Source organism: Cervus elaphus, unplaced genomic scaffold (genome assembly GCF_910594005.1).
Source record: "Cervus elaphus unplaced genomic scaffold, mCerEla1.1, whole genome shotgun sequence".
Taxonomy (NCBI): Eukaryota; Metazoa; Chordata; class Mammalia; order Artiodactyla; family Cervidae; genus Cervus; species Cervus elaphus.
Genome location: NW_025316779.1, coordinates 1,642,717 through 1,713,490, shown reverse-complemented (window position 1 = coordinate 1,713,490; position 70,774 = coordinate 1,642,717).

Genomic DNA, 70,774 nt, shown 5'->3' with positions numbered 1-70,774 from the left:
GGCATCGCGGTGTCCATTCCACTTGAGGCCGCAAACTCAGGGTCCCTCTCACATACCTAGAGCTGAGAGAAGCCTCCTCTTGAGGTGCTTGTGGTAAGGTGGTATTCCTCTGGAGACGAATCCAGGGACTAACCTCTCTTTTCGAGTTGATTTTTGGTCCACAGAGTTCTTTCGTGTTGCTACAGTGACCTCAGGATCCCTCTAGCCTTGAAACAGTGTTCTTGGGGTTTCTCTGGAGTGCCATCAAGGAAATCAAGGCTCCTTTCATGTGTGATGTGCAAGACGGAATTGCTCTGCACGCAGTACAGGGGAATCGGGCCTCATCTCGCATCGAGGGGGAAGTCTCATGGTTTTTCTCGAGTTGCGGCGGGAACCTGGGGTATATTCTCGAGTTACGACGGGGATGGCCCTTCCACCCACGTGTTTGTTCAGCCACGTCAGGACTCCTGCCTAGTTGCGAGGGACAACTCGGGATTCTCCTCGAGGCTTGGCAGGGCAATTGGAACGCCTCTCCAGCTGAGGCGGGAGACCAAGGGTCCCTTTCCACGTGCCACAAGAATCCTGGGACTCCTATCAAGTTTCACGAGGAGTCAGGCATCGTCTCCTTTGGAGGCACTGATCTCCGCGTACCTCTGGAGTTTTCAAAGGATGTGAGGCCTCCGGTCGCGATGAGGTGGGGAACTAGGTCTTTCTCTGTGGTCTCCAGAGGGGATTCAGACATCCTTTCTTCTTGGGAGATGCAAGACGAGCCTGCATTCAAGTCACTGCAGGGATATCCGGCCTTATTTCGAGTCAGGGCATCGCGGTGTCCATTCCACTTGAGGCCGCAAACTCAGGATCCCTCTCACATACCTAGAGCTGAGAGAAGCCTCCTCTTGAAGTGCTTGTGGTAAGGTGGTATTCCTCAGGAGTCGAAGCCAGGGACTAACCTCTCATCTCGTGTTGTTTCTTGGTCCACGGAGCTCTTTCGTGTTGCTACAGTGACCTCAGGATCCCTCTAGCCTTGAAACAGTGTTCTTGGGGTTTCTCTGGAGTGCCATCAAGGAAATCAAGGCTCCTTTCATGTGTGATGTGCAACACGGAATTGCTCTGCACGCAGTGCAGGGGAATCGGGCCTCATCTCGCGGCGAGGGGGAAGTCTCATGGTTTTTCTCGAGTTGCGGCGGGAACCTGGGGTATATTCTCGAGTTACGACGGGGATGGCCCTTCCACACACGTGTGTGTTCAGCCATGTCAGGACTCCTGCCTAGTTGCGAGGGACAACTCGGGATTCTCCTCGAGGCTTTGCAGGGCAATTGGGACGCCTCTCCAGCTGAGACCGGAGACCAAGGGTCCCTTTCCACGTGCCACAAGAATCCTGGGTCTCCTCTCAAGTTTCACGAGGAGTCAGGCATCGTCTCCTTTGGAGGCACTGATCTCCGCATACCTCTGGAGTTTTCAAAGGATTTGAGGCCTCCTATCGCGATAAGGTGGGGAACTTGTTCTTTCTCTGTGGTCTCCACAGGGGATTCAGACACCCTTTCGTCTTGGGAGATGCATGACGAGCCTGCATTCCAGTCACTGAAGGGATATCCGGCCTTATTTCGAGTCAGGGCATCGCGGTGTCCATTCCACTTGAGGCCGCAAACTCAGGGTCCCTCTCACATACCTAGAGCTAAGAGAAGCCTCCTCTTGAGGTGCTTGTGGTAAGGTGGTATTCCTCTGGAGTCGAAGCCAGGGACTAACCTCTCATCTCGAGTTGATTTTGGGTCCACGGAGCTCTTTCGTGTTGCTACAGTGACCTCAGGATCCCTCCAGCCTTGAAACAGTGTTCTTGGGGTTTCTCTGGAGTGCCATGAAGGAAATCAAGGCTCCTTTCATGTGTGATGTGCAACACAGAATTGCTCTGCACACAGTGCATTGGAATGGGGCCTCATCTCGCGGCGAGGGGGAAGTCTCATGGTTTTTCTCGAGTTGCGGCGGGAACCTGGGGTATATTCTCGAGTTACGACGGGGATGGCCCTTCCACACACGTGTTTGTTCAGCCACGTCAGGACTCTTGCCTAGTTGCGAGACACAACTCGGGATTCTCCTCGAGGCTTGGCAAGGCAATTGGGACGCCTCTCCAGCTGAGGCGGGAGACCAAGGGTCCCTTTCCACGTGCCACAGGAATCCTGGGACTCCTATCAAGTTTCACGAGGAGTCAGGCATCGTCTCCTTTGGAGGCACTGATCTCCGCGTACCTCTGGAGTTTTCAAAGGATGTGAGGCCTCCGGTCGCGATGAGGTGGGGAACTAGGTCTTTCTCTGTGGTCTCCACAGGGGATTCAGACATCCTTTCATCTTGGGAGATGCAAGACGAGCCTGCATTCAAGTCACTGCAGGGATATCCAGCCTTATTTCGCGTCAGGGCATCGCGGTGTCCATTCCACTTGAGGCCGCAAACTCAGGGACCCTCTCACATACCTAGAGCTGAGAGAAGCCTCCTCTTGAGGTGCTTGTGGTAAGGTGGTATTCCTCTGGAGTCGAAGCCAGGGACTAACCTCTCATCTCGAGTTGATTTTTGGCCCACGGAGCTCTTTCGTGTTGCTACAGTGACCTCAGGATCCCTCTAGCCCTGAAACAGTGTTCTTGGGGTTTCTCTGGAGTGCCATCAAGGAAATCAAGGCTCCTTTCATGTGTGATGTGCAACACGGAATTGCTCTGCACGCAGTGCAGGGGAATCGGACCTCATCTCGCGGCGAGGGGGAAGTCTCATGGTTTTTCTCGAGTTGCGGCGGGAACCTGGGGTATATTCTCGAGTTACGACGGGGATGGCCCTTCCACACACGTGTTTGTTCAGCCATGTCAGGACTCTTGCCTAGTTGCGAAACACAACTCGGGATTCTCCTCGAGGCTTGGCAAGGCAATTGGGACGCCTCTCCAGCTGAGGCGGGAGACCAAGGGTCCCTTTCCAAGTGCCACAGGAATCCTGGGACTCCTATCAAGTTTCACGAGGAGTCAGGCATCGTCTCCTTTGGAGGCACTGATCTCCGCGTACCTCTGGAGTTTTCAAAGGATGTGAGGCTATCGGTCGCGATGAGGTGGGGAACTAAGTCTTTCTCTGTGCTTTCCACAGGGGATTCAGACATCCTTTCGTCCTGGGAGATGCAAGACGAGCCTGCATTGAAGTCACTGCAGGGATATCCGGCCTTATTTCGAGTCAGGGCATCGCAGTGTCCATTCCACTTGAGGCCCCAAACTCAGGGTCCCTCTCCCATACCTAGAGCTGAGAGAAGCCTCCTCTTGAGGTGCTTGTGGTAAGGTGGTATTCCTCTGGAGAAGAATCCAGGGACTAACCTCTCTTTTCGAGTTGATTTTTGGTCCACAGAGTTCTTTCGTGTTGCTACAGTGACCTCAGGATCCCTCTAGCCTTGAAACAGTGTTCTTGGGGTTTCTCTGGAGTGCCATGAAGGAAATCAAGGCTCCTTTCATGTGTGATGTGCAAGACGGAATTGCTCTGCACGCAGTACAGGGGAATCGGGCCTCATCTCGCATCGAGGGGGAAGTCTCATGGTTTTTCTCGAGTTGCGGCGGGAACCTGGGGTATATTCTCGAGTTACGACGGGGATGGCCCTTCCACCCACGTGTTTGTTCAGCCACGTCAGGACTCCTGCCTAGTTGCGAGGGACAACTCGGGATTCTCCTCGAGGCTTCGTAGGGCAATTGGAACGCCTCTCCAGCTGAGGCGGGCGACCAAGGGTCCCTTTCCACGTGCCACAAGAATCCTGGGACTCCTATCAAGTTTCACGAGGAGTCAGGCATCGTCTCCTTTGGAGGCACTGATCTCCGCGTACCTCTGGAGTTTTCAAAGGATGTGAGGCCTCCGGTCGCGATGAGGTGGGGAACGAGGTGTTTCTCTGTGGTCTCCACAGGGGATTCAGACATCCTTTCATCTTGGGAGATGCAAGACGAGCCTGCATTCAAGTCACTGCAGGGATATCCGGCCTTATTTCGAGTCAGGGCATCGCGGTGTCCATTCCACTTGAGGCCGCAAACTCAGGATCCCTCTCACATACCTAGAGCTGAGAGAAGCCTCCTCTTGAGGTGCTTGTGGTAAGGTGGTATTCCTCAGGAGTCGAAGCCAGGTACTAACCTCTCATTTCGTGTTGATTCTTGGTCCACGGAGCTCTTTCGTGTTGCTACAGTGACCTCAGGATCCCTCTAGCCTTGAAACAGTGTTCTTGGGATTTCTCTGGAGTGCCATCAAGGAAATCAAGGCTCCTTTCATGTGTGATGTGCAACACGGAATTGCTCTGCACGCAGTGCAGGGAAATCGGGCCTCATCTGGCGGCGAGGGGGAAGTCTCATGCTTTTTCTCGAGTTGCGGCGGGAACCTGGGGTATATTCTCGAGTTACGACGGGGATGGCCCTTCCACACACGTGTGTGTTCAGCCATGTCAGGACTCCTGCCTATTTGCGAGGGACAACTCGGGATTCTCCTCGAGGCTTTGCAGGGCAATTGGGACGCCTCTCCAGCTGAGACGGGAGACCAAGGGTCCCTTTCCACGTGCCACAGGAATCCTGGGTCTCCTATCAAGTTTCACGAGGAGTCAGGCATCGTCTCCTTTGGAGGCACTGATCTCCGCATACCTCTGGAGTTTTCAAAGGATTTGAGGCCTCCTGTCGCGATGAGGTGGGGAACTAGGTCTTTCTCTGTGGTCTCCACAGGGGATTCAGACACCCTTTCGTCTTGGGAGATGCAAGACGAGCCTGCATTCAAGTCACTGCAGGGATATCCGGCCTTATTTCGAGTCAGGGCATCGCGGTGTCCATTCCACTTGAGGCCGCAAACTCAGGGTCCCTCTCACATACCTAGAGCTGAGAGAAGCCTCCTCTTGAGGTGCTTGTGGTGAGGTGGTATTCCTCTGGAGTCGAAGCCAGGGACTAACCTCTCATCTCAAGTTGATTTTTGGCCCACGGAGCTCGTCCGTGTTGCTACAGTGACCTCAGGATCCCTCTATCCTTGAAACAGTGTTCTTGGGGTTTCTCTGGAGTGCCATGAAGGAAATCAAGGCTCCTTTCATGTGTGATGTGCAACACAGAATTGCTCTGCACGCAGTGCAGGGGAATCGGGCCTCATCTCGCGGCGAGGGGGAAGTCTCATGGTTTTTCTCGAGTTGCGGCGGGAACCTGGGGTATATTCTCGAGTTACGACGGGGATGGCCCTTCCACACACGTGTTTGTTCAGCCATGTCAGGACTCTTGCCTAGTTTCGAGACACAACTCGGGATTCTCCTCGAGGCTTGGCAAGGCAATTGGGACGCCTCTCCAGCTGAGGCGGGAGACCAAGTGTCCCTTTCCACGTGCCACAGGAATCCTGGGACTCCTATCAAGTTTCACGAGGAGTCAGGCATCGTCTCCTTTGGAGGCACTGATCTCCGCGTACCTCTGGAATTTTCAAAGGATTTGAGGTCTCCTGTCGCGATGAGGTGGGGAACTAGGTCTTTCTCTGTGGTCTCCACAGGGGATTCAGACATCCTTTCATCTTGGGAGATGCAAGACGAGCCTGCATTCAAGTCACTGCAGGGATATCCAGCCTTATTTCGCGTCAGGGCATCGCGGTGTCCATTCCACTTGAGGCCGCAAACTCAGGGTCCCTCTCACATACCTAGAGCTGAGAGAAGCCTCCTCTTGAGGTGCTTGTGGTAAGGTGGTATTCCTCTGGAGTCGAAGCCAGGGACTAACCTCTCATCTCGAGTTGATTTTTGGCCCACGGAGCTCTTTCATGTTGCTACAGTGACCTCAGGATCCCTCTAGCCTTGAAACAGTGTTCTTGGGGTTTCTCTGGAGTGCCATCTAGGAAATCAAGGCGCCTTTCATGGGTGATGTGCAAGACGGAATTGCTCTGCACGCAGTACAGGGGAATCGGGCCTCATCTCGCATCGAGGGGGAAGTCTCATGGTTTTTCTCGAGTTGCGGCGGGAACCTGGGGTATATTCTCGAGTTACGACGGGGATGGCCCTTCCACCCACGTGTTTGTTCAGCCACGTCAGGACTCCTGCCTAGTTGCGAGGGACAACTCGGGATTCTCCTCGAGGCTTGGCAGGGCAATTGGAACGCCTCTCCAGCTGAGGCGGGAGACCAAGGGTCCCTTTCCACGTGCCACAAGAATCCTGGGACTCCTATCAAGTTTCACGAGGAGTCAGGCATCGTCTCCTTTGGAGGCACTGATCTCCGCGTACCTCTGGAGTTTTCAAAGGATGTGAGGCCTCCGGTCGCGATGAGGTGGGAACTAGGTCTTTCTCTGTGGTCTCCACAGGGGATTCAGACATCCTTTCTTCTTGGGAGATGCAAGACGAGCCTGCATTCAAGTCACTGCAGGGATATCCGTCCTTTTATCGAGTCAGGGCATCGCGGTGTCCATTCCACTTGAGGCCGCAAACTCAGGATCCCTCTCACATACCTAGAGCTGAGAGAAGCCTCCTCTTGAGGTGCTTGTGGTAAGGTGGTATTCGTCAGGAGTCGAAGCCAGGGACTAACCTCTCATCTCGTGTTGATTCTTGGTCCATGGAGCTCTTTCGTGTTGCTACAGTGACCTCAGGATCCCTCTAGCCTTGAAACAGTGTTCTTGGGGTTTCTCTGGAGTGCCATCAAGGAAATCAAGGCTCCTTTCATGTGTGATGTGCAACACGGAATTGCTCTGCACGCAGTGCAGGGGAATCGGGCCTCATCTCGCGGCGAGGGGGAAGTCTCATGGTTTTTCTCGAGTTGCGGCGGGAACCTGGGGTATATTCTCGAGTTACGACGGGGATGGCCCTTCCACCCACGTGTTTCTTCAGCGACGTCAGGACTCCTGCCTAGTTGCGAGGGACAACTCTGGATTCTCCTCGAGGCTTGGCAGGGCAATTGGGACGCCTCTCCAGCTGAGGCGGGAGACCAAGTGTCCCTTTCCAAGTGCCACAGGAATCCTGGGACTCCTATCAAGTTTCACGAGGAGTCAGGCGTCGTCTCCTTTGGAGGCACTGATCTCCGCGTACCTCTGGAGTTTTCAAAGGATGTGAGGCCTCCGGTCGCGATGAGGTGGGGAACTAGGTGTTTCTCTGTGGTCTCCACAGGGGATTCAGACATCCTTTCTTCTTGGGAGATGCAAGACGAGCCTGCATTCAAGTCCCTGCAGGGATATCCGGCCTTATTTCGAGTCAGGGCATCGCGGTGTCCATTCCACTTGAGGCCGCAAACTCAGGATCCCTCTCACATACCTAGAGCTGAGAGAAGCCTCCTCTTGAGGTGCTTGTGGTAAGGTGGTATTCCTCAGGAGTCGAAGCCAGGGACTAACCTCTCATCTCGTGTTGATTCTTGGTCCACGGAGCTCTTTCGTGTTGCTACAGTGACCTCAGGATCCCTCTAGCCTTGAAACAGTGTTCTTGGGGTTTCTCTGGAGTGCCATCAAGGAAATCAAGGCTCCTTTCATGTGTGATGTGCAACACGGAATTGCTCTGCACGCAGTGCAGGGGAATCGGGCCTCATCTCGCGGCGAGGGGGAAGTCTCATGGTTTTTCTCGAGTTGCGGCGGGAACCTGGGGTATATTCTCGAGTTAGAACGGGGATGGCCCTTCCACCCACGTGTGTGTTCAGCCATGTCAGGACTCCTGCCTAGTTGCGAGGGACAACTCGGGATTCTCCTCGAGGCTTGGCAAGGCAATTGGGATGCCTCTCAAGCTGAGGCGGGAGACCAAGGGTCCCTTTCCACGTGCCACAGGAATCCTGGGACTCCTATCAAGTTTCACGAGGAGTCAGGCATCGTCTCCTTTGGAGGCACTGATCTCCGCGTACCTCTGGAGTTTTCAAAGGATGTGAGGCTATCGGTCGCGATGAGGTGGGGAACTAAGTCTTTCTCTGTGCTTTCCACAGGGAATTCAGACATCCTTTCGTCCTGGGAGATGCAAGACGAGCCTGCATTGAAGTCACTGCAGGGATATCCGGCCTTATTTCGAGTCAGGGCATCGCGGTGTCCATTCCACTTGAGGCCGCAAACTCAGGGTCCCTCTCACATACCTAGAGCTGAGAGAAGCCTCCTCTTGAGGTGCTTGTGGTAAGGTGGTATTCCTCTGCAGACGAATCCAGGGACTAACCTCTCTTTTCGAGTTGATTTTTGGTCCACAGAGTTCTTTCGTGTTGCTACAGTGACCTCAGGATCCCTCTATCCTTGAAACAGTGTTCTTGGGGTTTCTCTGGAGTGCCATCAAGGAAATCAAGGCTCCTTTCATGTGTGATGTGCAAGACGGAATTGCTCTGCACGCAGTACAGGGGAATCGGGCCTCATCTCGCATCGAGGGGGAAGTCTCATGGTTTTTCTCGAGTTGCGGCGGGAACCTGGGGTATATTCTCGAGTTACGACGGGGATGGCCCTTCCACCCACGTGTTTGTTCAGCCACGTCAGGACTCCTGCCTAGTTGCGAGGGACAACTCGGGATTCTCCTCGAGGCTTGGCAGGGCAATTGGAACGCCTCTCCAGCTGAGGCGGGAGACCAAGGGTCCCTTTCCACGTGCCACAAGAATCCTGGGACTCCTATCAAGTTTCACGAGGAGTCAGGCATCGTCTCCTTTGGAGGCACTGATCTCCGCGTACCTCTGGAATTTTCAAAGGATGTGAGGCCTCCGGTCGCGATGAGGTGGGGAACTAGGTGTTTCTCTGTGGTCTCCACAGGGGATTCAGACATCCTTTCTTCTTGGGGATGCAAGACGAGCCTGCATTCAAGTCACTGCAGGGATATCCAGCCTTATTTCGAGTCAGGGCATCGCGGTGTCCATTCCACTTGAGGCCGCAAACTCAGGATGCCTCTCACATACCTAGAGCTGAGAGAAGCCTTCTCTTGAGGTGCTTGTGGTAAGGTGGTATTCCTCTGGAGTCGAAGCCAGGGACTAACCTCTCATCTCGTGTAGATTCTTGGTCCACAGAGCTCTTTCGTGTTGCTACAGTGACCTCAGGATCCCTCTAGCCTTGAAACAGTGTTCTTGGGGTTTCTCAGGAGTGCCATCAAGGAAATCAAGGCTCCTTTCATGTGTGATGTGCAACACGGAATTGCTCTGCACGCAGTGCAGGGGAATCGGGCCTCATCTCGCGGCGAGGGGGAAGTCTCATGGTTTTTCTCGAGTTGCAGCGGGAACCTGGGGTATATTCTCGAGTTACGACGGGGATGGCCCTTCCACACACGTGTGTGTTCAGCCATGTCAGGACTCCTGCCTAGTTGCGAGGGACATCTCGGGATTCTCCTCGAGGCTTTGCAGGGCAATTGGGACGCCTCTCCAGCTGAGGCGGGAGACCAAGGGTCCCTTTCCACGTGCCACAGGAATCCTGGGTCTCCTATCAAGTTTCACGAGGAGTCAGGCATCGTCTCCTTTGGAGGCACTGATCTCCGCATACCTCTGGAGTTTTCAAAGGATTTGAGGCCTCCTGTCGCGATGAGGTGGGGAACTAGGTCTTTCTCTGTGGTCTCCACAGGGGATTCAGACACCCTTTCGTCTTGGGAGATGCAAGACGAGCCTGCATTCCAGTCACTGCAGGGATATCCGGCCTTATTTCGAGTCAGGGCATCGCGGTGTCCATTCCACTTGAGGCCGCAAACTCAGGATCCCTCTCACATACCTAGAGCTGAGAGAAGCCTCCTCTTGAGGTGCTTGTGGTAAGGTGGTATTCCTCAGGAGTCGAAGCCAGGGACTAACCTCTCATCTCGTGTTGATTCTTGGTCCACGGAGCTCTTTCGTGTTGCTACAGTGACCTCAGGATCCCTCTAGCCTTGAAACAGTGTTCTTGGGGTTTCTCTGGAGTGCCATCAAGGAAATCAAGGCTCCTTTCATGTGTGATGTGCAACACGGAATTGCTCTGCACGCAGTGCAGGGGAATCGGGCCTCATCTCGCGGCGAGGGGGAAGTCTCATGGTTTTTCTCGAGTTGCGGCGGGAACCTGGGGTATATTCTCGAGTTAGGACGGGGATGGCCCTTCCACCCACGTGTGTGTTCAGCCATGTCAGGACTCCTGCCTAGTTGCGAGGGACAACTCGGGATTCTCCTCGAGGCTTGGCAAGGCAATTGGGACGCCTCTCAAGCTGAGGCGGGAGACCAAGGGTCCCTTTCCACGTGCCACAGGAATCCTGGGACTCCTATCAAGTTTCACGAGGAGTCAGGCATCGTCTCCTTTGGAGGCACTGATCTCCGCGTACCTCTGGAGTTTTCAAAGGATGTGAGGCTATCGGTCGCGATGAGGTGGGGAACTAAGTCTTTCTCTGTGCTTTCCACAGGGGATTCAGACATCCTTTCGTCCTGGGAGATGCAAGACGAGCCTGCATTGAAGTCACTGCAGGGATATCCGGCCTTATTTCGAGTCAGGGCATCGCGGTGTCCATTCCACTTGAGGCCGCAAACTCAGGGTCCCTCTCACATACCTAGAGCTGAGAGAAGCCTCCTCTTGAGGTGCTTGTGGTAAGGTGGTATTCCTCTGGAGACGAATCCAGGGACTAACCTCTCTTTTCGAGTTGATTTTTGGTCCACAGAGTTCTTTCGTGTTGCTACAGTGACCTCAGGATCCCTCTAGCCTTGAAACAGTGTTCTTGGGGTTTCTCTGGAGTGCCATCAAGGAAATCAAGGCTCCTTTCATGTGTGATGTGCAAGACGGAATTGCTCTGCACGCAGTACAGGGGAATCGGGCCTCATCTCGCATCGAGGGGGAAGTCTCATGGTTTTTCTCGAGTTGCGGCGGGAACCTGGGGTATATTCTCGAGTTACGACGGGGATGGCCCTTCCACCCACGTGTTTGTTCAGCCACGTCAGGACTCCTGCCTAGTTGCGAGGGACAACTCGGGATTCTCCTCGAGGCTTGGCAGGGCAATTGGAACGCCTCTCCAGCTGAGGCGGGAGACCAAGGGTCCCTTTCCACGTGCCACAAGAATCCTGGGACTCCTATCAAGTTTCACGAGGAGTCAGGCATCGTCTCCTTTGGAGGCACTGATCTCCGCGTACCTCTGGAGTTTTCAAAGGATGTGAGGCCTCCGGTCGCGATGAGGTGGGGAACTAGGTCTTTCTCTGTGGTCTCCAGAGGGGATTCAGACATCCTTTCTTCTTGGGAGATGCAAGACGAGCCTGCATTCAAGTCACTGCAGGGATATCCGGCCTTATTTCGAGTCAGGGCATCGCGGTGTCCATTCCACTTGAGGCCGCAAACTCAGGATCCCTCTCACATACCTAGAGCTGAGAGAAGCCTCCTCTTGAAGTGCTTGTGGTAAGGTGGTATTCCTCAGGAGTCGAAGCCAGGGACTAACCTCTCATCTCGTGTTGTTTCTTGGTCCACGGAGCTCTTTCGTGTTGCTACAGTGACCTCAGGATCCCTCTAGCCTTGAAACAGTGTTCTTGGGGTTTCTCTGGAGTGCCATCAAGGAAATCAAGGCTCCTTTCATGTGTGATGTGCAACACGGAATTGCTCTGCACGCAGTGCAGGGGAATCGGGCCTCATCTCGTGGCGAGGGGGAAGTCTCATGGTTTTTCTCGAGTTGCGGCGGGAACCTGGGGTATATTCTCGAGTTACGACGGGGATGGCCCTTCCACACACGTGTGTGTTCAGCCATGTCAGGACTCCTGCCTAGTTGCGAGGGACAACTCGGGATTCTCCTCGAGGCTTTGCAGGGCAATTGGGACGCCTCTCCAGCTGAGACCGGAGACCAAGGGTCCCTTTCCACGTGCCACAGGAATCCTGGTACTCCTCTCAAGTTTCACGAGGAGTCAGGCATCGTCTCCTTTGGAGGCACTGATCTCCGCATACCTCTGGAGTTTTCAAAGGATTTGAGGCCTCCTATCGCGATAAGGTGGGGAACTTGTTCTTTCTCTGTGGTCTCCACAGGGGATTCAGACACCCTTTCGTCTTGGGAGATGCATGACGAGCCTGCATTCCAGTCACTGAAGGGATATCCGGCCTTATTTCGAGTCAGGGCATCGCGGTGTCCATTCCACTTGAGGCCGCAAACTCAGGGTCCCTCTCACATACCTAGAGCTAAGAGAAGCCTCCTCTTGAGGTGCTTGTGGTAAGGTGGTATTCCTCTGGAGTCGAAGCCAGGGACTAACCTCTCATCTCGAGTTGATTTTGGGTCCACGGAGCTCTTTCGTGTTGCTACAGTGACCTCAGGATCCCTCCAGCCTTGAAACAGTGTTCTTGGGGTTTCTCTGGAGTGCCATGAAGGAAATCAAGGCTCCTTTCATGTGTGATGTGCAACACAGAATTGCTCTGCACACAGTGCATTGGAATGGGGCCTCATCTCGCGGCGAGGGGGAAGTCTCATGGTTTTTCTCGAGTTGCGGCGGGAACCTGGGGTATATTCTCGAGTTACGACGGGGATGGCCCTTCCACACACGTGTTTGTTCAGCCACGTCAGGACTCTTGCCTAGTTGCGAGACACAACTCGGGATTCTCCTCGAGGCTTGGCAAGGCAATTGGGACGCCTCTCCAGCTGAGGCGGGAGACCAAGGGTCCCTTTCCACGTGCCACAGGAATCCTGGGACTCCTATCAAGTTTCACGAGGAGTCAGGCATCGTCTCCTTTGGAGGCACTGATCTCCGCGTACCTCTGGAGTTTTCAAAGGATGTGAGGCCTCCGGTCGCGATGAGGTGGGGAACTAGGTCTTTCTCTGTGGTCTCCACAGGGGATTCAGACATCCTTTCATCTTGGGAGATGCAAGACGAGCCTGCATTCAAGTCACTGCAGGGATATCCAGCCTTATTTCGCGTCAGGGCATCGCGGTGTCCATTCCACTTGAGGCCGCAAACTCAGGGTCCCTCTCACATACCTAGAGCTGAGAGAAGCCTCCTCTTGAGGTGCTTGTGGTAAGGTGGTATTCCTCTGGAGTCGAAGCTAGGGACTAACCTCTCATCTCGAGTTGATTTTTGGCCCACGGAGCTCTTTCGTGTTGCTACAGTGACCTCAGGATCCCTCTAGCCCTGAAACAGTGTTCTTGGGGTTTCTCTGGAGTGCCATCAAGGAAATCAAGGTTCCTTTCATGTGTGATGTGCAACACGGAATTGCTCTGCACGCAGTGCAGGGGAATCGGGCCTCATCTCGCGGCGAGGGGGAAATCTCATGGTTTTTCTCGAGTTGCGGCGGGAACCTGGGGTATATTCTCGAGTTACGACGGGGATGGCCCTTCCACACACGTGTTTCTTCAGTGACGTCAGGACTCCTGCCTAGTTGCGAGGGACAACTCGGGATTCTCCTCGAGGCTTGGCAGGGCAATTGGGACGCCTCTCCAGCTGAGGCGGGAGACCAAGTGTCCCTTTCCAAGTGCCACAGGAATCCTGGGACTCCTATCAAGTTTCACGAGGAGTCAGGCATCGTCTCCTTTGGAGGCACTGATCTCCGCGTACCTCTGGAGTTTTCAAAGGATGTGAGGCTATGGGTCGCGATGAGGTGGGGAACTAAGTCTTTCTCTGTGCTTTCCACAGGGGATTCAGACATCCTTTCGTCCTGGGAGATGCAAGACGAGCCTGCATTGAAGTCACTGCAGGGATATCCGGCCTTATTTCGAGTCAGGTCATCACGGTGTCCATTCCACTTGAGGCCGCAAACTCAGGGTCCCTCTCACATACCTAGAGCTGAGAGAAGCCTCCTCTTGAGGTGCTTGTGGTAAGGTGGTATTCCTCTGGAGACGAATCCAGGGACTAACCTCTCTTTTCGAGTTGATTTTTGGTCCACAGAGATCTTTCGTGTTGCTACAGTGACCTCAGGATCCCTCTAGCCTTGAAACAGTGTTCTTGGGGTTTCTCTGGAGTGCCATCAAGGAAATCAAGGCTCCTTTCATGTGTGATGTGCAACACGGAATTGCTCTGCACGCAGTGCAGGGGAATCGGGCCTCATCTCGCGGCGAGGGGGAAGTCTCATGGTTTTTCTCGAGTTGCGGCGGGAACCTGGGGTATATTCTCGAGTTACGACGGGGATGGCCCTTCCACACACGTGTGTGTTCTGCGACGTCAGGACTCCTGCCTAGTTGCGAGGGACAACTCGGGATTCTCCTCGAGGCTTTGCAGGGCAATTGGGACGCCTCTCCAGCTGAGACCGGAGACCAAGGGTCCCTTTCCACGTGCCACAAGAATCCTGGGTCTCCTATCAAGTTTCACGAGGAGTCAGGCATCGTCTCCTTTGGAGGCACTGATCTCCGCATACCTCTGGAGTTTTCAAAGGATTTGAGGCCTCCTATCGCGATAAGGTGGGGAACTTGTTCTTTCTCTGTGGTCTCCACAGGGGATTCAGACACCCTTTCGTCTTGGGAGATGCATGACGAGCCTGCATTCCAGTCACTGAAGGGATATCCGGCCTTATTTCGAGTCAGGGCATCGCGGTGTCCATTCCACTTGAGGCCGCAAACTCAGGGTCCCTCTCACATACCTAGAGCTAAGAGAAGCCTCCTCTTGAGGTGCTTGTGGTAAGGTGGTATTCCTCTGGAGTCGAAGCCAGGGACTAACCTCTCATCTCGAGTTGATTTTGGATCCACGGAGCTCTTTCGTGTTGCTACAGTGACCTCAGGATCCCTCCAGCCTTGAAACAGTGTTCTTGGGGTTTCTCTGGAGTGCCATGAAGGAAATCAAGGCTCCTTTCATGTGTGATGTGCAACACAGAATTGCTCTGCACACAGTGCATTGGAATGGGGCCTCATCTCGCGGCGAGGGGGAAGTCTCATGGTTTTTCTCGAGTTGCGGCGGGAACCTGGGGTATATTCTCGAGTTACGACGGGGATGGCCCTTCCACACACGTGTTTGTTCAGCCACGTCAGGACTCTTGCCTAGTTGCGAGACACAACTCGGGATTCTCCTCGAGGCTTGGCAAGGCAATTGGGACGCCTCTCCAGCTGAGGCGGGAGACCAAGGGTCCCTTTCCACGTGCCACAGGAATCCTGAGACTCCTATCAAGTTTCACGAGGAGTCAGGCATCGTCTCCTTTGGAGGCACTGATCTCCGCGTACCTCTGGAGTTTTCAAAGGATGTGAGGCCTCCGGTCGCGATGAGGTGGGGAACTAGGTCTTTCTCTGTGGTCTCCACAGGGGATTCAGACATCCTTTCATCTTGGGAGATGCAAGACGAGCCTGCATTCAAGTCACTGCAGGGATATCCAGCCTTATTTCGCGTCAGGGCATCGCGGTGTCCATTCCACTTGAGGCCGCAAACTCAGGGTCCCTCTCACATACCTAGAGCTGAGAGAAGCCTCCTCTTGAGGTGCTTGTGGTAAGGTGGTATTCCTCTGGAGTCGAAGCCAGGGACTAACCTCTCATCTCGAGTTGATTTTTGGCCCACGGAGCTCTTTCGTGTTGCTACAGTGACCTCAGGATCCCTCTAGCCCTGAAACAGTGTTCTTGGGGTTTCTCTGGAGTGCCATCAAGGAAATCAAGGTTCCTTTCATGTGTGATGTGCAACACGGAATTGCTCTGCACGCAGTGCAGGGGAATCGGGCCTCATCTCGCGGCGAGGGGGAAATCTCATGGTTTTTCTCGAGTTGCGGCGGGAACCTGGGGTATATTCTCGAGTTACGACGGGGATGGCCCTTCCACACACGTGTTTCTTCAGTGACGTCAGGACTCCTGCCTAGTTGCGAGGGACAACTCGGGATTCTCCTCGAGGCTTGGCAGGGCAATTGGGACGCCTCTCCAGCTGAGGCGGGAGACCAAGTGTCCCTTTCCAAGTGCCACAGGAATCCTGGGACTCCTATCAAGTTTCACGAGGAGTCAGGCATCGTCTCCTTTGGAGGCACTGATCTCCGCGTACCTCTGGAGTTTTCAAAGGATGTGAGGCTATGGGTCGCGATGAGGTGGGGAACTAAGTCTTTCTCTGTGCTTTCCACAGGGGATTCAGACATCCTTTCGTCCTGGGAGATGCAAGACGAGCCTGCATTGAAGTCACTGCAGGGATATCCGGCCTTATTTCGAGTCAGGTCATCACGGTGTCCATTCCACTTGAGGCCGCAAACTCAGGGTCCCTCTCACATACCTAGAGCTGAGAGAAGCCTCCTCTTGAGGTGCTTGTGGTAAGGTGGTATTCCTCTGGAGACGAATCCAGGGACTAACCTCTCTTTTCGAGTTGATTTTTGGTCCACAGAGTTCTTTCGTGTTGCTACAGTGACCTCAGGATCCCTCTAGCCTTGAAACAGTGTTCTTGGGGTTTCTCTGGAGTGCCATCGAGGAAATCAAGGCTCCTTTCATGTGTGATGTGCAAGACGGAATTGCTCTGCACGCAGTACAGGGGAATCGGGCCTCATCTCGCATCGAGGGGGAAGTCTCATGGTTTTTCTCGAGTTGCGGCGGGAACCTGGGGTATATTCTCGAGTTACGACGGGGATGGCCCTTCCACCCACGTGTTTGTTCAGCCACGTCAGGACTCCTGCCTAGTTGCGAGGGACAACTCGGGATTCTCCTCGAGGCTTGGCAGGGCAATTGGAACGCCTCTCCAGCTGAGGCGGGAGACCAAGTGTCCCTTTCCACGTGCCACAAGAATCCTGGGACTCCTATCAAGTTTCACGAGGAGTCAGGCATCGTCTCCTTTGGAGGCACTGATCTCCGCGTACCTCTGGAGTTTTCAAAGGATGTGAGGCCTCCGGTCGCGATGAGGTGGGGAACTAGGTCTTTCTCTGTGGTCTCCACAGGGGATTCAGACATCCTTTCTTCTTGGGAGATGCAAGACGAGCCTGCATTCAAGTCACTGCAGGGATATCCGGCCTTATTTCGAGTCAGGGCATCGCGGTGTCCATTCCACTTGAGGCCGCAAACTCAGGATCCCTCTCACATACCTAGAGCTGAGAGAAGCCTCCTCTTGAGGTGCTTGTGGTAAGGTGGTATTCGTCAGGAGTCAAGCCAGGGACTAACCTCTCATCTCGTGTTGATTCTTGGTCCATGGAGCTCTTTCGTGTTGCTACAGTGACCTCAGGATCCCTCTAGCCTTGAAACAGTGTTCTTGGGGTTTCTCTGGAGTGCCATCAAGGAAATCAAGGCTCCTTTCATGTGTGATGTGCAACACGGATTTGCTCTGCACGCAGTGCAGGGGAATCGGGCCTCATCTCGCGGCGAGGGGGAAGTCTCATGGTTTTTCTCGAGTTGCGGCGGGTACCTGGGGTATATTCTCGAGTTACGACGGGGATGGCCCTTCCACACACGTGTGTGTTCAGCCATGTCAGGACTCCTGCCTAGTTGCGAGGGACAACTCGGGATTCTCCTCGAGGCTTTGCAGGGCAATTGGGACGCCTCTCCAGCTGAGACGGGAGACCAAGGGTCCCTTTCCACGTGCCACAGGAATCCTGGGTCTCCTATCAAGTTTCACGAGGAGTCAGGCATCGTCTCCTTTGGAGGCACTGATCTCCGCATACCTCTGGAGTTTTCAAAGGATTTGAGGCCTCCTATCGCGATGAGGTGGGGAACTAGGTCTTTCTCTGTGGTCTCCACAGGGGATTCAGACACCCTTTCGTATTGGGAGATGCATGACGAGCCTGCATTCCAGTCACTGAAGGTATATCCGGCCTTATTTCGAGTCAGGGCATCGCGGTGTCCATTCCACTTGAGGCCGCAAACTCAGGGTCCCTCTCACATACCTAGAGCTGAGAGAAGCCTCCTCTTGAGGTGCTTGTGGTAAGGTGGTATTCCTCTGGAGTCGAAGCCAGGGACTAACCTCTCATCTCGAGTTGATTTTGGGTCCACGGAGCTCTTTCGTGTTGCTACAGTGACCTCAGGATCCCTCTAGCCTTGAAACAGTGTTCTTGGGGTTTCTCTGGAGTGCCATGAAGGAAATCAAGGCTCCTTTCATGTGTGATGTGCAACACAGAATTGCTCTGCACACAGTGCAGGGGAATGGGGCCTCATCTCGCGGCGAGTGGGAAGTCTCATGGTTTTTCTCGAGTTGCGGCGGGAACCTGGGGTATATTCTCGAGTTACGACGGGGATGGCCCTTCCACACACGTGTTTGTTCAGCCACGTCAGGACTCTTGGCTAGTTGCGAGACACAACTCGGGATTCTCCTCGAGGCTTGGCAAGGCAATTGGGACGCCTCTCCAGCTGAGGCGGGAGACCAAGGGTCCCTTTCCACGTGCCACAGGAATCCTGGGACTCCTATCAAGTTTCACGAGGAGTCAGGCATCGTCTCCTTTGGAGGCACTGATCTCCGCGTACCTCTGGAGTTTTCAAAGGATGTGAGGCCTCCGGTCGCGATGAGGTGGGGAACTAGGTCTTTCTCTGTGGTCTCCACAGGGGATTCAGACATCCTTTCATCTTGGGAGATGCAAGACGAGCCTGCATTCAAGTCACTGCAGGGATATCCAGCCTTATTTCGCGTCAGGGCATCGCGGTGTCCATTCCACTTGAGGCCGCAAACTCAGGGACCCTCTCACATACCTAGAGCTGAGAGAAGCCTCCTCTTGAAGTGCTTGTGGTAAGGTGGCATTCCTCAGGAGTCGAAGCCAGGGACTAACCTCTCATCTCGTGTTGTTTCTTGGTCCACGGAGCTCTTTCGTGTTGCTACAGTGACCTCAGGATCCCTCTAGCCTTGAAACAGTGTTCTTGGGGTTTCTCTGGAGTGCCATCAAGGAAATCAAGGCTCCTTTCATGTGTGATGTGCAACACGGAATTGCTCTGCACGCAGTGCAGGGGAATCGGGCCTCATCTCGCGGCGAGGGGGAAGTCTCATGGTTTTTCTCGAGTTGCGGCGGGAACCTGGGGTATATTCTCGAGTTACGACGGGGATGGCCCTTCCACACACGTGTGTGTTCAGCCATGTCAGGACTCCTGCCTAGTTGCGAGGGACAACTCGGGATTCTCCTCGAGGCTTTGCAGGGCAATTGGGACGCCTCTCCAGCTGAGACCGGAGACCAAGGGTCCCTTTCCACGTGCCACAAGAATCCTGGGTCTCCTCTCAAGTTTCACGAGGAGTCAGGCATCGTCTCCTTTGGAGGCACTGATCTCCGCATACCTCTGGAGTTTTCAAAGGATTTGAGGCCTCCTATCGCGATAAGGTGGGGAACTTGTTCTTTCTCTGTGGTCTCCACAGGGGATTCAGACACCCTTTCGTCTTGGGAGATGCATGACGAGCCTGCATTCCAGTCACTGAAGGGATATCCGGCCTTATTTCGAGTCAGGGCATCGCGGTGTCCATTCCACTTGAGGCCGCAAACTCAGGGTCCCTCTCACATACCTAGAGCTAAGAGAAGCCTCCTCTTGAGGTGCTTGTGGTAAGGTGGTATTCCTCTGGAGTCGAAGCCAGGGGACTAACCTCTCATCTCGAGTTGATTTTGGGTCCACGGAGCTCTTTCGTGTTGCTACAGTGACCTCAGGATCCCTCCAGCCTTGAAACAGTGTTCTTGGGGTTTCTCTGGAGTGCCATGAAGGAAATCAAGGCTCCTTTCATGTGTGATGTGCAACACAGAATTGCTCTGCACACAGTGCATTGGAATGGGGCCTCATCTCGCGGCGAGGGGGAAGTCTCATGGTTTTTCTCGAGTTGCGGCGGGAACCTGGGGTATATTCTCGAGTTACGACGGGGATGGCCCTTCCACACACGTGTTTGTTCAGCCACGTCAGGACTCTTGCCTAGTTGCGAGACACAACTCGGGATTCTCCTCGAGGCTTGGCAAGGCAATTGGGACGCCTCTCCAGCTGAGGCGGGAGACCAAGGGTCCCTTTCCACGTGCCACAGGAATCCTGGGACTCCTATCAAGTTTCACGAGGAGTCAGGCATCGTCTCCTTTGGAGGCACTGATCTCCGCGTACCTCTGGAGTTTTCAAAGGATGTGAGGCCTCCGGTCGCGATGAGGTGGGGAACTAGGTCTTTCTCTGTGGTCTCCACAGGGGATTCAGACATCCTTTCATCTTGGGAGATGCAAGACGAGCCTGCATTCAAGTCACTGCAGGGATATCCAGCCTTATTTCGCGTCAGGGCATCGCGGTGTCCATTCCACTTGAGGCCGCAAACTCAGGGTCCCTCTCACATACCTAGAGCTGAGAGAAGCCTCCTCTTGAGGTGCTTGTGGTAAGGTGGTATTCCTCTGGAGTCGAAGCCAGGGACTAACCTCTCATCTCGAGTTGATTTTTGGCCCACGGAGCTCTTTCGTGTTGCTACAGTGACCTCAGGATCCCTCTAGCCCTGAAACAGTGTTCTTGGGGTTTCTCTGGAGTGCCATCAAGGAAATCAAGGTTCCTTTCATGTGTGATGTGCAACACGGAATTGCTCTGCACGCAGTGCAGGGGAATCGGGCCTCATCTCGCGGCGAGGGGGAAATCTCATGGTTTTTCTCGAGTTGCGGCGGGAACCTGGGGTATATTCTCGAGTTACGACGGGGATGGCCCTTCCACACACGTGTTTCTTCAGTGACGTCAGGACTCCTGCCTAGTTGCGAGGGACAACTCGGGATTCTCCTCGAGGCTTGGCAGGGCAATTGGGACGCCTCTCCAGCTGAGGCGGGAGACCAAGTGTCCCTTTCCAAGTGCCACAGGAATCCTGGGACTCCTATCAAGTTTCACGAGGAGTCAGGCATCGTCTCCTTTGGAGGCACTGATCTCCGCGTACCTCTGGAGTTTTCAAAGGATGTGAGGCTATGGGTCGCGATGAGGTGGGGAACTAAGTCTTTCTCTGTGCTTTCCACAGGGGATTCAGACATCCTTTCGTCCTGGGAGATGCAAGACGAGCCTGCATTGAAGTCACTGCAGGGATATCCGGCCTTATTTCGAGTCAGGTCATCACGGTGTCCATTCCACTTGAGGCCGCAAACTCAGGGTCCCTCTCACATACCTAGAGCTGAGAGAAGCCTCCTCTTGAGGTGCTTGTGGTAAGGTGGTATTCCTCTGGAGACGAATCCAGGGACTAACCTCTCTTTTCGAGTTGATTTTTGGTCCACAGAGATCTTTCGTGTTGCTACAGTGACCTCAGGATCCCTCTAGCCTTGAAACAGTGTTCTTGGGGTTTCTCTGGAGTGCCATCAAGGAAATCAAGGCTCCTTTCATGTGTGATGTGCAACACGGAATTGCTCTGCACGCAGTGCAGGGGAATCGGGCCTCATCTCGCGGCGAGGGGGAAGTCTCATGGTTTTTCTCGAGTTGCGGCGGGAACCTGGGGTATATTCTCGAGTTACGACGGGGATGGCCCTTCCACACACGTGTGTGTTCTGCGACGTCAGGACTCCTGCCTAGTTGCGAGGGACAACTCGGGATTCTCCTCGAGGCTTTGCAGGGCAATTGGGACGCCTCTCCAGCTGAGACCGGAGACCAAGGGTCCCTTTCCACGTGCCACAAGAATCCTGGGTCTCCTATCAAGTTTCACGAGGAGTCAGGCATCGTCTCCTTTGGAGGCACTGATCTCCGCATACCTCTGGAGTTTTCAAAGGATTTGAGGCCTCCTATCACGATAAGGTGGGGAACTTGTTCTTTCTCTGTGGTCTCCACAGGGGATTCAGACACCCTTTCGTCTTGGGAGATGCATGACGAGCCTGCATTCCAGTCACTGAAGGGATATCCGGCCTTATTTCGAGTCAGGGCATCGCGGTGTCCATTCCACTTGAGGCCGCAAACTCAGGGTCCCTCTCACATACCTAGAGCTAAGAGAAGCCTCCTCTTGAGGTGCTTGTGGTAAGGTGGTATTCCTCTGGAGTCGAAGCCAGGGACTAACCTCTCATCTCGAGTTGATTTTGGGTCCACGGAGCTCTTTCGTGTTGCTACAGTGACCTCAGGATCCCTCCAGCCTTGAAACAGTGTTCTTGGGGTTTCTCTGGAGTGCCATGAAGGAAATCAAGGCTCCTTTCATGTGTGATGTGCAACACAGAATTGCTCTGCACACAGTGCATTGGAATGGGGCCTCATCTCGCGGCGAGGGGGAAGTCTCATGGTTTTTCTCGAGTTGCGGCGGGAACCTGGGGTATATTCTCGAGTTACGACGGGGATGGCCCTTCCACACACGTGTTTGTTCAGCCACGTCAGGACTCTTGCCTAGTTGCGAGACACAACTCGGGATTCTCCTCGAGGCTTGGCAAGGCAATTGGGACGCCTCTCCAGCTGAGGCGGGAGACCAAGGGTCCCTTTCCACGTGCCACAGGAATCCTGAGACTCCTATCAAGTTTCACGAGGAGTCAGGCATCGTCTCCTTTGGAGGCACTGATCTCCGCGTACCTCTGGAGTTTTCAAAGGATGTGAGGCCTCCGGTCGCGATGAGGTGGGGAACTAGGTCTTTCTCTGTGGTCTCCACAGGGGATTCAGACATCCTTTCATCTTGGGAGATGCAAGACGAGCCTGCATTCAAGTCACTGCAGGGATATCCAGCCTTATTTCGCGTCAGGGCATCGCGGTGTCCATTCCACTTGAGGCCGCAAACTCAGGGTCCCTCTCACATACCTAGAGCTGAGAGAAGCCTCCTCTTGAGGTGCTTGTGGTAAGGTGGTATTCCTCTGGAGTCGAAGCCAGGGACTAACCTCTCATCTCGAGTTGATTTTTGGCCCACGGAGCTCTTTCGTGTTGCTACAGTGACCTCAGGATCCCTCTAGCCCTGAAACAGTGTTCTTGGGGTTTCTCTGGAGTGCCATCAAGGAAATCAAGGTTCCTTTCATGTGTGATGTGCAACACGGAATTGCTCTGCACGCAGTGCAGGGGAATCGGGCCTCATCTCGCGGCGAGGGGGAAATCTCATGGTTTTTCTCGAGTTGCGGCGGGAACCTGGGGTATATTCTCGAGTTACGACGGGGATGGCCCTTCCACACACGTGTTTCTTCAGTGACGTCAGGACTCCTGCCTAGTTGCGAGGGACAACTCGGGATTCTCCTCGAGGCTTGGCAGGGCAATTGGGACGCCTCTCCACCTGAGGCGGGAGACCAAGTGTCCCTTTCCAAGTGCCACAGGAATCCTGGGACTCCTATCAAGTTTCACGAGGAGTCAGGCATCGTCTCCTTTGGAGGCACTGATCTCCGCGTACCTCTGGAGTTTTCAAAGGATGTGAGGCTATGGGTCGCGATGAGGTGGGGAACTAAGTCTTTCTCTGTGCTTTCCACAGGGGATTCAGACATCCTTTCGTCCTGGGAGATGCAAGACGAGCCTGCATTGAAGTCACTGCAGGGATATCCGGCCTTATTTCGAGTCAGGTCATCACGGTGTCCATTCCACTTGAGGCCGCAAACTCAGGGTCCCTCTCACATACCTAGAGCTGAGAGAAGCCTCCTCTTGAGGTGCTTGTGGTAAGGTGGTATTCCTCTGGAGACGAATCCAGGGACTAACCTCTCTTTTCGAGTTGATTTTTGGTCCACAGAGTTCTTTCGTGTTGCTACAGTGACCTCAGGATCCCTCTAGCCTTGAAACAGTGTTCTTGGGGTTTCTCTGGAGTGCCATCGAGGAAATCAAGGCTCCTTTCATGTGTGATGTGCAAGACGGAATTGCTCTGCACGCAGTACAGGGGAATCGGGCCTCATCTCGCATCGAGGGGGAAGTCTCATGGTTTTTCTCGAGTTGCGGCGGGAACCTGGGGTATATTCTCGAGTTACGACGGGGATGGCCCTTCCACCCACGTGTTTGTTCAGCCACGTCAGGACTCCTGCCTAGTTGCGAGGGACAACTCGGGATTCTCCTCGAGGCTTGGCAGGGCAATTGGAACGCCTCTCCAGCTGAGGCGGGAGACCAAGTGTCCCTTTCCACGTGCCACAAGAATCCTGGGACTCCTATCAAGTTTCACGAGGAGTCAGGCATCGTCTCCTTTGGAGGCACTGATCTCCGCGTACCTCTGGAGTTTTCAAAGGATGTGAGGCCTCCGGTCGCGATGAGGTGGGAACTAGGTCTTTCTCTGTGGTCTCCACAGGGGATTCAGACATCCTTTCTTCTTGGGAGATGCAAGACGAGCCTGCATTCAAGTCACTGCAGGGATATCCGGCCTTATTTCGAGTCAGGGCATCGCGGTGTCCATTCCACTTGAGGCCGCAAACTCAGGATCCCTCTCACATACCTAGAGCTGAGAGAAGCCTCCTCTTGAGGTGCTTGTGGTAAGGTGGTATTCGTCAGGAGTCAAGCCAGGGACTAACCTCTCATCTCGTGTTGATTCTTGGTCCATGGAGCTCTTTCGTGTTGCTACAGTGACCTCAGGATCCCTCTAGCCTTGAAACAGTGTTCTTGGGGTTTCTCTGGAGTGCCATCAAGGAAATCAAGGCTCCTTTCATGTGTGATGTGCAACACGGATTTGCTCTGCACGCAGTGCAGGGGAATCGGGCCTCATCTCGCGGCGAGGGGGAAGTCTCATGGTTTTTCTCGAGTTGCGGCGGGTACCTGGGGTATATTCTCGAGTTACGACGGGGATGGCCCTTCCACACACGTGTGTGTTCAGCCATGTCAGGACTCCTGCCTAGTTGCGAGGGACAACTCGGGATTCTCCTCGAGGCTTTGCAGGGCAATTGGGACGCCTCTCCAGCTGAGACGGGAGACCAAGGGTCCCTTTCCACGTGCCACAGGAATCCTGGGTCTCCTATCAAGTTTCACGAGGAGTCAGGCATCGTCTCCTTTGGAGGCACTGATCTCCGCATACCTCTGGAGTTTTCAAAGGATTTGAGGCCTCCTATCGCGATGAGGTGGGGAACTAGGTCTTTCTCTGTGGTCTCCACAGGGGATTCAGACACCCTTTCGTCTTGGGAGATGCATGACGAGCCTGCATTCCAGTCACTGAAGGTATATCCGGCCTTATTTCGAGTCAGGGCATCGCGGTGTCCATTCCACTTGAGGCCGCAAACTCAGGGTCCCTCTCACATACCTAGAGCTGAGAGAAGCCTCCTCTTGAGGTGCTTGTGGTAAGGTGGTATTCCTCTGGAGTCGAAGCCAGGGACTAACCTCTCATCTCGAGTTGATTTTGGGTCCACGGAGCTCTTTCGTGTTGCTACAGTGACCTCAGGATCCCTCTAGCCTTGAAACAGTGTTCTTGGGGTTTCTCTGGAGTGCCATGAAGGAAATCAAGGCTCCTTTCATGTGTGATGTGCAACACAGAATTGCTCTGCACACAGTGCAGGGGAATGGGGCCTCATCTCGCGGCGAGTGGGAAGTCTCATGGTTTTTCTCGAGTTGCGGCGGGAACCTGGGGTATATTCTCGAGTTACGACGGGGATGGCCCTTCCACACACGTGTTTGTTCAGCCACGTCAGGACTCTTGGCTAGTTGCGAGACACAACTCGGGATTCTCCTCGAGGCTTGGCAAGGCAATTGGGACGCCTCTCCAGCTGAGGCGGGAGACCAAGGGTCCCTTTCCACGTGCCACAGGAATCCTGGGACTCCTATCAAGTTTCACGAGGAGTCAGGCATCGTCTCCTTTGGAGGCACTGATCTCCGCGTACCTCTGGAGTTTTCAAAGGATGTGAGGCCTCCGGTCGCGATGAGGTGGGGAACTAGGTCTTTCTCTGTGGTCTCCACAGGGGATTCAGACATCCTTTCATCTTGGGAGATGCAAGACGAGCCTGCATTCAAGTCACTGCAGGGATATCCAGCCTTATTTCGCGTCAGGGCATCGCGGTGTCCATTCCACTTGAGGCCGCAAACTCAGGGACCCTCTCACATACCTAGAGCTGAGAGAAGCCTCCTCTTGAGGTGCTTGTGGTAAGGTGGTATTCCTCTGGAGTCGAAGCCAGGGACTAACCTCTCATCTCGAGTTGATTTTTGGCCCACGGAGCTCTTTCGTGTTGCTACAGTGACCTCAGGATCCCTCTAGCCCTGAAACAGTGTTCTTGGGGTTTCTCTGGAGTGCCATCAAGGAAATCAAGGCTCCTTTCATGTGTGATGTGCAACACGGAATTGCTCTGCACGCAGTGCAGGGGAATCGGGCCTCATCTCGCGGCGAGGGGGAAATCTCATGGTTTTTCTCGAGTTGCGGCGGGAACCTGGGGTATATTCTCGAGTTACGACGGGGATGGCCCTTCCACACACGTGTTTCTTCAGTGACGTCAGGACTCCTGCCTAGTTGCGAGGGACAACTCGGGATTCTCCTCGAGGCTTGGCAGGGCAATTGGGACGCCTCTCCAGCTGAGGCGGGAGACCAAGTGTCCCTTTCCAAGTGCCACAGGAATCCTGGGACTCCTATCAAGTTTCACGAGGAGTGAGGCATCGTCTCCTTTGGAGGCACTGATCTCCGCGTACCTCTGGAGTTTTCAAAGGATGTGAGGCTATGGGTCGCGATGAGGTGGGGAACTAGGTCTTTCTCTGTGGTCTCCACAGGGGATTCACACATCCTTTCGTCCTGGGAGATGCAAGACGAGCCTGCATTGAAGTCACTGCAGGGATATCCGGCCTTATTTCGAGTCAGGGCATCGCGGTGTCCATTCCACTTGAGGCCGCAAACTCAGGGTCCCTCTCACATACCTAGAGCTGAGAGAAGCCTCCTCTTGAGGTGCTTGTGGTAAGGTGGTATTCGTCAGGAGTCGAAGCCAGGGACTAACCTCTCTTTTCGAGTTGATTTTTGGTCCACAGAGTTCTTTCGTGTTGCTACAGTGACCTCAGGATCCCTCTATCCTTGAAACAGTGTTCTTGGGGTTTCTCTGGAGTGCCATCGAGGAAATCAAGGCTCCTTTCATGTGTGATGTGCAACACGGATTTGCTCTGCACGCAGTACAGGGGAATCGGGCCTCATCTCGCGGCGAGGGGGAAGTCTCATGGTTTTTCTCGAGTTGCGGCGGGAACCTGGGGTATATTCTCGAGTTACGACGGGGATGGCCCTTCCACACACGTGTGTGTTCTGCGACGTCAGGACTCCTGCCTAGTTGCGAGGGACAACTCGGGATTCTCCGCGAGGCTTGGCAGGGCAATTGGGACGCCTCTCCAGCTGAGACGGGAGACCAAGGGTCCCTTTCCACGTGACACAGGAATCCTGGGTCTCCTATCAAGTTTCACGAGGAGTCAGGCATCGTCTCCTTTGGAGGCACTGATCTCCGCATACCTCTGGAGTTTTCAAAGGATTTGAGGCCTCCTGTCCCGATGAGGTGGGGAACTAGGTCTTTCTCTGTGGTCTCCACAGGGGATTCAGACACCCTTTCGTCTTGGGAGATGCAAGACGAGCCTGCATTCCAGTCACTGCAGGGATATCCGGCCTTATTTCGAGTCAGGGCATCGCGGTGTCCATTCCACTTGAGGCCGCAAACTCAGGGTCCCTCTCACATACCTAGAGCTGAGAGAAGCCTCCTCTTGAGGTGCTTGTGGTAAGGTGGTATTCCTCTGGAGTCGAAGCCAGGGACTAACCTCTCATCTCGAGTTGATTTTTGGTCCACGGAGCTCTTTCGTGTTGCTACAGTGACCTCAGGATCCCTCTAGCCTTGAAACAGTGTTCTTGGGGTTTCTCTGGAGTGCCATCAAGGAAATCAAGGCTCCTTTCATGTGTGATGTGCAACACAGAATTGCTCTGCACGCAGTGCAGGGGAATCGGACCTCATCTCGCGGCGAGGGGGAAGTCTCATGGTTTTTCTCGAGTTGCGGCGGGAACCTGGGGTATATTCTCGAGTTACGACGGGGATGGCCCTTCCACACACGTGTTTGTTCAGCCATGTCAGGACTCTTGCCTAGTTGCGAGACACAATTCGGGATTCTCCTCGAGGCTTGGCAAGGCAATTGGGACGCCTCTCCAGCTGAGGCGGGAGACCAAGGGTCCCTTTCCACGTGCCACAGGAATCCTGGGACTCCTATCAAGTTTCACGAGGAGTCAGGCATCGTCTCCTTTGGAGGCACTGATCTCCGCGTACCTCTGGAGTTTTCAAAGGATGTGAGGCCTCCGGTCGCGATGAGGTGGGGAACTAGGTGTTTCTCTGTGGTCTCCACAGGGGATTCAGACATCCTTTCATCTTGGGAGATGCAAGACGAGCCTGCATTCAAGTCACTGCAGGGATATCCAGCCTTATTTCGCGTCAGGGCATCGCGGTGTCCATTCCACTTGAGGCCGCAAACTCAGGGTCCCTCTCACATACCTAGAGCTGAGAGAAGCCTCCTCTTGAGGTGCTTGTGGTAAGGTGGTATTCCTCTGGAGTCGAAGCCAGGGACTAACCTCTCATCTCGAGTTGATTTTTGGCCCACGGAGCTCTTTCGTGTTGCTACAGTGACCTCAGGATCCCTCTAGCCTTGAAACAGTGTTCTTGGGGTTTCTCTGGAGTGCCATGAAGGAAATCAAGGCTCCTTTCATGTGTGATGTGCAACACGGAATTGCTCTTCACGCAGTGCAGGGGAATCGGGCCTCATCTCGTGGCGAGGGGGAAGTCTCATGGTTTTTCTCGAGTTGCAGCGGGAACCTGGGATATATTCTCGAGTTACGACGGGGATGGCCCTTCCACCCACGTGTTTCTTCAGCAACGTCAGGACTCCTGCCTAGTTCCGAGGGACAACTCTGGATTCTCCTCGAGGCTTGGCAGGGCAATTGGGACGCCTCTCCAGCTGAGGCGGGAGACCAAGTGTCCCTTTCCAAGTGCCACAGGAATCCTGGGACTCCTATCAAGTTTCACGAGGAGTCAGGCATCGTCTCCTTTGGAGGCACTGATCTCCGCGTACCTCTGGAGTTTTCAAAGGATGTGAGGCTATGGGTCGCGATGAGGTGGGGAACTAGGTCTTTCTCTGTGGTCTCCACAGGGGATTCACACATCCTTTCGTCCTGGGAGATGCAAGACGAGCCTGCATTGAAGTCACTGCAGGGATATCCGGCCTTATTTCGAGTCAGGGCATCGCGGTGTCCATTCCACTTGAGGCCGCAAACTCAGGGTCCCTCTCACATACCTAGAGCTGAGAGAAGCCTCCTCTTGAGGTGCTTGTGGTAAGGTGGTATTCGTCAGGAGTCGAAGCCAGGGACTAACCTCTCTTTTCGAGTTGATTTTTGGTCCACAGAGTTCTTTCGTGTTGCTACAGTGACCTCAGGATCCCTCTATCCTTGAAACAGTGTTCTTGGGGTTTCTCTGGAGTGCCATCGAGGAAATCAAGGCTCCTTTCATGTGTGATGTGCAACACGGATTTGCTCTGCACGCAGTACAGGGGAATCGGGCCTCATCTCGCGGCGAGGGGGAAGTCTCATGGTTTTTCTCGAGTTGCGGCGGGAACCTGGGGTATATTCTCGAGTTACGACGGGGATGGCCCTTCCACACACGTGTGTGTTCTGCGACGTCAGGACTCCTGCCTAGTTGCGAGGGACAACTCGGGATTCTCCGCGAGGCTTGGCAGGGCAATTGGGACGCCTCTCCAGCTGAGACGGGAGACCAAGGGTCCCTTTCCACGTGACACAGGAATCCTGGGTCTCCTATCAAGTTTCACGAGGAGTCAGGCATCGTCTCCTTTGGAGGCACTGATCTCCGCATACCTCTGGAGTTTTCAAAGGATTTGAGGCCTCCTGTCCCGATGAGGTGGGGAACTAGGTCTTTCTCTGTGGTCTCCACAGGGGATTCAGACACCCTTTCGTCTTGGGAGATGCAAGACGAGCCTGCATTCCAGTCACTGCAGGGATATCCGGCCTTATTTCGAGTCAGGGCATCGCGGTGTCCATTCCACTTGAGGCCGCAAACTCAGGGTCCCTCTCACATACCTAGAGCTGAGAGAAGCCTCCTCTTGAGGTGCTTGTGGTAAGGTGGTATTCCTCTGGAGTCGAAGCCAGGGACTAACCTCTCATCTCGAGTTGATTTTTGGTCCACGGAGCTCTTTCGTGTTGCTACAGTGACCTCAGGATCCCTCTAGCCTTGAAACAGTGTTCTTGGGGTTTCTCTGGAGTGCCATCAAGGAAATCAAGGCTCCTTTCATGTGTGATGTGCAACACAGAATTGCTCTGCACGCAGTGCAGGGGAATCGGACCTCATCTCGCGGCGAGGGGGAAGTCTCATGGTTTTTCTCGAGTTGCGGCGGGAACCTGGGGTATATTCTCGAGTTACGACGGGGATGGCCCTTCCACACACGTGTTTGTTCAGCCATGTCAGGACTCTTGCCTAGTTGCGAGACACAATTCGGGATTCTCCTCGAGGCTTGGCAAGGCAATTGGGACGCCTCTCCAGCTGAGGCGGGAGACCAAGGGTCCCTTTCCACGTGCCACAGGAATCCTGGGACTCCTATCAAGTTTCACGAGGAGTCAGGCATCGTCTCCTTTGGAGGCACTGATCTCCGCGTACCTCTGGAGTTTTCAAAGGATGTGAGGCCTCCGGTCGCGATGAGGTGGGGAACTAGGTGTTTCTCTGTGGTCTCCACAGGGGATTCAGACATCCTTTCATCTTGGGAGATGCAAGACGAGCCTGCATTCAAGTCACTGCAGGGATATCCAGCCTTATTTCGCGTCAGGGCATCGCGGTGTCCATTCCACTTGAGGCCGCAAACTCAGGGTCCCTCTCACATACCTAGAGCTGAGAGAAGCCTCCTCTTGAGGTGCTTGTGGTAAGGTGGTATTCCTCTGGAGTCGAAGCCAGGGACTAACCTCTCATCTCGAGTTGATTTTTGGCCCACGGAGCTCTTTCGTGTTGCTACAGTGACCTCAGGATCCCTCTAGCCTTGAAACAGTGTTCTTGGGGTTTCTCTGGAGTGCCATGAAGGAAATCAAGGCTCCTTTCATGTGTGATGTGCAACACGGAATTGCTCTTCACGCAGTGCAGGGGAATCGGGCCTCATCTCGTGGCGAGGGGGAAGTCTCATGGTTTTTCTCGAGTTGCAGCGGGAACCTGGGATATATTCTCGAGTTACGACGGGGATGGCCCTTCCACCCACGTGTTTCTTCAGCAACGTCAGGACTCCTGCCTAGTTCCGAGGGACAACTCTGGATTCTCCTCGAGGCTTGGCAGGGCAATTGGGACGCCTCTCCAGCTGAGGCGGGAGACCAAGTGTCCCTTTCCAAGTGCCACAGGAATCCTGGGACTCCTATCAAGTTTCACGAGGAGTCAGGCATCGTCTCCTTTGGAGGCACTGATCTCCGCGTACCTCTGGAGTTTTCAAAGGATGTGAGGCTATCGGTCGCGATGAGGTGGGGAACTAAGTCTTTCTCTGTGCTTTCCACAGGGGATTCAGACATCCTTTCGTCCTGGGAGATGCAAGACGAGCCTGCATTGAAGTCACTGCAGGGATATCCGGCCTTATTTCGAGTCAGGGCATCGCAGTGTCCATTCCACTTGAGGCCTCAAACTCAGGGTCCCTCTCACATACCTAGAGCTGAGAGAAGCCTCCTCTTGAGGTGCTTGTGGTAAGGTGGTATTCCTCTGGAGAAGAATCCAGGGACTAACCTCTCTTTTCGAGTTGATTTTTGGTCCACAGAGTTCTTTCGTGTTGCTACAGTGACCTCAGGATCCCTCTATCCTTGAAACAGTGTTCTTGGGGTTTCTCTGGAGTGCCATGAAGGAAATCAAGGCTCCTTTCATGTGTGATGTGCAAGACGGAATTGCTCTGCACGGAGTACAGGGGAATCGGGCCTCATCTCGCATCGAGGGGGAAGTCTCATGGTTTTTCTCGAGTTGCGGTGGGAACCTGGGGTATATTCTCGAGTTACGACGGGGATGGCCCTTCCACCCACGTGTTTGTTCAGCCACGTCAGGACTCCTGCCTAGTTGCGAGGGACAACTCGGGATTCTCCTCGAGGCTTCGCAGGGCAATTGGAACGCCTCTCCAGCTGAGGTGGGAGACCAAGGGTCCCTTTCCACGTGCCACAAGAATCCTGGGACTCCTATCAAGTTTCACGAGGAGTCAGGCATCGTCTCCTTTGGAGGCACTGATCTCCGCGTACCTCTGGAGTTTTCAAAGGATGTGAGGCCTCCGGTCGCGATGAGGTGGGGAACGAGGTGTTTCTCTGTGGTCTCCACAGGGGATTCAGACATCCTTTCTTCTTGGGAGATGCAAGACGAGCCTGCATTCAAGTCACTGCAGGGATATCCGGCCTTATTTCGAGTCAGAGCATCGCGGTGTCCATTCCACTTGAGGCCGCAAACTCAGGATCCCTCTCACATACCTAGAGCTGAGAGAAGCCTCCTCTTAAGGTGCTTGTGGTAAGGTGGTATTCCTCAGGAGTCGAAGCCAGGTACTAACCTCTCATTTCGTGTTGATTCTTGGTCCACGGAGCTCTTTCGTGGTGCTACAGTGACCTCAGGATCCCTCTAGCCTTGAAACAGTGTTCTTGGGATTTCTCTGGAGTGCCATCAAGGAAATCAAGGCTCCTTTCATGTGTGATGTGCAACACGGAATTGCTCTGCACGCAGTGCAGGGAAATCGGGCCTCATCTGGCGGCGAGGGGGAAGTCTCATGCTTTTTCTCGAGTTGCGGCGGGAACCTGGGGTATATTCTCGAGTTACGACGGGGATGGCCCTTCCACACACGTGTGTGTTCAGCCATGTCAGGACTCCTGCCTATTTGCGAGGGACAACTCGGGATTCTCCTCGAGGCTTTGCAGGGCAATTGGGACGCCTCTCCAGCTGAGACGGGAGACCAAGGGTCCCTTTCCACGTGCCACAGGAATCCTGGGTCTCCTATCAAGTTTCACGAGGAGTCAGGCATCGTCTCCTTTGGAGGCACTGATCTCTGCGTAACTCTGTAGTTTTCAAAGGATTTGAGGCCGCCTGTCGCGATGAGGTGGGGAACTAGGTCTTTCTCTGTGGTCTCCACAGGGGATTCAGACACCCTTTCGTCTTGGGAGATGCAAGACGAGCCTGCATTCAAGTCACTGCAGGGATATCCGGCCTTATTTCGAGTCAGGGCATCGCGGTGTCCATTCCACTTGAGGCCGCAAACTCAGGGTCCCTCTCACATACCTAGAGCTGAGAGAAGCCTCCTCTTGAGGTGCTTGTGGTGAGGTGGTATTCCTCTGGAGTCGAAGCCAGGGACTAACCTCTCATCTCAAGTTGATTTTTGGCCCACGGAGCTCTTTCGTGTTGCTACAGTGACCTCAGGATCCCTCTAGCCCTGAAACAGTGTTCTTGGGGTTTCTCTGGAGTGCCATCAAGGAAATCAAGGTTCCTTTCATGTGTGATGTGCAACACGGAATTGCTCTGCACGCAGTGCAGGGGAATCGGGCCTCATCTCGCGGCGAGGGGGAAATCTCATGGTTTTTCTCGAGTTGCGGCGGGAACCTGGGGTATATTCTCGAGTTACGACGGGGATGGCCCTTCCACACACGTGTTTCTTCAGTGACGTCAGGACTCCTGCCTAGTTGCGAGGGACAACTCGGGATTCTCCTCGAGGCTTGGCAGGGCAATTGGGACGCCTCTCCAGCTGAGGCGGGAGACCAAGTGTCCCTTTCCAAGTGCCACAGGAATCCTGGGACTCCTATCAAGTTTCACGAGGAGTCAGGCATCGTCTCCTTTGGAGGCACTGATCTCCGCGTACCTCTGGAGTTTTCAAAGGATGTGAGGCTATGGGTCGCGATGAGGTGGGGAACTAAGTCTTTCTCTGTGCTTTCCACAGGGGATTCAGACATCCTTTCGTCCTGGGAGATGCAAGACGAGCCTGCATTGAAGTCACTGCAGGGATATCCGGCCTTATTTCGAGTCAGGTCATCACGGTGTCCATTCCACTTGAGGCCGCAAACTCAGGGTCCCTCTCACATACCTAGAGCTGAGAGAAGCCTCCTCTTGAGGTGCTTGTGGTAAGGTGGTATTCCTCTGGAGTCGAAGCCAGGGACTAACCTCTCATCTCGAGTTGATTTTTGGTCCACGGAGCTCTTTCGTGTTGCTACAGTGACCTCAGGATCCCTCTAGCCTTGAAACAGTGTTCTTGGGGTTTCTCTGGAGTGCCATCAAGGAAATCAAGGCTCCTTTCATGTGTGATGTGCAACACAGAATTGCTCTGCACGCAGTGCAGGGGAATCGGACCTCATCTCGCGGCGAGGGGGAAGTCTCATGGTTTTTCTCGAGTTGCGGCGGGAACCTGGGGTATATTCTCGAGTTACGACGGGGATGGCCCTTCCACACACGTGTTTGTTCAGCCATGTCAGGACTCTTGCCTAGTTGCGAGACACAATTCGGGATTCTCCTCGAGGCTTGGCAAGGCAATTGGGACGCCTCTCCAGCTGAGGCGGGAGACCAAGGGTCCCTTTCCACGTGCCACAGGAATCCTGGGACTCCTATCAAGTTTCACGAGGAGTCAGGCATCGTCTCCTTTGGAGGCACTGATCTCCGCGTACCTCTGGAGTTTTCAAAGGATGTGAGGCCTCCGGTCGCGATGAGGTGGGGAACTAGGTGTTTCTCTGTGGTCTCCACAGGGGATTCAGACATCCTTTCATCTTGGGAGATGCAAGACGAGCCTGCATTCAAGTCACTGCAGGGATATCCAGCCTTATTTCGCGTCAGGGCATCGCGGTGTCCATTCCACTTGAGGCCGCAAACTCAGGGTCCCTCTCACATACCTAGAGCTGAGAGAAGCCTCCTCTTGAGGTGCTTGTGGTAAGGTGGTATTCCTCTGGAGTCGAAGCCAGGGACTAACCTCTCATCTCGAGTTGATTTTTGGCCCACGGAGCTCTTTCGTGTTGCTACAGTGACCTCAGGATCCCTCTAGCCTTGAAACAGTGTTCTTGGGGTTTCTCTGGAGTGCCATGAAGGAAATCAAGGCTCCTTTCATGTGTGATGTGCAACACGGAATTGCTCTTCACGCAGTGCAGGGGAATCGGGCCTCATCTCGTGGCGAGGGGGAAGTCTCATGGTTTTTCTCGAGTTGCAGCGGGAACCTGGGATATATTCTCGAGTTACGACGGGGATGGCCCTTCCACCCACGTGTTTCTTCAGCAACGTCAGGACTCCTGCCTAGTTCCGAGGGACAACTCTGGATTCTCCTCGAGGCTTGGCAGGGCAATTGGGACGCCTCTCCAGCTGAGGCGGGAGACCAAGTGTCCCTTTCCAAGTGCCACAGGAATCCTGGGACTCCTATCAAGTTTCACGAGGAGTCAGGCATCGTCTCCTTTGGAGGCACTGATCTCCGCGTACCTCTGGAGTTTTCAAAGGATGTGAGGCTATCGGTCGCGATGAGGTGGGGAACTAAGTCTTTCTCTGTGCTTTCCACAGGGGATTCAGACATCCTTTCGTCCTGGGAGATGCAAGACGAGCCTGCATTGAAGTCACTGCAGGGATATCCGGCCTTATTTCGAGTCAGGGCATCGCAGTGTCCATTCCACTTGAGGCCTCAAACTCAGGGTCCCTCTCACATACCTAGAGCTGAGAGAAGCCTCCTCTTGAGGTGCTTGTGGTAAGGTGGTATTCCTCTGGAGAAGAATCCAGGGACTAACCTCTCTTTTCGAGTTGATTTTTGGTCCACAGAGTTCTTTCGTGTTGCTACAGTGACCTCAGGATCCCTCTATCCTTGAAACAGTGTTCTTGGGGTTTCTCTGGAGTGCCATGAAGGAAATCAAGGCTCCTTTCATGTGTGATGTGCAAGACGGAATTGCTCTGCACGGAGTACAGGGGAATCGGGCCTCATCTCGCATCGAGGGGGAAGTCTCATGGTTTTTCTCGAGTTGCGGTGGGAACCTGGGGTATATTCTCGAGTTACGACGGGGATGGCCCTTCCACCCACGTGTTTGTTCAGCCACGTCAGGACTCCTGCCTAGTTGCGAGGGACAACTCGGGATTCTCCTCGAGGCTTCGCAGGGCAATTGGAACGCCTCTCCAGCTGAGGTGGGAGACCAAGGGTCCCTTTCCACGTGCCACAAGAATCCTGGGACTCCTATCAAGTTTCACGAGGAGTCAGGCATCGTCTCCTTTGGAGGCACTGATCTCCGCGTACCTCTGGAGTTTTCAAAGGATGTGAGGCCTCCGGTCGCGATGAGGTGGGGAACGAGGTGTTTCTCTGTGGTCTCCACAGGGGATTCAGACATCCTTTCTTCTTGGGAGATGCAAGACGAGCCTGCATTCAAGTCACTGCAGGGATATCCGGCCTTATTTCGAGTCAGAGCATCGCGGTGTCCATTCCACTTGAGGCCGCAAACTCAGGATCCCTCTCACATACCTAGAGCTGAGAGAAGCCTCCTCTTAAGGTGCTTGTGGTAAGGTGGTATTCCTCAGGAGTCGAAGCCAGGTACTAACCTCTCATTTCGTGTTGATTCTTGGTCCACGGAGCTCTTTCGTGGTGCTACAGTGACCTCAGGATCCCTCTAGCCTTGAAACAGTGTTCTTGGGATTTCTCTGGAGTGCCATCAAGGAAATCAAGGCTCCTTTCATGTGTGATGTGCAACACGGAATTGCTCTGCACGCAGTGCAGGGAAATCGGGCCTCATCTGGCGGCGAGGGGGAAGTCTCATGCTTTTTCTCGAGTTGCGGCGGGAACCTGGGGTATATTCTCGAGTTACGACGGGGATGGCCCTTCCACACACGTGTGTGTTCAGCCATGTCAGGACTCCTGCCTATTTGCGAGGGACAACTCGGGATTCTCCTCGAGGCTTTGCAGGGCAATTGGGACGCCTCTCCAGCTGAGACGGGAGACCAAGGGTCCCTTTCCACGTGCCACAGGAATCCTGGGTCTCCTATCAAGTTTCACGAGGAGTCAGGCATCGTCTCCTTTGGAGGCACTGATCTCTGCGTAACTCTGTAGTTTTCAAAGGATTTGAGGCCGCCTGTCGCGATGAGGTGGGGAACTAGGTCTTTCTCTGTGGTCTCCACAGGGGATTCAGACACCCTTTCGTCTTGGGAGATGCAAGACGAGCCTGCATTCAAGTCACTGCAGGGATATCCGGCCTTATTTCGAGTCAGGGCATCGCGGTGTCCATTCCACTTGAGGCCGCAAACTCAGGGTCCCTCTCACATACCTAGAGCTGAGAGAAGCCTCCTCTTGAGGTGCTTGTGGTGAGGTGGTATTCCTCTGGAGTCGAAGCCAGGGACTAACCTCTCATCTCAAGTTGATTTTTGGCCCACGGAGCTCTTTCGTGTTGCTACAGTGACCTCAGGATCCCTCTAGCCCTGAAACAGTGTTCTTGGGGTTTCTCTGGAGTGCCATCAAGGAAATCAAGGTTCCTTTCATGTGTGATGTGCAACACGGAATTGCTCTGCACGCAGTGCAGGGGAATCGGGCCTCATCTCGCGGCGAGGGGGAAATCTCATGGTTTTTCTCGAGTTGCGGCGGGAACCTGGGGTATATTCTCGAGTTACGACGGGGATGGCCCTTCCACACACGTGTTTCTTCAGTGACGTCAGGACTCCTGCCTAGTTGCGAGGGACAACTCGGGATTCTCCTCGAGGCTTGGCAGGGCAATTGGGACGCCTCTCCAGCTGAGGCGGGAGACCAAGTGTCCCTTTCCAAGTGCCACAGGAATCCTGGGACTCCTATCAAGTTTCACGAGGAGTCAGGCATCGTCTCCTTTGGAGGCACTGATCTCCGCGTACCTCTGGAGTTTTCAAAGGATGTGAGGCTATGGGTCGCGATGAGGTGGGGAACTAAGTCTTTCTCTGTGCTTTCCACAGGGGATTCAGACATCCTTTCGTCCTGGGAGATGCAAGACGAGCCTGCATTGAAGTCACTGCAGGGATATCCGGCCTTATTTCGAGTCAGGTCATCACGGTGTCCATTCCACTTGAGGCCGCAAACTCAGGGTCCCTCTCACATACCTAGAGCTGAGAGAAGCCTCCTCTTGAGGTGCTTGTGGTAAGGTGGTATTCCTCTGGAGACGAATCCAGGGACTAACCTCTCTTTTCGAGTTGATTTTTGGTCCACAGAGTTCTTTCGTGTTGCTACAGTGACCTCAGGATCCCTCTATCCTTGAAACAGTGTTCTTGGGGTTTCTCTGGAGTGCCATCGAGGAAATCAAGGCTCCTTTCATGTGTGATGTGCAAGACGGAATTGCTCTGCACGCAGTACAGGGGAATCGGGCCTCATCTCGCATCGAGGGGGAAGTCTCATGGTTTTTCTCGAGTTGCGGCGGGAACCTGGGGTATATTCTCGAGTTACGACGGGGATGGCCCTTCCACCCACGTGTTTGTTCAGCCACGTCAGGACTCCTGCCTAGTTGCGAGGGACAACTCGGGATTCTCCTCGAGGCTTGGCAGGGCAATTGGAACGCCTCTCCAGCTGAGGCGGGAGACCAAGGGTCCCTTTCCACGTGCCACAAGAATCCTGGGACTCCTATCAAGTTTCACGAGGAGTCAGGCATCGTCTCCTTTGGAGGCACTGATCTCCGCGTACCTCTGGAGTTTTCAAAGGATGTGAGGCCTCCGGTCGCGATGAGGTGGGGAACTAGGTCTTTCTCTGTGGTCTCCACAGGGGATTCAGACATCCTTTCTTCTTGGGAGATGCAAGACGAGCCTGCATTCAAGTCACTGCAGGGATATCCGGCCTTATTTCGAGTCAGGGCATCGCGGTGTCCATTCCACTTGAGGCCGCAAACTCAGGATCCCTCTCACATACCTAGAGCTGAGAGAAGCCTCCTCTTGAGGTGCTTGTGGTAAGGTGGTATTCGTCAGGAGTCAAGCCAGGGACTAACCTCTCATCTCGTGTTGATTCTTGGTCCATGGAGCTCTTTCGTGTTGCTACAGTGACCTCAGGATCCCTCTAGCCTTGAAACAGTGTTCTTGGGGTTTCTCTGGAGTGCCATCAAGGAAATCAAGGCTCCTTTCATGTGTGATGTGCAACACGGATTTGCTCTGCACGCAGTGCAGGGGAATCGGGCCTCATCTCGCGGCGAGGGGGAAGTCTCATGGTTTTTCTCGAGTTGCGGCGGGAACCTGGGGTATATTCTCGAGTTACGACGGGGATGGTCCTTCCACACACGTGTGTGTTCAGCCATGTCAGGACTCCTGCCTAGTTGCGAGGGACAACTCGGGATTCTCCTCGAGGCTTTGCAGGGCAATTGGGACGCCTCTCCAGCTGAGACGGGAGACCAAGGGTCCCTTTCCACGTGCCACAGGAATCCTGGGTCTCCTATCAAGTTTCACGAGGAGTCAGGCATCGTCTCCTTTGGAGGCACTGATCTCCGCATACCTCTGGAGTTTTCAAAGGATTTGAGGCCTCCTATCGCGATGAGGTGGGGAACTAGGTCTTTCTCTGTGGTCTCCAAAGGGGATTCAGACACCCTTTCGTCTTGGGAGATGCATGACGAGCCTGCATTCCAGTCACTGAAGGGATATCCGGCCTTATTTCGAGTCAGGGCATCGCGGTGTCCATTCCACTTGAGGCCGCAAACTCAGGGTCCCTCTCACATACCTAGAGCTGAGAGAAGCCTCCTCTTGAGGTGCTTGTGGTAAGGTGGTATTCCTCTGGAGTCGAAGCCAGGGACTAACCTCTCATCTCGAGTTGATTTTGGGTCCACGGAGCTCTTTCGTGTTGCTACAGTGACCTCAGGATCCCTCTAGCCTTGAAACAGTGTTCTTGGGGTTTCTCTGGAGTGCCATGAAGGAAATCAAGGCTCCTTTCATGTGTGATGTGCAACACAGAATTGCTCTGCACACAGTGCAGGGGAATGGGGCCTCATCTCGCGGCGAGGGGGAAGTCTCATGGTTTTTCTCGAGTTGCGGCGGGAACCTGGGGTATATTCTCGAGTTACGACGGGGATGGCCCTTCCACACACGTGTTTGTTCAGCCACGTCAGGACTCTTGGCTAATTGCGAGACACAACTCGGGATTCTCCTCGAGGCTTGGCAAGGCAATTGGGACGCCTCTCCAGCTGAGGCGGGAGACCAAGGGTCCCTTTCCACGTGCCACAGGAATCCTGGGACTCCTATCAAGTTTCACGAGGAGTCAGGCATCGTCTCCTTTGGAGGCACTGATCTCCGCGTACCTCTGGAGTTTTCAAAGGATGTGAGGCCTCCGGTCGCGATGAGGTGGGGAACTAGGTCTTTCTCTGTGGTCTCCACAGGGGATTCAGACATCCTTTCATCTTGGGAGATGCAAGACGAGCCTGCATTCAAGTCACTGCAGGGATATCCAGCCTTATTTCGCGTCAGGGCATCGCGGTGTCCATTCCACTTGAGGCCGCAAACTCAGGGACCCTCTCACATACCTAGAGCTGAGAGAAGCCTCCTCTTGAGGTGCTTGTGGTAAGGTGGTATTCCTCTGGAGTCGAAGCCAGGGACTAACCTCTCATCTCGAGTTGATTTTTGGCCCACGGAGCTCTTTCGTGTTGCTACAGTGACCTCAGGATCCCTCTAGCCCTGAAACAGTGTTCTTGGGGTTTCTCTGGAGTGCCATCAAGGAAATCAAGGCTCCTTTCATGTGTGATGTGCAACACGGAATTGCTCTGCACGCAGTGCAGGGGAATCGGACCTCATCTCGCGGCGAGGGGGAAGTCTCATGGTTTTTCTCGAGTTGCGGCGGGAACCTGGGGTATATTCTCGAGTTACGACGGGGATGGCCCTTCCACACACGTGTTTGTTCAGCCATGTCAGGACTCTTGCCTAGTTGCGAGACACAACTCGGGATTCTCCTCGAGGCTTGGCAAGGCAATTGGGACGCCTCTCCAGCTGAGGCGGGAGACCAAGTGTCCCTTTCCAAGTGCCACAGGAATCCTGGGACTCCTATCAAGTTTCACGAGGAGTCAGGCATCGTCTCCTTTGGAGGCACTGATCTCCGCGTACCTCTGGAGTTTTCAAAGGATGTGAGGCTATCGGTCGCGATGAGGTGGGGAACTAAGTCTTTCTTTGTGCTTTCCACAGGGGATTCAGACATCCTTTCGTCCTGGGAGATGCAAGACGAGCCTGCATTGAAGTCACTGCAGGGATATCCGGCCTTATTTCGAGTCAGGGCATCGCAGTGTCCATTCCACTTGAGGCCCCAAACTCAGGGTCCCTCTCCCATACCTAGAGCTGAGAGAAGCCTCCTCTTGAGGTGCTTGTGGTAAGGTGGTATTCCTCTGGAGAAGAATCCAGGGACTAACCTCTCTTTTCGAGTTGATTTTTGGTCCACAGAGTTCTTTCGTGTTGCTACAGTGACCTCAGGATCCCTCTAGCCTTGAAACAGTGTTCTTGGGGTTTCTCTGGAGTGCCATGAAGGAAATCAAGGCTCCTTTCATGTGTGATGTGCAAGACGGAATTGCTCTGCACGCAGTACAGGGGAATCGGGCCTCATCTCGCATCGAGGGGGAAGTCTCATGGTTTTTCTCGAGTTGCGGCGGGAACCTGGGGTATATTCTCGAGTTACGACGGGGATGGCCCTTCCACCCACGTGTTTGTTCAGCCACGTCAGGACTCCTGCCTAGTTGCGAGGGACAACTCGGGATTCTCCTCGAGGCTTCGCAGGGCAATTGGAACGCCTCTCCAGCTGAGGCGGGAGACCAAGGGTCCCTTTCCACGTGCCACAAGAATCCTGGGACTCCTATCAAGTTTCACGAGGAGTCAGGCATCGTCTCCTTTGGAGGCACTGATCTCCGCGTACCTCTGGAGTTTTCAAAGGATGTGAGGCCTCCGGTCGCGATGAGGTGGGGAACGAGGTGTTTCTCTGTGGTCTCCACAGGGGATTCAGACATCCTTTCTTCTTGGGAGATGCAAGACGAGCCTGCATTCAAGTCACTGCAGGGATATCCGGCCTTATTTCGAGTCAGGGCATCGCGGTGTCCATTCCACTTGAGGCCGCAAACTCAGGATCCCTCTCACATACCTAGAGCTGAGAGAAGCCTCCTCTTGAGGTGCTTGTGGTAAGGTGGTATTCCTCAGGAGTCGAAGCCAGGTACTAACCTCTCATTTCGTGTTGATTCTTGGTCCACGGAGCTCTTTCGTGTTGCTACAGTGACCTCAGGATCCCTCTAGCCTTGAAACAGTGTTCTTGGGATTTCTCTGGAGTGCCATCAAGGAAATCAAGGCTCCTTTCATGTGTGATGTGCAACACGGAATTGCTCTGCACGCAGTGCAGGGAAATCGGGCCTCATCTGGCGGCGAGGGGGAAGTCTCATGCTTTTTCTCGAGTTGCGGCGGGAACCTGGGGTATATTCTCGAGTTACGACGGGGATGGCCCTTCCACACACGTGTGTGTTCAGCCATGTCAGGACTCCTGCCTATTTGCGAGGGACAACTCGGGATTCTCCTCGAGGCTTTGCAGGGCAATTGGGACGCCTCTCCAGCTGAGACGGGAGACCAAGGGTCCCTTTCCACGTGCCACAGGAATCCTGGGTCTCCTATCAAGTTTCACGAGGAGTCAGGCATCGTCTCCTTTGGAGGCACTGATCTCCGCATACCTCTGGAGTTTTCAAAGGATTTGAGGCCTCCTGTCGCGATGAGGTGGGGAACTAGGTCTTTCTCTGTGGTCTCCACAGGGGATTCAGACACCCTTTCGTCTTGGGAGATGCAAGACGAGCCTGCATTCAAGTCACTGCAGGGATATCCGGCCTTATTTCGAGTCAGGGCATCGCGGTGTCCATTCCACTTGAGGCCGCAAACTCAGGGTCCCTCTCACATACCTAGAGCTGAGAGAAGCCTCCTCTTGAGGTGCTTGTGGTGAGGTGGTATTCCTCTGGAGTCGAAGCCAGGGACTAACCTCTCATCTCAAGTTGATTTTTGGCCCACGGAGCTCGTCCGTGTTGCTACAGTGACCTCAGGATCCCTCTATCCTTGAAACAGTGTTCTTGGGGTTTCTCTGGAGTGCCATGAAGGAAATCAAGGCTCCTTTCATGTGTGATGTGCAACACAGAATTGCTCTGCACGCAGTGCAGGGGAATCGGGCCTCATCTCGCGGCGAGGGGGAAGTCTCATGGTTTTTCTCGAGTTGCGGCGGGAACCTGGGGTATATTCTCGAGTTACGACGGGGATGGCCCTTCCACACACGTGTTTGTTCAGCCATGTCAGGACTCTTGCCTAGTTTCGAGACACAACTCGGGATTCTCCTCGAGGCTTGGCAAGGCAATTGGGACGCCTCTCCAGCTGAGGCGGGAGACCAAGTGTCCCTTTCCACGTGCCACAGGAATCCTGGGACTCCTATCAAGTTTCACGAGGAGTCAGGCATCGTCTCCTTTGGAGGCACTGATCTCCGCGTACCTCTGGAATTTTCAAAGGATTTGAGGTCTCCTGTCGCGATGAGGTGGGGAACTAGGTCTTTCTCTGTGGTCTCCACAGGGGATTCAGACATCCTTTCATCTTGGGAGATGCAAGACGAGCCTGCATTCAAGTCACTGCAGGGATATCCAGCCTTATTTCGCGTCAGGGCATCGCGGTGTCCATTCCACTTGAGGCCGCAAACTCAGGGTCCCTCTCACATACCTAGAGCTGAGAGAAGCCTCCTCTTGAGGTGCTTGTGGTAAGGTGGTATTCCTCTGGAGTCGAAGCCAGGGACTAACCTCTCATCTCGAGTTGATTTTTGGCCCACGGAGCTCTTTCATGTTGCTACAGTGACCTCAGGATCCCTCTAGCCTTGAAACAGTGTTCTTGGGGTTTCTCTGGAGTGCCATCTAGGAAATCAAGGCGCCTTTCATGTGTGATGTGCAAGACGGAATTGCTCTGCACGCAGTACAGGGGAATCGGGCCTCATCTCGCATCGAGGGGCAAGTCTCATGGTTTTTCTCGAGTTGCGGCGGGAACCTGGGGTATATTCTCGAGTTACGACGGGGATGGCCCTTCCACCCACGTGTTTGTTCAGCCACGTCAGGACTCCTGCCTAGTTGCGAGGGACAACTCGGGATTCTCCTCGAGGCTTGGCAGGGCAATTGGAACGCCTCTCCAGCTGAGGCGGGAGACCAAGGGTCCCTTTCCACGTGCCACAAGAATCCTGGGACTCCTATCAAGTTTCACGAGGAGTCAGGCATCGTCTCCTTTGGAGGCACTGATCTCCGCGTACCTCTGGAGTTTTCAAAGGATGTGAGGCCTCCGGTCGCGATGAGGTGGGAACTAGGTCTTTCTCTGTGGTCTCCACAGGGGATTCAGACATCCTTTCTTCTTGGGAGATGCAAGACGAGACTGCATTCAAGTCACTGCAGGGATATCCGTCCTTTTATCGAGTCAGGGCATCGCGGTGTCCATTCCACTTGAGGCCGCAAACTCAGGATCCCTCTCACATACCTAGAGCTGAGAGAAGCCTCCTCTTGAGGTGCTTGTGGTAAGGTGGTATTCGTCAGGAGTCGAAGCCAGGGACTAACCTCTCATCTCGTGTTGATTCTTGGTCCATGGAGCTCTTTCGTGTTGCTACAGTGACCTCAGGATCCCTCTAGCCTTGAAACAGTGTTCTTGGGGTTTCTCTGGAGTGCCATCAAGGAAATCAAGGCTCCTTTCATGTGTGATGTGCAACACGGAATTGCTCTGCACGCAGTGCAGGGGAATCGGGCCTCATCTCGCGGCGAGGGGGAAGTCTCATGGTTTTTCTCGAGTTGCGGCGGGAACCTGGGGTATATTCTCGAGTTACGACGGGGATGGCCCTTCCACCCACGTGTTTCTTCAGCGACGTCAGGACTCCTGCCTAGTTGCGAGGGACAACTCTGGATTCTCCTCGAGGCTTGGCAGGGCAATTGGGACGCCTCTCCAGCTGAGGCGGGAGACCAAGTGTCCCTTTCCAAGTGCCACAGGAATCCTGGGACTCCTATCAAGTTTCACGAGGAGTCAGGCGTCGTCTCCTTTGGAGGCACTGATCTCCGCGTACCTCTGGAGTTTTCAAAGGATGTGAGGCCTCCGGTCGCGATGAGGTGGGGAACTAGGTGTTTCTCTGTGGTCTCCACAGGGGATTCAGACATCCTTTCTTCTTGGGAGATGCAAGACGAGCCTGCATTGAAGTCACTGCAGGGATATCCGGCCTTATTTCGAGTCAGGGCATCGCAGTGTCCATTCCACTTGAGGCCCCAAACTCAGGGTCCCTCTCCCATACCTAGAGCTGAGAGAAGCCTCCTCTTGAGGTGCTTGTGGTAAGGTGGTATTCCTCTGGAGAAGAATCCAGGGACTAACCTCTCTTTTCGAGTTGATTTTTGGTCCACAGAGTTCTTTCGTGTTGCTACAGTGACCTCAGGATCCCTCTAGCCTTGAAACAGTGTTCTTGGGGTTTCTCTGGAGTGCCATGAAGGAAATCAAGGCTCCTTTCATGTGTGATGTGCAAGACGGAATTGCTCTGCACGCAGTACAGGGGAATCGGGCCTCATCTCGCATCGAGGGGGAAGTCTCATGGTTTTTCTCGAGTTGCGGCGGGAACCTGGGGTATATTCTCGAGTTACGACGGGGATGGCCCTTCCACCCACGTGTTTGTTCAGCCACGTCAGGACTCCTGCCTAGTTGCGAGGGACAACTCGGGATTCTCCTCGAGGCTTCGCAGGGCAATTGGAACGCCTCTCCAGCTGAGGCGGGAGACCAAGGGTCCCTTTCCACGTGCCACAAGAATCCTGGGACTCCTATCAAGTTTCACGAGGAGTCAGGCATCGTCTCCTTTGGAGGCACTGATCTCCGCGTACCTCTGGAGTTTTCAAAGGATGTGAGGCCTCCGGTCGCGATGAGGTGGGGAACGAGGTGTTTCTCTGTGGTCTCCACAGGGGATTCAGACATCCTTTCTTCTTGGGAGATGCAAGACGAGCCTGCATTCAAGTCACTGCAGGGATATCCGGCCTTATTTCGCGTCAGGGCATCGCGGTGTCCATTCCACTTGAGGCCGCAAACTCAGGATCCCTCTCACATACCTAGAGCTGAGAGAAGCCTCCTCTTGAGGTGCTTGTGGTAAGGTGGTATTCCTCAGGAGTCGAAGCCAGGTACTAACCTCTCATTTCGTGTTGATTCTTGGTCCACGGAGCTCTTTCGTGTTGCTACAGTGACCTCAGGATCCCTCTAGCCTTGAAACAGTGTTCTTGGGATTTCTCTGGAGTGCCATCAAGGAAATCAAGGCTCCTTTCATGTGTGATGTGCAACACGGAATTGCTCTGCACGCAGTGCAGGGAAATCGGGCCTCATCTGGCGGCGAGGGGGAAGTCTCATGCTTTTTCTCGAGTTGCGGCGGGAACCTGGGGTATATTCTCGAGTTACGACGGGGATGGCCCTTCCACACACGTGTGTGTTCAGCCATGTCAGGACTCCTGCCTATTTGCGAGGGACAACTCGGGATTCTCCTCGAGGCTTTGCAGGGCAATTGGGACGCCTCTCCAGCTGAGACGGGAGACCAAGGGTCCCTTTCCACGTGCCACAGGAATCCTGGGTCTCCTATCAAGTTTCACGAGGAGTCAGGCATCGTCTCCTTTGGAGGCACTGATCTCCGCATACCTCTGGAGTTTTCAAAGGATTTGAGGCCTCCTGTCGCGATGAGGTGGGGAACTAGGTCTTTCTCTGTGGTCTCCACAGGGGATTCAGACACCCTTTCGTCTTGGGAGATGCAAGACGAGCCTGCATTCAAGTCACTGCAGGGATATCCGGCCTTATTTCGAGTCAGGGCATCGCGGTGTCCATTCCACTTGAGGCCGCAAACTCAGGGTCCCTCTCACATACCTAGAGCTGAGAGAAGCCTCCTCTTGAGGTGCTTGTGGTGAGGTGGTATTCCTCTGGAGTCGAAGCCAGGGACTAACCTCTCATCTCAAGTTGATTTTTGGCCCACGGAGCTCGTCCGTGTTGCTACAGTGACCTCAGGATCCCTCTATCCTTGAAACAGTGTTCTTGGGGTTTCTCTGGAGTGCCATGAAGGAAATCAAGGCTCCTTTCATGTGTGATGTGCAACACAGAATTGCTCTGCACGCAGTGCAGGGGAATCGGGCCTCATCTCGCGGCGAGGGGGAAGTCTCATGGTTTTTCTCGAGTTGCGGCGGGAACCTGGGGTATATTCTCGAGTTACGACGGGGATGGCCCTTCCACACACGTGTTTGTTCAGCCATGTCAGGACTCTTGCCTAGTTTCGAGACACAACTCGGGATTCTCCTCGAGGCTTGGCAAGGCAATTGGGATGCCTCTCCAGCTGAGGCGGGAGACCAAGTGTCCCTTTCCACGTGCCACAGGAATCCTGGGACTCCTATCAAGTTTCACGAGGAGTCAGGCATCGTCTCCTTTGGAGGCACTGATCTCCGCGTACCTCTGGAATTTTCAAAGGATTTGAGGTCTCCTGTCGCGATGAGGTGGGGAACTAGGTCTTTCTCTGTGGTCTCCACAGGGGATTCAGACATCCTTTCATCTTGGGAGATGCAAGACGAGCCTGCATTCAAGTCACTGCAGGGATATCCAGCCTTATTTCGCGTCAGGGCATCGCGGTGTCCATTCCACTTGAGGCCGCAAACTCAGGGTCCCTCTCACATACCTAGAGCTGAGAGAAGCCTCCTCTTGAGGTGCTTGTGGTAAGGTGGTATTCCTCTGGAGTCGAAGCCAGGGACTAACCTCTCATCTCGAGTTGATTTTTGGCCCACGGAGCTCTTTCATGTTGCTACAGTGACCTCAGGATCCCTCTAGCCTTGAAACAGTGTTCTTGGGGTTTCTCTGGAGTGCCATCTAGGAAATCAAGGCGCCTTTCATGTGTGATGTGCAAGACGGAATTGCTCTGCACGCAGTACAGGGGAATCGGGCCTCATCTCGCATCGAGGGGCAAGTCTCATGGTTTTTCTCGAGTTGCGGCGGGAACCTGGGGTATATTCTCGAGTTACGACGGGGATGGCCCTTCCACCCACGTGTTTGTTCAGCCACGTCAGGACTCCTGCCTAGTTGCGAGGGACAACTCGGGATTCTCCTCGAGGCTTGGCAGGGCAATTGGAACGCCTCTCCAGCTGAGGCGGGAGACCAAGGGTCCCTTTCCACGTGCCACAAGAATCCTGGGACTCCTATCAAGTTTCACGAGGAGTCAGGCATCGTCTCCTTTGGAGGCACTGATCTCCGCGTACCTCTGGAGTTTTCAAAGGATGTGAGGCCTCCGGTCGCGATGAGGTGGGAACTAGGTCTTTCTCTGTGGTCTCCACAGGGGATTCAGACATCCTTTCTTCTTGGGAGATGCAAGACGAGACTGCATTCAAGTCACTGCAGGGATATCCGTCCTTTTATCGAGTCAGGGCATCGCGGTGTCCATTCCACTTGAGGCCGCAAACTCAGGATCCCTCTCACATACCTAGAGCTGAGAGAAGCCTCCTCTTGAGGTGCTTGTGGTAAGGTGGTATTCGTCAGGAGTCGAAGCCAGGGACTAACCTCTCATCTCGTGTTGATTCTTGGTCCATGGAGCTCTTTCGTGTTGCTACAGTGACCTCAGGATCCCTCTAGCCTTGAAACAGTGTTCTTGGGGTTTCTCTGGAGTGCCATCAAGGAAATCAAGGCTCCTTTCATGTGTGATGTGCAACACGGAATTGCTCTGCACGCAGTGCAGGGGAATCGGGCCTCATCTCGCGGCGAGGGGGAAGTCTCATGGTTTTTCTCGAGTTGCGGCGGGAACCTGGGGTATATTCTCGAGTTACGACGGGGATGGCCCTTCCACCCACGTGTTTCTTCAGCGACGTCAGGACTCCTGCCTAGTTGCGAGGGACAACTCTGGATTCTCCTCGAGGCTTGGCAGGGCAATTGGGACGCCTCTCCAGCTGAGGCGGGAGACCAAGTGTCCCTTTCCAAGTGCCACAGGAATCCTGGGACTCCTATCAAGTTTCACGAGGAGTCAGGCGTCGTCTCCTTTGGAGGCACTGATCTCCGCGTACCTCTGGAGTTTTCAAAGGATGTGAGGCCTCCGGTCGCGATGAGGTGGGGAACTAGGTGTTTCTCTGTGGTCTCCACAGGGGATTCAGACATCCTTTCTTCTTGGGAGATGCAAGACGAGCCTGCATTCAAGTCCCTGCAGGGATATCCGGCCTTATTTCGAGTCAGGGCATCGCGGTGTCCATTCCACTTGAGGCCGCAAACTCAGGATCCCTCTCACATACCTAGAGCTGAGAGAAGCCTCCTCTTGAGGTGCTTGTGGTAAGGTGGTATTCCTCAGGAGTCGAAGCCAGGGACTAACCTCTCATCTCGTGTTGATTCTTGGTCCACGGAGCTCTTTCGTGTTGCTACAGTGACCTCAGGATCCCTCTAGCCTTGAAACAGTGTTCTTGGGGTTTCTCTGGAGTGCCATCAAGGAAATCAAGGCTCCTTTCATGTGTGATGTGCAACACGGAATTGCTCTGCACGCAGTGCAGGGGAATCGGGCCTCATCTCGCGGCGAGGGGGAAGTCTCATGGTTTTTCTCGAGTTGCGGCGGGAACCTGGGGTATATTCTCGAGTTAGAACGGGGATGGCCCTTCCACCCACGTGTGTGTTCAGCCATGTCAGGACTCCTGCCTAGTTGCGAGGGACAACTCGGGATTCTCCTCGAGGCTTGGCAAGGCAATTGGGATGCCTCTCAAGCTGAGGCGGGAGACCAAGGGTCCCTTTCCACGTGCCACAGGAATCCTGGGACTCCTATCAAGTTTCACGAGGAGTCAGGCATCGTCTCCTTTGGAGGCACTGATCTCCGCGTACCTCTGGAGTTTTCAAAGGATGTGAGGCTATCGGTCGCGATGAGGTGGGGAACTAAGTCTTTCTCTGTGCTTTCCACAGGGAATTCAGACATCCTTTCGTCCTGGGAGATGCAAGACGAGCCTGCATTCAAGTCACTGCAGGGATATCCGGCCTTATTTCGAGTCAGGGCATCGCGGTGTCCATTCCACTTGAGGCCGCAAACTCAGGGTCCCTCTCACATACCTAGAGCTGAGAGAAGCCTCCTCTTGAGGTGCTTGTGGTAAGGTGGTATTCCTCTGCAGACGAATCCAGGGACTAACCTCTCTTTTCGAGTTGATTTTTGGTCCACAGAGTTCTTTCGTGTTGCTACAGTGACCTCAGGATCCCTCTATCCTTGAAACAGTGTTCTTGGGGTTTCTCTGGAGTGCCATCAAGGAAATCAAGGCTCCTTTCATGTGTGATGTGCAAGACGGAATTGCTCTGCACGCAGTACAGGGGAATCGGGCCTCATCTCGCATCGAGGGGGAAGTCTCATGGTTTTTCTCGAGTTGCGGCGGGAACCTGGGGTATATTCTCGAGTTACGACGGGGATGGCCCTTCCACCCACGTGTTTGTTCAGCCACGTCAGGACTCCTGCCTAGTTGCGAGGGACAACTCGGGATTCTCCTCGAGGCTTGGCAGGGCAATTGGAACGCCTCTCCAGCTGAGGCGGGAGACCAAGGGTCCCTTTCCACGTGCCACAAGAATCCTGGGACTCCTATCAAGTTTCACGAGGAGTCAGGCATCGTCTCCTTTGGAGGCACTGATCTCCGCGTACCTCTGGAATTTTCAAAGGATGTGAGGCCTCCGGTCGCGATGAGGTGGGGAACTAGGTGTTTCTCTGTGGTCTCCACAGGGGATTCAGACATCCTTTCTTCTTGGGGATGCAAGACGAGCCTGCATTCAAGTCACTGCAGGGATATCCAGCCTTATTTCGAGTCAGGGCATCGCGGTGTCCATTCCACTTGAGGCCGCAAACTCAGGATGCCTCTCACATACCTAGAGCTGAGAGAAGCCTTCTCTTGAGGTGCTTGTGGTAAGGTGGTATTCCTCTGGAGTCGAAGCCAGGGACTAACCTCTCATCTCGTGTAGATTCTTGGTCCACAGAGCTCTTTCGTGTTGCTACAGTGACCTCAGGATCCCTCTAGCCTTGAAACAGTGTTCTTGGGGTTTCTCAGGAGTGCCATCAAGGAAATCAAGGCTCCTTTCATGTGTGATGTGCAACACGGAATTGCTCTGCACGCAGTGCAGGGGAATCGGGCCTCATCTCGCGGCGAGGGGGAAGTCTCATGGTTTTTCTCGAGTTGCAGCGGGAACCTGGGGTATATTCTCGAGTTACGACGGGGATGGCCCTTCCACACACGTGTGTGTTCAGCCATGTCAGGACTCCTGCCTAGTTGCGAGGGACATCTCGGGATTCTCCTCGAGGCTTTGCAGGGCAATTGGGACGCCTCTCCAGCTGAGGCGGGAGACCAAGGGTCCCTTTCCACGTGCCACAGGAATCCTGGGTCTCCTATCAAGTTTCACGAGGAGTCAGGCATCGTCTCCTTTGGAGGCACTGATCTCCGCATACCTCTGGAGTTTTCAAAGGATTTGAGGCCTCCTGTCGCGATGAGGTGGGGAACTAGGTCTTTCTCTGTGGTCTCCACAGGGGATTCAGACACCCTTTCGTCTTGGGAGATGCAAGACGAGCCTGCATTCCAGTCACTGCAGGGATATCCGGCCTTATTTCGAGTCAGGGCATCGCGGTGTCCATTCCACTTGAGGCCGCAAACTCAGGATCCCTCTCACATACCTAGAGCTGAGAGAAGCCTCCTCTTGAGGTGCTTGTGGTAAGGTGGTATTCCTCAGGAGTCGAAGCCAGGGACTAACCTCTCATCTCGTGTTGATTCTTGGTCCACGGAGCTCTTTCGTGTTGCTACAGTGACCTCAGGATCCCTCTAGCCTTGAAACAGTGTTCTTGGGGTTTCTCTGGAGTGCCATCAAGGAAATCAAGGCTCCTTTCATGTGTGATGTGCAACACGGAATTGCTCTGCACGCAGTGCAGGGGAATCGGGCCTCATCTCGCGGCGAGGGGGAAGTCTCATGGTTTTTCTCGAGTTGCGGCGGGAACCTGGGGTATATTCTCGAGTTAGGACGGGGATGGCCCTTCCACCCACGTGTGTGTTCAGCCATGTCAGGACTCCTGCCTAGTTGCGAGGGACAACTCGGGATTCTCCTCGAGGCTTGGCAAGGCAATTGGGACGCCTCTCAAGCTGAGGCGGGAGACCAAGGGTCCCTTTCCACGTGCCACAGGAATCCTGGGACTCCTATCAAGTTTCACGAGGAGTCAGGCATCGTCTCCTTTGGAGGCACTGATCTCCGCGTACCTCTGGAGTTTTCAAAGGATGTGAGGCTATCGGTCGCGATGAGGTGGGGAACTAAGTCTTTCTCTGTGCTTTCCACAGGGGATTCAGACATCCTTTCGTCCTGGGAGATGCAAGACGAGCCTGCATTGAAGTCACTGCAGGGATATCCGGCCTTATTTCGAGTCAGGGCATCGCGGTGTCCATTCCACTTGAGGCCGCAAACTCAGGGTCCCTCTCACATACCTAGAGCTGAGAGAAGCCTCCTCTTGAGGTGCTTGTGGTAAGGTGGTATTCCTCTGGAGACGAATCCAGGGACTAACCTCTCTTTTCGAGTTGATTTTTGGTCCACAGAGTTCTTTCGTGTTGCTACAGTGACCTCAGGATCCCTCTAGCCTTGAAACAGTTTTCTTGGGGTTTCTCTGGAGTGCCATCAAGGAAATCAAGGCTCCTTTCATGTGTGATGTGCAAGACGGAATTGCTCTGCACGCAGTACAGGGGAATCGGGCCTCATCTCGCATCGAGGGGGAAGTCTCATGGTTTTTCTCGAGTTGCGGCGGGAACCTGGGGTATATTCTCGAGTTACGACGGGGATGGCCCTTCCACCCACGTGTTTGTTCAGCCACGTCAGGACTCCTGCCTAGTTGCGAGGGACAACTCGGGATTCTCCTCGAGGCTTGGCAGGGCAATTGGAACGCCTCTCCAGCTGAGGCGGGAGACCAAGGGTCCCTTTCCACGTGCCACAAGAATCCTGGGACTCCTATCAAGTTTCACGAGGAGTCAGGCATCGTCTCCTTTGGAGGCACTGATCTCCGCGTACCTCTGGAGTTTTCAAAGGATGTGAGGCCTCCGGTCGCGATGAGGTGGGGAACTAGGTGTTTCTCTGTGGTCTCCACAGGGGATTCAGACATCCTTTCTTCTTGGGGATGCAAGACGAGCCTGCATTCAAGTCACTGCAGGGATATCCGGCCTTATTTCGAGTCAGGGCATCGCGGTGTCCATTCCACTTGAGGCCGCAAACTCAGGATGCCTCTCACATACCTAGAGCTGAGAGAAGCCTTCTCTTGAGGTGCTTGTGGTAAGGTGGTATTCCTCTGGAGTCGAAGCCAGGGACTAACCTCTCATCTCGTGTAGATTCTTGGTCCACGGAGCTCTTTCGTGTTGCTACAGTGACCTCAGGATCCCTCTAGCCTTGAAACAGTGTTCTTCGGGTTTCTCAGGAGTGCCATCAAGGAAATCAAGGCTCCTTTCATGTGTGATGTGCAACACGGAATTGCTCTGCACGCAGTGCAGGGGAATCGGGCCTCATCTCGCGGCGAGGGGGAAGTCTCATGGTTTTTCTCGAGTTGCAGCGGGAACCTGGGGTATATTCTCGAGTTACGACGGGGATGGCCCTTCCACACACGTGTGTGTTCAGCCATGTCAGGACTCCTGCCTAGTTGCGAGGGACATCTCGGGATTCTCCTCGAGGCTTTGCAGGGCAATTGGGACGCCTCTCCAGCTGAGGCGGGAGACCAAGGGTCCCTTTCCACGTGCCACAGGAATCCTGGGTCTCCTATCAAGTTTCACCAGGAGTCAGGCATCGTCTTCTTTGGAGGCACTGATCTCCGCATACCTCTGGAGTTTTCAAAGGATTTGAGGCCTCCTGTCGCGATGAGGTGGGGAACTAGGTCTTTCTCTGTGGTCTCCACAGGGGATTCAGACACCCTTTCGTCTTGGGAGATGCAAGACGAGCCTGCATTCCAGTCACTGCAGGGATATCCGGCCTTATTTCGAGTCAGGGCATCGTGGTGTCCATTCCACTTGAGGCCGCAAACTCAGGGTCCCTCTCACATACCTAGAGCTGAGAGAAGCCTCCTCTTGAGGTGCTTGTGGTAAGGTGGTATTCCTCTGGAGTCGAAGCCAGGGACTAAACTATCATCTCGAGTTGATTTTTGGTCCACGGAGCTCTTTCGTGTTGCTACAGTGACCTCAGGATCCCTCTAGCCTTGAAACAGTGTTCGTGGGGTTTCTCTGGAGTGCCATGAAGGAAATCAAGGCTCCTTTCATGTGTCATGTGCAACACAGAATTGCTCTGCACGCAGTGCAGGGAAATCGGGCCTCATCTCGCGGCGAGGGGGAAGTCTCATGGTTTTTCTCGAGTTGCGGCGGGAACCTGGGGTATATTCTCGAGTTACGACGGGGATGGCCCTTCCACACACGTGTTTGTTCAGCCACGTCAGGACTCCTGCCTAGTTGCGAGGGACAACTCGGGATTCTCCTCGAGGCTTGGCAAGGCAATTGGGACGCCTCTCCAGCTGAGGCGGGAGACCAAGGGTCCCTTTCCTTGTGCCACAGGAATACTGGGACTCCTATCAAGTTTCACGAGGAGTCAGGCATCGTCTCCTTTGGAGGCACTGATCTCCGCGTACCTCTGGAGTTTTCAAAGGATGTGAGGCCTCCGGTCCCGATGAGGTGGGGAACTAGGTCTTTCTCTGTGGTCTCCACAGGGGATTCAAACATCCTTTCATCTTGGGAGATGCAAGACGAGCCTGCATTCAAGTCACTGCAGGGATATCCAGCCTTATTTCGCATCAGGGCCTTGCGGTGTCCATTCCACTTGAGGCCGCAAACTCAGGGTCCCTCTCACATACCTAGAGCTGAGAGAAGCCTCCTCTTGAGGTGCTTGTGGTAAGGTGGTATTCCTCTGGAGTGGAAGCCAGGGACTAACCTCTCATCTCGAGTTGATTTTTGGTCCACGGAGCTCTTTCGTGTTGCTACAGTGACCTCAGGATCCCTCTAGCCTTGAAACAGTGTTCTTGGGGTTTCTCTGGAGTGCCATCAAGGAAATCAAGGCTCCTTTCATGTGTGATGTGCAACACGGAATTGCTCTGCACGCAGCGCAGGGGAATCGGGCCTCATCTCGCGGCGAGGGGGAAGTCTCATGGTTTTTCTCGAGTTGCGGCGGGAACCTGGGGTATATTCTCGAGTTACGACGGGGATGGCCCTTCCACCCACGTGTTTCTTCAGCGACGTCAGGACTCCTGCCTAGTTGCGAGACACAACTCGGGATTCTCCTCGAGGCTTTGCAGGGCAATTGGGACGCCTCTCCAGCTGAGGCGGGAGACCAAGTGTCCCTTTCCAAGTGCCACAGGAATCCTGGGACTCCTATCAAGTTTCACGAGGAGTCAGGCATCGTCTCCTTTGGAGGCACTGATCTCCGCGTACCTCTGGAGTTTTCAAAGGATGTGAGGCTATCTGTCGCGATGAGGTGGGGAACTAAGTCTTTCTCTGTGCTTTCCACAGGGGATTCAGACATCCTTTCGTCCTGGGAGATGCAAGACGAGCCTGCATTGAAGTCACTGCAGGGATATCCGGCCTTATTTCGAGTCAGGGCATCGCGGTGTCCATTCCACTTGAGGCCGCAAACTCAGGGTCCCTCTCACATACCTAGAGCTGAGAGAAGCCTCCTCTTGAGGTGCTTGTGGTAAGGTGGTATTCCTCTGGAGTGGAAGCCAGGGACTAACCTCTCATCTCGAGTTGATTTTTGGTCCACGGAGCTCTTTCGTGTTGCTACAGTGACCTCAGGATCCCTCTAGCCTTGAAACAGTGTTCTTGGGGTTTCTCTGGAGTGCCATCAAGGAAATCAAGGCTCCTTTCATGTGTGATGTGCAACACGGAATTGCTCTGCACGCAGTGCAGGGGAATCGGGCCTCATCTCGCGGCGAGGGGGAAGTCTCATGGTTTTTCTCGAGTTGCGGCGGGAACCTGGGGTATATTCTCGAGTTACGACGGGGATGGCCCTTCCACCCACGTGTTTCTTCAGCGACGTCAGGACTCCTGCCTAGTTGCGAGACACAACTCGGGATTCTCCTCGAGGCTTGGCAGGGCAATTGGGACGCCTCTCCAGCTGAGGCGGGAGACCAAGTGTCCCTTTCCAAGTGCCACAGGAATCCTGGGACTCCTATCAAGTTTCACGAGGAGTCAGGCATCGTCTCCTTTGGAGGCACTGATCTCCGCGTACCTCTGGAGTTTTCAAAGGATGTGAGGCTATCTGTCGCGATGAGGTGGGGAACTAAGTCTTTCTCTGTGCTTTCCACAGGGGATTCAGACATCCTTTCGTCCTGGGAGATGCAAGACGAGCCTGCATTGAAGTCACTGCAGGGATATCCGGCCTTATTTCGAGTCAGGGCATCGCGGTGTCCATTCCACTTGAGGCCGCAAACTCAGGGTCCCTCTCACATACCTAGAGCTGAGAGAAGCCTCCTCTTGAGGTGCTTGTGGTAAGGTGGTATTCCTCTGGAGACGAATCCAGGGACTAACCTCTCTTTTCGAGTTGATTTTTGGTCCACAGAGTTCTTTCGTGTTGCTACAGTGACCTCAGGATCCCTCTATCCTTGAAACAGTGTTCTTGGGGTTTCGCTGGAGTGCCATCAAGGAAATCAAGGCTCCTTTCATGTGTGATGTGCAACACGGAATTGCTCTGCACGCAGTGCAGGGGAATCGGGCCTCATCTCGCGGCGAGGGGGAAGTCTCATGGTTTTTCTCGAGTTGCGGCGGGAACCTGGGGTATATTCTCGAGTTACGACGGGGATGGCCCTTCCACCCACGTGTTTCTTCAGCGACGTCAGGACTCCTGCCTAGTTGCGAGGGACAACTCTGGATTCTCCTCGAGGCTTGGCAGGGCAATTGGGACGCCTCTCCAGCTGAGGCGGGAGACCAAGTGTCCCTTTCCAAGTGCCACAGGAATCCTGGGACTCCTATCAAGTTTCACGAGGAGTCAGGCATCGTCTCCTTTGGAGGCACTGATCTCCGCGTACCTCTGGAGTTTTCAAAGGATGTGAGGCTATCTGTCGCGATGAGGTGGGGAACTAAGTCTTTCTCTGTGCTTTCCACAGGGGATTCAGACATCCTTTCGTCCTGGGAGATGCAAGACGAGCCTGCATTGAAGTCACTGCAGGGATATCCGGCCTTATTTCGAGTCAGGGCATCGCGGTGTCCATTCCACTTGAGGCCGCAAACTCAGGGTCCCTCTCACATACCTAGAGCTGAGAGAAGCCTCCTCTTGAGGTGCTTGTGGTAAGGTGGTATTCCTCTGGAGACGAATCCAGGGACTAACCTCTCTTTTCGAGTTGATTTTTGGTCCACAGAGTTCTTTCGTGTTGCTACAGTGACCTCAGGATCCCTCTATCCTTGAAACAGTGTTCTTGGGGTTTCGCTGGAGTGCCATCAAGGAAATCAAGGCTCCTTTCATGTGTGATGTGCAACACGGAATTGCTCTGCACGCAGTGCAGGGGAATCAGGCCTCATCTCGCGGCGAGGGGGAAGTCTCATGGTTTTTCTCGAGTTGCGGCGGGAACCTGGGGTATATTCTCGAGTTACGACGGGGATGGCCCTTCCACACACGTGTTTCTTCAGGGACGTCAGGACTCCTGCCTAGTTGCGAGGGACAACTCGGGATTCTCCTCGAGGCTTGGCAGGGCAATTGGGACGCCTCTCCAGCTGAGACGGGAGACCAAGGGTCCCTTTCCACGTGCCACTGGAATCCTGGGACTCCTATCAAGTTTCACGAGGAGTCAGGCATCGTCTCCTTTGGAGGCACTGATCTCCGCATACCTCTGGAATTTTCAAAGGATTTGAGGCCTCCTGTCGCGATGAGGTGGGGAACTAGGTCTTTGTCTGTGGTCTCCACAGGGGATTCAGACACCCTTTCGTCTTGGGAGATGCAAGACGAGCCTGCATTCAAGTCACTGCAGGGATATCCGGCCTTATTTCGAGTCAGGGCATCGCGGTGTCCATTCCACTTGAGGCCGCAAACTCAGGGTTCCTCTCACATACCTAGAGCTGAGAGAAGCCTCCTCTTGAGGTGCTTGTGGTAAGGTGGTATTCCTCTGGAGTCGAAGCCAGGGACTAACCTCTCATCTCGAGTTGATTTTTGGTCCACGGCGCTCTTTCGTGTTGCTACAGTGACCTCAGGATCCCTCTAGCCTTGAAACAGTGTTCTTGGGGTTTCTCTGGAGTGCCATCAAGAAATCAAGGCTCCTTTCATGTGTCATGTGCAACACAGAATTGCTCTGCACGCAGTGCAGGGGAATCGGGCCTCATCTCGCGGCGAGGGGGAAGTCTCATGGTTTTTCTCGAGTTGCGGCGGGAACCTGGGGTATATTCTCGAGTTACGACGGGGATGGCCCTTCCACACACGTGTTTGTTCAGCCACGTCAGGACTCTTGCCTAGTTGCGAGACACAACTCGGGATTCTCCTCGAGGCTTGGCAAGGCAATTGGGACGCCTCTCCAGCTGAGGCGGGAGACCAAGGGTCCCTTTCCACGTGCCACAGGAATCCTGGGACTCCTATCAAGTTTCACGAGGAGTCAGGCATCGTCTCCTTTGGAGGCACTGATCTCCGCGTACCTCTGGAGTTTTCAAAGGATGTGAGGCCTCCGGTCGCGATGGGGTGGGGAACTAGGTCTTTCTCTGTGGTCTCCACAGGGGATTCAGACATCCTTTCGTCCTGGGAGATGCAAGACGAGCCTGCATTCCAGTCACTGCAGGGATATCCGGCCTTATTTCGAGTCAGGGCATCGCGGTGTCCATTCCACTTGAGGCCGCAAACTCAGGGTCCCTCTCACATACCTAGAGCTGAGAGAAGCCTCCTCTTGAGGTGCTTGTGGTAAGGTCGTATTCCTCTGGAGTCGAAGCCAGGGACTAACCTCTCTTTTCGAGTTGATTTTTGGTCCACAGAGTTCTTTCGTGTTGCTACAGTGACCTCAGGATCCCTCTATCCTTGAAACAGTGTTCTTGGGGTTTCTCTGGAGTGCCATCAAGGAAATCAAGGCTCCTTTCATGTGTGATGTGCAAGACGGAATTGCTCTGCACGCAGTACAGGGGAATCGGGCCTCATCTCGCATCCTGGGGGAAGTCTCATGGTTTTTCTCGAGTTGCGGCGGGAACCTGGGGTATATTCTCGAGTTACGACGGGGATGGCCCTTCCACCCACGTGTTTGTTCAGCCACGTCAGGACTCCTGCGTAGTTGTGAGGGACAACTCGGGATTCTCCTCGAGGCTTGGCAGGGCAATTGGAACGCCTCTCCAGCTGAGGCGGGAGACCAAGAGTCCCTTTCCACGTGCCACAAAATCCTGGGACTCCTATCAAGTTTCACGAGGAGTCAGGCATCGTCTCCTTTGGAGGCACTGATCTCCGCATACCTCTGGAGTTTTCAAAGGATGTGAGGCCTCCGGTCGTGATGAGGTGGGGAACTAGGTCTTTCTCTGTGGTCTCCACAGGGGATTCAGACATCCTTTCTTCTTGGGAGATGCAAGACGAGCCTGCATTCAAGTCACTGCAGGGATATCCGGCCTTATTTCGAGTCAGGGCATTGCGGTGTCCATTCCACTTGAGGCCGCAAACTCAGGATCCCTCTCACATACCTAGAGCTGAGAGAAGCCTCCTCTTGAGGTGCTTGTGGTAAGGTGGTATTCCTCAGGAGTCGAAGCCAGGGACTAACCTCTCATCTCGTGTTGATTCTTGGTCCACGGAGCTCTTTCGTGTTGCTACAGTGACCTCAGGATCCGTCTAGCCTTGAAACAGTGTTCTTGGGGTTTCTCTGGAGTGCCATCAAGGAAATCAAGGCTCCTTTCATGTGTGATGTTCAACACGGAATTGCTCTGCACGCAGTGCAGGGGAATCGGGCCTCATCTCGCAGCGAGGGGGAAGTCTCATGGTTTTTCTCGAGTTGTGGCGGGAACCTGGGGTATATTCTCGAGTTACGACGGGGATGGCCCTTCCACCCACGTGTGTGTTCAGCCATGTCAGGGCTCCTGCCTAGTTGCGAGGGACAACTCGGGATTCTCCTCGAGGCTTTGCAGGGCAATTGGGACGCCTCTCCAGCTGAGACGGGAGACCAAGGGTCCCTTTCCACGTGCCACAGGAATCCTGGGTCTCCTATCAAGTTTCACGAGGAGTCAGGCATCGTCTCCTTTGGAGGCACTGATCTCCGCGTACCTCTGGAGTTTTCAAAGGATGTGAGGCCTCCGGTCGCGATGAGGTGGGGAACTAGGTCTTTCTCTGTGGTCTCCACAGGGGATTCAGACATCCTTTCGTCCTGGGAGATGCAAGACGAGCCTGCATTGAAGTCACTGCAGGGATATCCGGCCTTATTTCGAGTCAGGGCATCGCGGTGTCCATTCCACTTGAGGCCGCAAACTCAGGGTCCCTCTCACATACCTAGAGCTGAGAGAAGCCTCCTCTTGAGGTGCTTGTGGTAAGGTCGTATTCCTCTGGAGACGAATCCAGGGACTAACCTCTCTTTTCGAGTTGATTTTTGGTCCACAGAGTTCTTTCGTGTTGCTACAGTGACCTCAGGATCCCTCTATCCTTGAAACAGTGTTCTTGGGGTTTCTCTGGAGTGCCATCAAGGAAATCAAGGCTCCTTTCATGTGTGATGTGCAACACGGAATTGCTCTGCACGCAGTGCAGGGGAATCGGGCCTCATCTCGCAGCGAGGGGGAAGTCTCATGGTTTTTCTCGAGTTGCGGCGGGAACCTGGGGTATATTCTCGAGTTACGACGGGGATGGCCCTTCCACCCACGTGTTTGTTCAGCCATGTCAGTGCTCCTGCCTAGTTCCGAGGGACAACTCGGGATTCTCCTCGAGGCTTGGCAGGGCAATTGGGACGCCTCTCCAGCTGAGACGGGAGACCAAGAGTCCCTTTCCACGTGCCACAGGAATCCTGGGACTCCTATCAAGTTTCACGAGGAGTCAGGCATCGTCTCCTTTGGAGGCACTGATCTCCGCATACCTCTGGAGTTTTCAAAGGATTTGAGGCCTCCTGTCGCGATGAGGTGCGGAACTAGGTCTTTCTCTGTGGTCTCCACAGGGGATTTAGACACCCTTTCTTCTTGGGAGATGCAAGACGAGCCTGCATTGAAGTCACTGCAGGGATATCCGGCCTTATTTCGAGTCAGGGCATCGCGGTGTCCATTCCACTTGAGGCCGCAAACTCAGGATCCCTCTCACATACCTAGAGCTGAGAGAAGCCTCCTCTTGAGGTGCTTGTGGTAAGGTGGTATTCCTCAGGAGTCGAAGCCAGGGACTAACCTCTCATCTCGTGTTGATTCTTGGTCCACGGAGCTCTTTCGTGTTGCTACAGTGACCTCAGGATCCCTCTAGCCTTGAAACAGTGTTCTTGGGGTTTCTCTGGAGTGCCATCAAGGAAATCAAGGCTCCTTTCATGTGTGATGTGCAACACGGAATTGCTCTGCACGCAGTGCAGGGGAATCGGGCCTCATCTCGCGGCGAGGGGGAAGTCTCATGGTTTTTCTCGAGTTGCGGCGGGAACCTGGGGTATATTCTCGAGTTACGACGGGGATGGCCCTTCCACACTCGTGCTTGTTCAGCCACGTCAGGACTCCTGCCTAGTTGCGAAACACAACTCGGTATTCTCCTCGAGGCTTGGCAAGGCAATTGGGACGCCTCTCCAGCTGAGGCGGGAGACCAAGGGTCCCTTTCCACGTGCCACAGGAATCCTGGGACTCCTATCAAGTTTCACGAGGAGTCAGGCATCGTCTCCTTTGGAGGCACTGATCTCCGCGTACCTCTGGAGTTTTCAAAGGATGTGAGGCCTCCGGTCGCGATGAGGTGGGGAACTAGGTCTTTCTCTGTGGTCTCCACAGGGGATTCAGACATCCTTTCATCTTGGGAGATGCAAGACGAGCCTGCATTCAAGTCACTGCAGGGATATCCAGCCTTATTTCGCATCAGGGCATCGCGGTGTCCATTCCACTTGAGGCCGCAAACTCAGGGTCCCTCTCACATACCTAGAGCTGAGAGAAGCCTCCTCTTGAGGTGCTTGTGGTAAGGTGGTATTCCTCTGGAGTCGAAGCCAGGGACTAACCTCTCATCTCGAGTTGATTTTTGGCCCACGGAGCTCTTTCGTGTTGCTACAGTGACCTCAGGATCCCTCTAGCCTTGAAACAGTGTTCTTGGGGTTTCTCTGGAGTGCCATCAAGGAAATCAAGGCTCCTTTCATGTGTGATGTGCAACACGGAATTGCTCTGCACGCAGTGCAGGGGAATCGGGCCTCATCTCGCGGCGAGGGGGAAGTCTCATGGTTTTTCTCGAGTTGCGGCGGGAACCTGGGGTATATTCTCGAGTTACGACGGGGATGGCCCTTCCACCCACGTGTTTCTTCAGCGACGTCAGGACTCCTGCCTAGTTGCGAGGGACAACTCTGGATTCTCCTCGAGGCTTGGCAGGGCAATTGGGACGCCTCTCCAGCTGAGGCGGGAGACCAAGTGTCCCTTTCCAAGTGCCACAGGAATCCTGGGACGCCTATCAAGTTTCACGAGGAGTCAGGCGTCGTCTCCTTTGGAGGCACTGATCTCCGCGTACCTCTGGAGTTTTCAAAGGATGTGAGGCTATCGGTCGCGATGAGGTGGGGAACTAAGTCTTTCTCTGTGCTTTCCACAGGGGATTCAGACATCCTTTCGTCCTGGGAGATGCAAGACGAGCCTGCATTGAAGTCACTGCAGGGATATCCGGCCTTATTTCGAGTCAGGGCATCGCGGTGTCCATTCCACTTGAGGCCGCAAACTCAGGGTCCCTCTCACATACCTAGAGCTGAGAGAAGCCTCCTCTTGAGGTGCTTGTGGTAAAGTGGTATTCCTCTGGAGACGAATTCAGGGACTAACCTCTCTTTTCGAGTTGATTTTTGGTCCACAGAGTTCTTTTGTGTTGCTACAGTGACCTCAGGATCCCTCTATCCTTGAAACAGTGTTCTTGGGGTTTCTCTGGAGTGCCATCTAGGAAATCAAGGCTCCTTTCATGTGTGATGTGCAAGACGGAATTGCTCTGCACGCAGTACAGGGGAATCGGGCCTCATCTCGCATCGAGGGGGAAGTCTCATGGTTTTTCTCGAGTTGCGGCGGGAACCTGGGGTATATTCTCGAGTTACGACGGGGATGGCCCTTCCACCCACGTGTTTGTTCAGCCATGTCAGGACTCCTGCCTAGTTGCGAGGGACAACTCGGGATTCTCCTCGAGGCTTGGCAGGGCAATTGGAACGCCTCTCCAGCTGAGGCGGGAGACCAAGGGCCCTTTCCACGTGCCACAAGAATCCTGGGACTCCTATCAAGTTTCACGAGGAGTCAGGCATCGTCTCCTTTGGAGGCACTGATCTCCGCGTACCTCTGGAGTTTTCAAAGGATGTGAGGCCTGCGGTCGCAATGAGGTGGGGAACTAGGTCTTTCTCTGTGGTCTCCACAGGGGATTCAGACATCCTTTCTTCTTGGGAGATACAAGACGAGCCTGCATTCAAGTTACTGCAGGGATATCCGGCCTTATTTCGAGTCAGGGCATCGCGGTGTCCATTCCACTTGAGGCCGCAAACTCAGGATCCCTCTCACATACCTAGAGCTGAGAGAAGCCTCCTCTTGAGGTGCTTGTGGTAAGGTGGTATTCCTCAGGAGTCGAAGCCAGGGACTAACCTCTCATCTCGTGTTGATTTTTGGTCCACGGAGCTCTTTCGTGTTGCTACAGTGACCTCAGGATCCCTCTAGCCTTGAAACAGTGTTCTTGGGGTTTCTCTGGAGTGCCATCAAGGAAATCAAGGCTCCTTTCATGTGTGATGTGCAACACGGAATTGCTCTGCACGCAGTGCAGGGGAATCGGGCCTCATCTCGCGGCGAGGGGGAAGTCTCATGGTTTTTCTCGAGTTGCGGCGGGAACCTGGGGTATATTCTCGAGTTACGACGGGGATGGCCCTTCCACACACGTGTGTGTTCAGCCATGTCAGGACTCCTGCCTAGTTGCGAGGGACATCTCGGGATTCTCCTCGAGGCTTTGCAGGGCAATTGGGACGCCTCTCCAGCTGAGACGGGAGACCAAGGGTCCCTTTCCACGTGCCACAGGAATCCTGGGTCTCCTATGAAGTTTCACGAGGAGTCAGGCATTGTCTCCTTTGGAGGCACTGATCTCCGCATACCTCTGGAGTTTTCAAAGCATTTGAGGCCTCCTGTCGCGATGAGGTGGGGAACTAGGTCTTTCTCTGTGGTCTCCACAGGGGATTCAGACACCCTTTCGTCTTGGGAGATGCAAGACGAGCCTGCTTTCCAGTCACTGCAGGGATATCCGGCCTTATTTCGAGTCAGGGCATCGCGGTGTCCATTCCACTTGAGACCGCAAACTCAGGGTCCCTCTCACATACCTAGAGCTGAGAGAAGCCTCCTCTTGAGGTGCTTGTGGTAAGGTGGTATTCCTCTGGAGTCGAAGCCTGGGACTAACCTCTCATCTCGAGTTGATTTTTGTCCCACGGAGCTCTTTTGTGTTGCTACAGTGACCTCAGGATCCCTCTAGCCTTGAAACAGTGTTCTTGGGGTTTCTCTGGAGTGCCATCAAGGAAATCAAGGCTCCTTTCATGTGTGATGGGCAACACGGAATTGCTCTGCACGCAGTGCAGGGGAATCGGGCCTCATCTCGCGGCGAAGGGGAAGTCTCATGGTTTTTCTCGAGTTGCGGCGGGAACCTGGGGTATATTCTCGAGTTACGACGGGGATGGCCCTTCCACCCACGTGTGTGTTCAGCCATGTCAGGACTCCTGCCTAGTTGCGAGGGACAACTCGGGATTCTCCTCGAGGCTTGGCAAGGCAATTGGGACGCCTCTCAAGCTGAGGCGGGAGACCAAGGGTCCCTTTCCACGTGCCACAGAAATCCTGGGAGTCCTATCAAGTTTCACGAGGAGTCAGGCATCGTCTCCTTTGGAGGCACTGATCTCCGCGTACCTCTGGAGTTTTCAAAGGATGTGAGGCCATCGGTCGCGATGAGCTGGGGAACTAAGTCTTTCTCTGTGCTTTCCACAGGGGATTCAGACATCCTTTCGTCCTGGGAGATGCAAGTCGAGCCTGCATTGAAGTCACTGCAGGGATATCCGGCCTTATTTCGAGTCAGGGCATCGCGGTGTCCATTCCACTTGAGGCCGCAAACTCAGGGTCCCTCTCACATACCTAGAGCTGAGAGAAGCCTCCTCTTGAGGTGCTTGTGGTAAGGTGGTATTCCTCTGGAGACGAATCCAGGGACTAACCTCTCTTTTCGACTTGATTTTTGGTCCACAGAGTTCTTTCGTGTTGCTACAGTGACCTCAGGATCCCTCTATCCTTGAAACAGTGTTCTTGGGGTTTCTCTGGAGTGCCATCAAGGAAATCAAGGCTCCTTTCATGTGTGATGTGCAAGTCGGAATTGCTCTGCACGCAGTACAGGGGAATCGGGCCTCATCTCGCATCGAGGGGGAAGTCTCATGGTTTTTCTCGAGTTGCGGCGGGAACCTGGGGTATATTCTCGAGTTACGACGGGGATGGCCCTTCCACCCACGTGTTTGTTCAGCCACGTCAGGACTCCTGCCTAGTTGCGAGGGACAACTCGGGATTCTCCTCGAGGCTTGGCAGGGAAATTGGAACGCCTCTCCAGCTGAGGCGGGAGACCAAGGGTCCCTTTCCACGTGCCACAAGAATCCTGGGATTCCTATCAAGTTTCACGAGGAGTCAGGCATCGTCTCCTTTGGAGGCACTGATCTCCGCGTACCTCTGGAGTTTTCAAAGGATGTGAGGCCTCCGGTCGCGATGAGGTGGGGAACTAGGTGTTTCTCTGTGGTCTCCACAGGGGATTCAGACATCTTTTCTTCTTGGGGATGCAAGACGAGCCTGCATTCAAGTCACTGCAGGGATATCCGGCCTTATTTCGAGTCAGGGCATCGCGGTGTCCATTCCACTTGAGGCCGCAAACTCAGGATCCCTCTCACATACCTAGAGCTGAGAGAAGCCTTCTCTTGAGGTGCTTGTGGTAAGGTGGTATTCCTCAGGGGTCGAAGCCAGGGACTAACCTCTCATCTCCTGTTGATTCTTGGTCCACGGAGCTCTTTCGTGTTGCTACAGTGACCTCAGGATCCCTCTAGCCTTGAAACAGTGTTCTTGGGGTTTCTCAGGAGTGCCATCAAGGAAATCAAGGCTCCTTTCATGTGTGATGTGCAACACGGAATTGCTCTGCACGCAGTGCAGGGGAATCGGGCCTCATCTCGCGGCGAGGGGGAAGTCTCATGGTTTTTCTCGAGTTGCAGCGGGAACCTGGGGTATATTCTCGAGTTACGACGGGGATGGCCCTTCCACACACGTGTGTGTTCAGCCATGTCAGGACTCCTGCCTAGTTGCGAGGGACATCTCGGGATTCTCCTCGAGGCTTTGCAGGGCAATTGGGACACCTCTCCAGCTGAGGCGGGAGACCAAGGGTCCCTTTCCACGTGCCACAGGAATCCTGGGTCTCCTATCAAGTTTCACGATGAGTCAGGCATCGTCTCCTTTGGAGGCTCTGATCTCCGCATACCTCTGGAGTTTTCAAAGGATTTGAGGCCTCCTGTCGCGATGAGGTGGGGAACTAGGTCTTTCTCTGTGGTCTCCACAGGGGATTCAGACACCCTTTCGTCTTGGGAGATGCAAGACGAGCCTGCATTCCAGTCACTGCAGGGATATCCGGCCTTATTTCGAGTCAGGGCATCGTGGTGTCCATTCCACTTGAGGCCGCAAACTCAGGGTCCCTCTCACATACCTAGAGCTGAGAGAAGCCTCCTCTTGAGGTGCTTGTGGTAAGGTGGTATTCCTCTGGAGTCGAAGCCAGGGACTAACCTCTCATCTCGAGTTGATTTTTGGTCCACGGAGCTCTTTCGTGTTGCTACAGTGACCTCAGGATCCCTCTAGCCTTGAAACAGTGTTCTTGGGGTTTCTCTGGAGTGCCATGAAGGAAATCAAGGCTCCTTTCATGTGTGATGTGCAACACAGAATTGCTCTGCACGCAGTGCAGGGGAATCGGGCCTCATCTCGCGGCGAGGGGGAAGTCTCATGGTTTTTCTCGAGTTGCGGCGGGAACCTGGGGTATATTCTCGAGTTACGACGGGGATGGCCCTTCCACATACGTGTTTGTTCAGCCACGTCAGGACTCCTGCCTAGTTGCGAGACACAACTCGGGATTCTCCTCGAGGCTTGGCAAGGCAATTGGGACGCCTCTCCAGCTGAGGCGGGAGATCAAGGGTCCCTTTCCTTGTGCCACAGGAATACTGGGACTCCTATCAAGTTTCACGAGGAGTCAGGCATCGTCTCCTTTGGAGGCACTGATCTCCGCGTACCTCTGGAGTTTTCAAAGGATGTGAGGCCTCCGGTCGCGATGAGGTGGGGAACTAGGTCTTTCTCTGTGGTCTCCACAGGGGATTCAGACATCCTTTCATCTTGGGAGATGCAAGACGAGCCTGCATTCAAGTCACTGCAGGGATATCCAGCCTTATTTCGAGTCAGGGCATCGCGGTGTCCATTCCACTTGAGGCCGCAAACTCAGGATCCCTCTCACATACCTAGAGCTGAGAGAAGCCTCCTCTTGAGGTGCTTGTGGTAAGGTGGTATTCCTCAGGAGTCGAAGCCAGGGACTAACCTCTCATCTCGTGTTGATTCTTGGTCCACGGAGCTCTTTCGTGTTGCTACAGTGACCTCAGGATCCCTCTAGCCTTGAAACAGTGTTCTTGGGGTTTCTCTGGAGTGCCATCAAGGAAATCAAGGCTCCTTTCATGTGTGATGTGCAACACGGAATTGCTCTGCACGCAGTGCAGGGGAATCGGGCCTCATCTCGCGGCGAGGGGGAAGTCTCATGGTTTTTCTCGAGTTGCGGCGGGAACCTGGGGTATATTCTCGAGTTAGGACGGGGATGGCCCTTCCACCCACGTGTGTGTTCAGCCATGTCAGGACTCCTGCCTAGTTGCGAGGGACAACTCGGGATTCTCCTCGAGGCTTGGCAAGGCAATTGGGACGCCTCTCAAGCTGAGGCGGGAGACCAAGGGTCCCTTTCCACGTGCCACAGGAATCCTGGGACTCCTATCAAGTTTCACGAGGAGTCAGGCATCGTCTCCTTTGGAGGCACTGATCTCCGCGTACCTCTGGAGTTTTCAAAGGATGTGAGGCTATCGGTCGCGATGAGGTGGGGAACTAAGTCTTTCTCTGTGCTTTCCACAGGGAATTCAGACATCCTTTCGTCCTGGGAGATGCAAGACGAGCCTGCATTGAAGTCACTGCAGGGATATCCGGCCTTATTTCGAGTCAGGGCATCGCGGTGTCCATTCCACTTGAGGCCGCAAACTCAGGGTCCCTCTCACATACCTAGAGCTGAGAGAAGCCTCCTCTTGAGGTGCTTGTGGTAAGGTGGTATTCCTCTGGAGACGAATCCAGGGACTAACCTCTCTTTTCGAGTTGATTTTTGGTCCACAGAGTTCTTTCGTGTTGCTACAGTGACCTCAGGATCCCTCTATCTTTGAAACAGTGTTCTTGGGGTTTCTCTGGAGTGCCATCAAGGAAATCAAGGCTCCTTTCATGTGTGATGTGCAAGACGGAATTGCTCTGCACGCAGTACAGGGGAATCGGGCCTCATCTCGCATCGAGGGGGAAGTCTCATGGTTTTTCTCGAGTTGCGGCGGGAACCTGGGGTATATTCTCGAGTTACGACGGGGATGGCCCTTCCACCCACGTGTTTGTTCAGCCACGTCAGGACTCCTGCCTAGTTGCGAGGGACAACTCGGGATTCTCCTCGAGGCTTGGCAGGGCAATTGGAACGCCTCTCCAGCTGAGGCGGGAGACCAAGGGTCCCTTTCCACGTGCCACAAGAATCCTGGGACTCCTATCAACTTTCACGAGGAGTCAGGCATCGTCTCCTTTGGAGGCACTGATCTCCGCGTACCTCTGGAGTTTTCAAAGGATGTGAGGCCTCCGGTCGTGATGAGGTGGGGAACTAGGTGTTTCTCTGTGGTCTCCACAGGGGATTCAGACATCCTTTCTTCTTGGGGATGCAAGACGAGCCTGCATTCAAGTCACTGCAGGGATATCCGGCCTTATTTCGAGTCAGGGCATCGCGGTGTCCATTCCACTTGCGGCCGCAAACTCAGGATGCCTCTCACATACCTAGAGCTGAGAGAAGCCTTCTCTTGAGGTGCTTGTGGTAAGGTGGTATTCCTCTGGAGTCGAAGCCAGGGACTAACCTCTCATCTCGTGTAGATTCTTGGTCCACAGAGCTCTTTCGTGTTGCTACAGTGACCTCAGGATCCCTCTAGCCTTGAAACAGTGTTCTTGGGGTTTCTCAGGAGTGCCATCAAGGAAATCAAGGCTCCTTTCATGTGTGATGTGCAACACGGAATTGCTCTGCACGCAGTGCAGGGGAATCGGGCCTCATCTCGCGGCGAGGGGGAAGTCTCATGGTTTTTCTCGAGTTGCAGCGGGAACCTGGGGTATATTCTCGAGTTACGACGGGGATGGCCCTTCCACACACGTGTGTGTTCAGCCATGTCAGGACTCTTGCCTAGTTGCGAGGGACATCTCGGGATTCTCCTCGAGGCTTTGCAGGGCAATTGGGACGCCTCTCCAGCTGAGGCGGGAGACCAAGGGTCCCTTTCCACGTGCCACAGGAATCCTGGGTCTCCTATCAAGTTTCACGAGGAGTCAGGCATCGTCTCCTTTGGAGGCACTGATCTCCGCATACCTCTGGAGTTTTCAAAGGATTTGAGGCCTCCTGTCGCGATGAGGTGGGGAACTAGGTCTTTCTCTGTGGTCTCCACAGGGGATTCAGACACCCTTTCGTCTTTGGAGATGCAAGACGAGCCTGCATTCCAGTCACTGCAGGGATATCCGGCCTTATTTCGAGTCAGGGCATCGCGGTGTCCATTCCACTTGAGGCCGCAAACTCAGGATCCCTCTCACATACCTAGAGCTGAGAGAAGCCTCCTCTTGAGGTGCTTGTGGTAAGGTGGTATTCCTCAGGAGTCGAAGCCAGGGACTAACCTCTCATCTCGTGTTGATTCTTGGTCCACGGAGCTCTTTCGTGTTGCTACAGTGACCTCAGGATCCCTCTAGCCTTGAAACAGTGTTCTTGGGGTTTCTCTGGAGTGCCATCAAGGAAATCAAGGCTCCTTTCATGTGTGATGTGCAACACGGAATTGCTCTGCACGCAGTGCAGGGGAATCGGGCCTCATCTCGCGGCGAGGGGGAAGTCTCATGGTTTTTCTCGAGTTGCGGCGGGAACCTGGGGTATATTCTCGAGTTAGGACGGGGATGGCCCTTCCACCCACGTGTGTGTTCAGCCATGTCAGGACTCCTGCCTAGTTGCGAGGGACAACTCGGGATTCTCCTCGAGGCTTGGCAAGGCAATTGGGATGCCTCTCAAGCTGAGGCGGGAGACCAAGGGTCCCTTTCCACGTGCCACAGGAATCCTGGGACTCCTATCAAGTTTCACGAGGAGTCAGGCATCGTCTCCTTTGGAGGCACTGATCTCCGCGTACCTCTGGAGTTTTCAAAGGATGTGAGGCTATCGGTCGCGATGAGGTGGGGAACTAAGTCTTTCTCTGTGCTTTCCACAGGGGATTCAGACATCCTTTCGTCCTGGGAGATGCAAGACGAGCCTGCATTGAAGTCACTGCAGGGATATCCGGCCTTATTTCGAGTCAGGGCATCGCGGTGTCCATTCCACTTGAGGCCGCAAACTCAGGGTCCCTCTCACATACCTAGATCTGAGAGAAGCCTCCTCTTGAGGTGCTTGTGGTAAGGTGGTATTCCTCTGGAGACGAATCCAGGGACTAACCTCTCTTTTCAAGTTGATTTTTGGTCCACAGAGTTCTTTCGTGTTGCTACAGTGACCTCAGGATCCCTCTATCCTTGAAACAGTGTTCTTGGGGTTTCTCTGGAGTGCCATGAAGGAAATCAAGGCTCCTTTCATGTGTGATGTGCAAGACGGAATTGCTCTGCACGCAGTACAGGGGAATCGGGCCTCATCTCGCATCGAGGGGGAAGTCTCATGGTTTTTCTCGAGTTGCGGCGGGAACCTGGGGTATATTCTCGAGTTACGACGGGGATGGCCCTTCCACCCACGTGTTTGTTCAGCCACGTCAGGACTCCTGCCTAGTTGCGAGGGACAACTCGGGATTCTCCTCGAGGCTTGGCAGGGCAATTGGAACGCCTCTCCAGCTGAGGCGGGAGACCAAGGGTCCCTTTCCACGTGCCACAAGAATCCTGGGACTCCTATCAAGTTTCACGAGGAGTCAGGCATCGTCTCCTTTGGAGGCACTGATCTCCGCGTACCTCTGGAGTTTTCAAAGGATGTGAGGCCTCCGGTCGCGATGAGGTGGGGAACTAGGTGTTTCTCTGTGGTCTCCACAGGGGATTCAGACATCCTTTCTTCTTGGGGATGC